The sequence below is a fragment of the Capsicum annuum genome, chromosome 3 (assembly GCF_002878395.1).
Source record: "Capsicum annuum cultivar UCD-10X-F1 chromosome 3, UCD10Xv1.1, whole genome shotgun sequence".
In the NCBI taxonomy this organism is placed as follows: Eukaryota; Viridiplantae; Streptophyta; class Magnoliopsida; order Solanales; family Solanaceae; genus Capsicum; species Capsicum annuum.
This window is the reverse complement of record NC_061113.1, coordinates 185,072,297-185,144,385: the sequence shown is the minus strand read 5'-3', so window position 1 is coordinate 185,144,385 and position 72,089 is coordinate 185,072,297. Positions and strand designations below refer to the sequence as shown.

General features: G+C 33.4%; 1 protein-coding gene and 1 long non-coding RNA gene across 2 annotated transcripts; one reads left to right on the top strand and one right to left on the bottom strand.

The window, feature by feature from the left end:
• Positions 1-41,857: 41,857 nt before the first annotated feature.
• On the bottom strand, positions 41,858-44,458 carry LOC107863367 (transcription factor bHLH118). The gene is made up of 3 exons (XM_016709250.2): positions 43,761-44,458; positions 42,870-43,220; positions 41,858-42,169 (listed from the first exon to the last, which is right to left on the bottom strand). Exons 1-3 carry the CDS (start codon positions 44,070-44,072, stop codon positions 42,092-42,094), a joined length of 741 nt encoding a protein of 246 aa, XP_016564736.1. The 5' UTR covers positions 44,073-44,458; the 3' UTR covers positions 41,858-42,091.
• On the top strand, positions 42,991-45,803 carry LOC124896740. The gene is made up of 2 exons (XR_007053135.1): positions 42,991-43,123; positions 45,418-45,803. It is a non-coding gene; the product is annotated as an uncharacterized LOC124896740 (long non-coding RNA).
• The last annotated feature ends 26,286 nt before the right edge of the window (positions 45,804-72,089 follow it).

The window sequence follows — 72,089 nt, the reverse complement described above, 5'->3', positions numbered from 1 at the left end:
TGTTGTTCTTTTCAGCTTTATGGAAGCCAAAAATACACTATCATCGTCCTTTCTAATAATTAGCCCCAGGTCCCCCCATCAATCTCTCTATCCAAAGCTCTTACTTTTGAGGGACTTGCTTCCTTGGTTACCCATGAAAGTCATATAGTAGACGAGCAAAACATCTTTCATTATTCTTGCTATAATGCTATGAGCGAAGCTATGGTTATCCAAGGGATGATGACTCCCAGTGAAGAGTTACCTAAAGGAATTAAAACTCTCTCTCTTCCCAAATGGGACAATAATCCAGGATCTCTAGCCATAAGATATCAAAATAATGGCCTTATAGATGTTGAACAAGAAGATGAAATTATGTAACCTATCCCTGAGGTGACTGATAAGTTAGTGGATGAAGAGGAGCCACACTGACAGTGATGACAAGTGATGTCACCCAAGACTACACCTCCAAGAAGTATAATGCATTCTTTGCCAAATATAGTAACCCAATAGAGGTTGGGGTCGAACCCACAGGGAATAGGCTGAATATCTCTCTCAAACTTGCTAAAGTAGTTGGAACAATGCAGAAAATTAAATGGGAGATTTTTGTAAAATAGTAAAGTAGTAACAAGTTTTAACTGCTTTTGGTTGAAATCAAGATGAGATGAATACTAGGACTGTGTTTCCCGTAGCTTCCTAACTTTTTAGGCTTATCATGCTTCTTTCGACTATCTCACTATGTAGCATGCAGAATCTGATAAGATATGTATCACCAACAGTCTTGTGAACGCCTTTGGAAAATTTCACTCTTCACCTAGTGAGTCTCAGAATGTCACCTTTCTTATCTTCGTATTTGATCCCAAATTAACTATCTACTTTTAGGTGTAAAGTTAATTAAATGAGGGATGGTAGCCTCAAATTACTATTGCAATCTTCTTCTCCTAATCTCAACCTCTTTTGTGAAGATGATATCGAATAGAAAATAGTTCTTAACCTATGTAGTTAATAAAGAAAACAAAATAAAGAAGATTATAATACATGCATGAGCAATGATTTATAAGAACCTCGCACTCCCCCTTCTTTGTTATTCCGCTAGGGTTTCCACAACCCTAGTTAGATGGTTTAGCTGCTCATTTTTGTAAGAATATCCATAAAATTCATAAAAAAAAAAAATAAGATTAATCTCATAATAATTTAAGAATTAAACCCAAAATATCAAATTAATAATCAACCAAATAATCAAGAACAAAGATTCCAAGATCAAAAGTCAAATTATAGAATCAATATATGTTTGTGAATATAAATAGTGCGTAAACTAATACAAAAATATCAAAGGGGTATTTATAAAATACATCAAAACCCTAGAAATTCTAACCAAAACGAATAAGAAAAATTGGTTCGGTGATCACTTACGGGCCATAAGTGGTACTTACGGGCGCCTCAATGGGTTGTAAGTGTCAGAAAGCTTTAGAGTTGCAACATTCCACTTACGATGGCACTTACGGTGGCATAAGTATTACTTACTCCCTATAAGTAGTCCCTTCTTCCTTCTCAGACTAATCTTCTCAGAAAAATTTTCTCTGATTCCTATATTGGCACTTACGGCGGTGTAAGTGGTACTTACGTGCCGTAAGTGACACTTCATCAATGTTAGAGCAATCTTCGGCATTTAGCTTCTTAGATCATACCTTGTTTGCTACTTATGAGGACACTTACGATGGCCGTAAGTGGCACTTACGACCCGTGTGTGGACCCATAAATAAGTCCTTATGCATATTTCAACTCTTTTTCTTCTTTTAAGCAGCAAAAACCTAGTTTCCTGCAAAATAAACATAAAAGTACATCATATCTAACAAAACAAACCTAAGTACTTTTATATTTTTAGGTTTTAAGCATCGAAGTGCCATGAAACCATAGTATATCAACACCTTCAACTTAGAATATTTGCATATCCTCAGGCAACAAACACATATCACAATAATATGATGATGCTTAACAAAGAGAAACCTAAGGTACCTACGGCAGTCAACTCAATTTTAGCTCAAAACACATTACCCCTACTATTTCCAACTTTTCAAAACTACTGTGTGGTTTTATATAGCATAATAATGTGACACAAAGGAATCAAGCTATGGAATTACATTATCAACAAACAACCAAGCAAATACACAAGTTACACTACCTGAATAGATAAGCAACTAGCAACACAACCCATGTATCCTCACAAAAAATTCGTCCCACACTCACATTATTCATGTCAATATGGAGGACAATTTAAAACTAGATTACACTCTTCACATCTTTGAAGTGCATTGGCCAAATGGCCCAGACAATCACCAAAAGAGTCCTCAGCAACCAAAAAATTATCCATAAAAACCTTAATAGCATCCTCCACCATATCAGAGAATATCGACATCACGCATTGCTGAAAGGCAACAGGAGCATTGCATAGTCTGAATAGCATCCTCTTAAATTCAAAAGTACCATATGAGCACATAAAAGTAGTCTTCTCTTGGTCTTTGGGGAAATGGACATCTGATTGCACCCCAAATAACCATCAAGAAAATAGTACCAACCCTTGCATATAAGTTTGTCTAGCATTTAATCCATAAACGGCATAGAAAAACTGTCTTTCTGTGTCCAAGTGTTCAGCTTTCAATAATCCATGCACACTCTCCATCGAGTAGCCAATATCATAGGTATTAATTCATATTTTTTATTTGGGACCACAGTGATCCCACCCTTCTTAGGTACTTATTGAATCAGGCCCACCCACTTATTGTCTACAATGGGATAAACCACGCTTGTATCTAGCCACTTTATGACCTCTTTCTTCACTATCTCTTACATAGGTAGGTACAAGTGACTCTGGTGCTCGATGCTAGGAATATAATCCATTTCAAGCTGAATTTTATGAGTACAAATCCCTGGTGTAATCCTCGCAACATCTGCTATCATCCAATAAATAGCTCTTTTAAATCTCTGCAAAACTAAAATCAATGCTCGGCCTATGTATCCAACAAATCAATAGCAATAATGATCATTGAGATATTGTTGGCCCCTAAATACATAATACAAGTGAGATAGAAAGGACTTTAATTCCAAGATTGGTGGCTCCTCAATAGATGGTCGAGCTAGTGGAGTCGCTCTATTCTTTAAATCAAGATCTAACTTTTTTTATGCATAAGAGTAAGAACCTCTACCATAGAGTGTGCTCACCATCTCATCATATTCATCAATGGTGTCACTGTCAAAGTTCATGATCACCGTCGCTAGTTCCTCAACACCAAGTCTCTCTTCAATGGGCATACTTATTGCATTATCCTCAATAGTGTCTATCACAGATACCACTCTCATATCTTTCAGATGTTGCATTGACTAACCTATGTTACAAGTAACTTGTTTGTCATTGATCCTAAATTTCATATGTACCATCTCCATATCCACCAATGCCTTACTCATGGCTAGGAAAGGCCTTTCTAGAAAAATAGGAACATCAAAATCCACCTCACAGTCAAGAATCACAAAATCAACTAGGAATATTAAGAAAGCTACCTTTACCAAGACATCACATAGAATACCAACCAATTTTTTCACAGTTCGATCGCCCGTCAATAATCTCATTGATGTCGACTTGGGTGACCCCAAGCCCAACTGCTTGTACAAACTAGTGGCATTATATTAATACTAGATCCCAAGTCACACAATTCTTGTGGAAAATTTAGGGACCCAATAGTGCAAGGAATAGAGGCTTTGGGGTCCTCTTTTTTACCAAAGACCTAGAAGTAATATAACTGCAATAGTGTATATTATCAGTGAGCTCAAAAGTCACCATCTATTTTTTCATCACTAAGTCCTTTATGAACTTTGCATATCTAGGCATTTTCTCCAATGCTTCTATGAGAGGAATATTTACAGACATCTCCTTCAACACCGATTTGAACTTCTAATATTTTCCTTTTTATTGCTTCTTATTCAACCTTTGAGAAAAATGTAAGGGAGGTCGTGGAATGGTTTTTAAGATTGACTCAACTTCCTTCCCCTTACCTTCATTTTTCTCAACTTGCTTATCAGTACCTATTGGTTTTTGTGATGACTAACCACTAGTCACCAAGTTTTTAGATTTCACTTTGGGTGCATCATCAATATATACAAGATTATTTATTTCTTCACGATTACCAACAAAGATAGATCAATAGTAGCCTTACCACTCCAAGTGATAAATGATAGACAATGACTATCATTTTTGGAATTTTGAATAATGTTCCTTGGAAGAGTACCTAACTGATGCTGATTCAAAATGGACGGTATCTGACCAAACTGTTGTTTAAGCTTCTTGATCGTAGTAGCATGTGATTCCACTTTTTGGATCAACCATGAAATATCTTCTATAATCTCCTTAAGGCAACTCTTCTAATTTTTTGAATCGATAACCAGCTAAGCAAGCAATTTTTCTATCCCTAAATCAGAATCCCAATTCCCTATTGGAATATATACATCACTCCTCTCCTTATAATAATCTTTTTATCTCTAGTCATCATCTCTCTCTGCTACGATCCCTATACCTATCCTTATAGTAGTTCCGACCTTGATTAAGTTGACACGAGTTACAAGTTTCTTGATTAGGCCCTTGTCCCTCATCTTGAAAACCCCCTAATTATCTATCCAAGTATTTAGCCTCTTCATCAATATTAGAATGATATAATCTCGAAGCCTTACCTTGTCTGCCCACTGTATTTACCTTTTCTGAATTCATCATTGTGAATTACTTAGTTAGTATCCCAATATCCATGCTCAACTATGCAATATCTGAAGCCACTGTATCATCTATAATTATCTGCTCATTAGAAGCACCGATAACGTAAGTGTCAGCTCCTTTTTTTGCGTCCCGAGTATGCCACCCTTGGTTGGTATTAGAAACCAGATCTAATATTTCTAAAGCTAGATCCCAGCGAAGGCTCATGAAAGCTCCACCTGTAATAGTGTTTGCAACAACTTTGGTGTTCACATTTAGGGCTCTATAAAATATTTCAAAAAATTTTACCCCAAAATTCTATGGTTGGGCACCATCATCAACTTCTTTTTGAATCGCGACCATATCTCACATAATAGTTCCAAATATAATTGCCTAAAGTTATAAATCTCATCCTTCAGTTGTAGAATTCTAGGAGGGAAGAAATGCTCCAAGAACTATTTTTAAAACTCATTCCAATTAGTGATGGGCCTACTAGGTAGTTCACCTAGCCATAATGTTGCTTCACCTATCAGAGAAAATAGGAATAATCTGAGTCTTAAAGCTTCCTGACTCACCCCTAGTACATTATACGAAGTGTAAATTCCAACAAAATTCATGATGTGCATGTTTGCATCATCATTCATCAAACCAGCAATCACACCATTCATATTTAATAGCTGAATCATAGCACTTGTAACATCAAACTTTACTCCTTGAGGCAACATAGGAGGAATGATATCTCCTGCCTCGATAGGCTCAACATAACCCATGTCTTTCTTTGGATCATCATATCCTGGCAAGTACTAAAAAGCTAGGAGTAATTGAGCTCTATATTTTCTACCTCTGTCGAGTTATTTTGTATGCTCTGCTTCCTATCTTAGTCTCTCCTCTTGGGTTGCACGATGGGAAATCGCATCCCTTCTCATATTTTCTTAAGCTAATAATCAAGCAATGGTCTCCTCGACTATCTCTTGAACACCATGCGGGGGAGGAAGATTCAAGGAATACGGATCATCTTGACGCTCCCCATGATGAGCTTCACGATCGTGTTCTGACATCCTACAATTCTGTTGTAGGGTTTTTTCAAGCTTTAGATCAGGTGGAATCAAGGGATTACCTTGACTCCTAGTACTAGGCATCCACTGGCGTACACCCCAAGAAAAATAAAAAAATAAGACCAACAAACCTAAACAACTTTAATCAGTTAATCTGTAATCCTATTCCACAGTAACAATTTGATGTCACCCAAAACTATAGCTCCAAGAAGTATAATATGATCGATGCCAAATATAGTAACCCAACAGAGGATGGGGTCAAACCCATAGGGTATAGGCTGAATATTTCTCTCAAACTTGATGAGGTAGCCAAAATAATGCAAAAAAGTAAAGAGGGGGAAAGGATTGTGGTGAAACAATAAAGTAATAACAAATATTGATTGCTTTTGGGTGAAATCAATATGAGATGAATACTATGATTGTGTTTCCCCTGTCTTCCTAACTTTGTAGGCTTATCGTGCTTCTTTCAACTATCTCACTATCTAGCATATAGAATCTGATAAGCTATCTATCACCAAAGATCTTGTGAACGCCTTTGGTGAATTGTGCTCTTCATCTTGTGAGTCTCAGAGTGTTGCCTTACTAATCCTTGTCTTTGATCTCGGATTAACTATCTCCTTTTGGGTGTCAAGTTAATTAGACGAGGGTTGGGAGCCTCGAATTACTAATGCAATCTTATTTTTCTAATATCAACCTCTATTGTGAAAGTGATGTCAAACATAGGCAAGTTCTTATCCTCAACGATAGTTAAGAAAGCAAACAAATAGAAAAAGATCACAATACTTGCATGAATAATGATTTAGAAGGACCTCACACTTTCTTTACTTTGTTATTCTGCTAGGGCTCCTACAACCCTAGTTACATAGTTTAGCCACTCATGTTTGCAATAATATCCATGAAATTCATAAACGAAAACATAAGATTAATCTCATATAATTTAAGAAGAAAAGACAAAATCTTAAATTAATATTCAACCAAATAATCAAGAACAAAGGATTCCAAGATCAAAAGTCAAATCATCAAATCAATATATATATATATATACATGTGAATTTAAAGAGTGCATAAATTAATACAGAAATATCAAAAGTGTATTTATAGAATACATCAAAAAAATTCTAACAAAAATGAATAAGAAAATTGGGTCGGTGACTACTTACGGACCGACCCACTTACGGTGCTTATTGGCCCCTCAATGGGTCATAAGTGTCAAAAGCTTCAGAGTTGTAGCATGCCACCTATGATGGCATTTACAGTAATGTAAGTGGTACCTACACCCCATAAATTTCCCCTTCGTCATTCTCTGACCAATCTTCAGACTTTAATGTTCTCAAAATAATTTTCTCTGATTCCTATGTTGGCACTTACGATGGCATAAATGGTACTTACGTGACCTAAGTGACCCACCATCAATGTCAAAGAAATTTTCAGCATTCATCTTCTCAAATCATACCTCCTCTGCTACTTACGAGTCCACTTACAGTGGCCATAAGTGGCATTTACGGCCCGTAAGTGGGCCATACGTAAGACCTTCTGCACACTTTAACTCTTTTTCATTTTTAAGCTCTAAAAACCTGGTTTCCTGTAAAATGAATACAAAAACACATCATATCTAATAAAATAAACCTAAGTAATTACATATTTTCAGGTTTTAAGCATTGACTTTGTCATGAAACCATGGCAGATCAACAAGCCCCTGCATTGAAAAGTTAAAAAATAAAGTGTGTTTACTACTACCGAACTTTCCTCCAAGGCCACCAAAGTTTATGGGACCAGGTTGAGTTCCCAAAAAATTTACTTGAATCCGCCCTAGTAAAGAGTAAACACAACACCAAAAAGAAGAAGATTTTAAAGAAAAAAAGTTGTGATTGAGTTTAATGTGCCCAAAGAGGATGTGGTACCAGTGGAGGAGTTAGATGATACAAAGAGTGAGGCTGATTTTTAGGATGAGGTTGATGATAATATATCCAAAAGTGTGGCAACCCAAAGAGCAAGGGATAAGGCTAGAACTGCTCCCCCAATAAAGAAGACAAGTAAAAAAAAAAGGGATGAGCTACAGAACCCTAAAGGACCAGGTCCCATTCTTAAAACTGTTAGATCCTCTAAAAGGTCTAATATATCTGTCAAGGACTAGGTTCCAGTGGCAAAGCATCTACCTCTAAGGGTAAAGTAAAGGTTCTTACAATAGAAGAGAGACAAGAGATACTTAAAAACTAAAATGTTTTGCAAGGGTGTTTATTTGAACTGAAGATTACTAGTATGCTAGAGATGGATGAGATGTTAGAGATGGTTAAATTTCAAAGTTGGGAACATCTATTTGAGCCCCCTATTCTAAATCTCCATGAAAAAAAAAAGTGAGGATATTATATCACAATCTTTCTTTGAAAATGTTTTATATCTAACGAGTTAGGTTCATAATATGAATATTGCCCATGATGAGTAAGTGTTGGCTGAGGCATTGGGTGTGTCCACTCAAAGAACCAGGTCCTTGAAGGATGAGGGTAGGTCTAAGAAGTTTCTGATGCATATTGGCAAATTGGATAATTTGAATATCACGTCTGTGACTAAAAAGTCACTTAAGGGAGAATTTTAACTCTGTTCGAATTAGTTAATAAGGCTCTACTTCCGCACACTAAAAAGAGAACTATTGTGACTGGACCTAAACTATTATTGATGGAATCCCTAACCAAGTTCAAGCACATAAACCTATTTGTTATCATGATAGAACATATGCATAGGATAATAATGATGAAGGATGGCAAGCGTGGTTTGGCTTATGGTTTCCTACTGAACAAAGTATTTGATTATTTTGATGTGGAATATGCCCTTGGGAAGGATGTATCCGTTAATCAGATGTTCACTTTATCTATCTTGGAAGAAAATGAGTGCATCCCTCGAAGGAGTAGAGTAAAGTCTAATTCAGTAGTGGCAGATTTGATTGAGGTATATACTAGGTTGACTGGTGAGTTTGAGGAAATGACAGCCCACTTGGTGAAAAAGATGCAAAAGTTGCAACGCTGAATGCAGCCTACTTAAAGGCGCAAGAGGAGGGACCAAGTGGAAATAAAGGTCTATGTGCTGAGAGTAAGATTCTAAGGGCCATGGTTTAGACGTTGGAATCCAAGGTTGAGGACTTGACTCGACAACTCTTAAAAAACTATGTGGCCAAAAATGAAGGAATAACTTTTCTTCATCGCCAAATTTTTGGTCCTTCAACTTAAAATATTTTCAACATGGTCCCCACTCAATTTTATCATCTTAAGCTACTTACCTTTGTTATCATGGTGGTTACTCTGTATTTGGTTTTTGATTCTCTTATTATGTACATTATATGACGTTTGCCTTTTGGTTAATAAATGTTGTGTTTTGATGCTATCATCTTTCTCTCTTTCTCTGAGTTTACTTATTCACGCCGGGGTAGCCTCAATGACCATGAGTTAACCTTTGCATGGCTTACTACTTTTTCTCTTTGATGATGCCAAAAGGTTAAAGATGGGGTATCTGTATGTGTTCACTTTATGCTCATGATAAGTAAAGAGGGACCAGGTCCCTGTGAGCAAGGGGAACATGAGGAAATACTGTATGATTTTTCAGTAGGTATGTCTCTCGGGGGAATTCTCATAGGTATCAATGACAAGGGGGGAAATTTATAGAGGATCCTGTGATTAGCTGAGTATGGTTTGTCATCATAAAAAAGGGGGAAATTGTTAGATCTTTAGTTTTGATGATTGGAAATCACTCTTGGTACCTGATTCCTATGGATTCGTACACAACACTTTTGATGATAAAGTTGGAACTAATCAAGGACTAGGTTCATCGAGTCTATGTCTTCTGTACCAAGTCAGCATTACAACTAGAAATAACACTAGGTGGCAGAAAGTTGGTGGCAAAGCTGTAGCAACCTTTTGCTCCAACCAATCAAAAAGATCCTAGGTTTTCTTGTCTCATATATATTCAACATGTTACAACAAGAAAATTGAAGCTCTCATATACAAAAAACACTCAATATTTCTTGAAGCAAATCTTTTAAGCAAAGCCTTACTTGCAACAAGGACCTGCTCAGTTGTTATTTTTGTCTTAAATTTGTTTTGTATTTGAGTCCTTGTTTAGAAATTTGTAAACACTCAACCTACTACTCTAGCCCATAAATTGTAAGTTTCTCATTGTTGTTATATTTGTGTGTGTTGAATCAGGTACAATGAGTTGACATTTGAGGTTAGAGTTAGCCAGTGATTAATTCAGTTAGAGTTAGTTGTTTTTGTGTTATAAATAGAGTTATTATTATGGAGTCTTGTAATAGAGCTATTGCCAGTTATTGTAGATTAATAGGTTAATCCTTGAACTAAGGAGTCTACATTCAAGTTTCTTGAAGATAGTGAAATGGTTGCAAATCCTACGTGGTAGGTCGTTATTTTACTCCCTTGAGCAAGGAGGTTTTTATGTAAATATTGTGTGATTCCTTACGTTGTACTTTCAGTTTATTCTCGTTTATTACTACATACACTAGGTCGGGATCAGGTCCCTAAGTTGGTGGGCTACTCGTACAGTCTTTCAACTAGTTTTTCAATATTCCCAGTTCTCGTTAAAAAATAGGTACATCACAATTAGTAGATAGAGTGATTATATAATTTCAATTAATGCAAAAAAATTCTACTTTTGGAACTACTCCTTTGCCTGAAATAAGTGTCGTTTTAGAAAAATATATATTCATTAAAAATTACAAATACAATATAAAGTTTAGTAAATTATTCCCATTTAATATATGTCCCTTGGGTATTGGACACTATTAAGAAGATGAAGCATAAGAGTATAATTGAATAACATAATAATTTTTGTCTTAAATTTTTAAAATGAGACCTATTTTTAAATTAAATATTTTATAATAAAATAATATTTATTTTGAGATAGAAAAAGTAATATTAGTAAAAAGATCAAGATAAAAGAGGAAAGAATAAAAAAAAGGAAGGGAAAACAAACCTACTAAAACCACTGCTCAAATGTGGTCTTTAATCCTTGGAAAATATCAATGAAGATTTGAATCATTTCTCATGTTCCCAGCCACTTCTTTAATTTCATGACTATGCTTATTGACGGTGTCCTCAGTTATCAACGCATGTTACATTTATTTTATTTAGTTATTATCAAATGGATCAGTACTCATATTTAAGTTTTACATATTTTATATTTTAGGCCTTTTCATCTCATATATCATCTAACCTATTGGTTTGTGTAATATTACAGATTATTGACAAAATGCATAATTAATCAAATCAAGACACTTTAAAATCAATTAATCGATGATTATCAGTCAACCTTCTGCCCAAACATCAAGCATTTGACAATACCATACTTGTGCAAAAAATCTTCACCACTTTTGCAAATCTTGCTCCAAATGCTAAAGTATGCTTCTTAAAATAGATCTAGAAAATACTTCGATAAACTTGAATGGGGATTTATTCATCAAGCCTTATGTTCTTTTTGATTCCATATCAAGCTTATACGACTTATCATGTTTTGCGTTACCACCAGCAAGATAGATATACTTCTCAATGGCTCCAAAACTCAGTTCTTCAGCACTATGCGAGGAATTATATAGAGTGACCCATTGTCCCCTTATATATTCATTCTTTGCATGGAACTCCTTTCCTATAGTATACATCTTGATGTTGATCAAAATTTATGAAATCCAGTCAAATTCAACGGTCATTCTCTGCCCTTATATCACTTCTTCTTTACCGATGATATTATTCTCACATGTAGAATCACTCCTTCAAATTAAAAGATTGTGTGCAATCGCATTGACCTTTTAATATCTTGTTCAGACCAATCCATCAATCATCTCAAATTAAGAATTTTTTTCTCAAAATTTTCCACATCCACTGATAAGGGTCTTGCTTTTATTACGTCACTATCAGGAACGCACCCGCTTTGGTAAATACTTAGATTTTCTTATTGCTCAGGGTCATCTAGTTAGTGATTTTCAGTTCCTCCTGGAATCAGTTCAGTTGTGTCTTGTGGGTTGGAAAGCCAATCAGCTATCACTAGTAGGTCGGCTAACCCTTATTCGTACCATGATAAATACGGTGCCAAATTATGTGATGCAATTTATTAAGCTTCAAGTCGGGGTTATTAACACTCATGAGCATTGTGAACGTAACTTTTATGGGGCTATACCTAACAACGCAATAAACTACACCTACTAGGCTGGGATCAAATCATAAATATTAATGGTGAAGTGGGATTAGGAATCCAAAGACTTCTATCAAAAAATGACTCACTCCTGGTCATCACTTCATGGTGACTATTTTAAAATCAAAATTCTCTTTGGGCTTCTGTTTTACTATCACAATACATTCATTTATTAGGATCTCATATACATACCCCTTACATAATTTGGAAATCTCTCCTTCGAGGATGGAATATCTTTTAGAAGGATCTTGTTTGGCAAATCCATATTGGATCATATGTCAAATTCTGGATAGATCCCTAGCTCGATCCAAAGGTTTTTCTCCAAAATTTGATCTTAGGGCCTCTTACTTATTTTTTGATGAAATACAAACCGTTGAATCTTGAATTCACAGCTCTATCTATCGTTTCTCTAACATTCCACCTCAGATTAGGATCCTGATTAATACACATTATATTTTTTAGTGGTAATAGACATGGTTGGATTATCTAGGGCCTGACTTTTATAGTAGATTCATGGTCAAATTGTATTAAACAGTTCTTACTAATGCTCCCACAACCAAGGATATCTATTCATGGATCTGGAAACTTAAATAACCACCAAAACTATGCACATTCCTTTGGATCCTCATTTACCAATGATTTTCATTAAATGCATAACTCCATCACATTAGTTTCATTTAGTCACCGCTTTGTACTATCTGTCCGGCTGAGCCAGAATCCATCAACCATATTTTCTTTCGTTGTTCCACCACTATTACTTTTTACCGTCAATTCCAGTTACTATCTCACATACCTTCTCTACTAGGTTCCACTCCAACTATACTAGCTCAGGCAATTTCTTTGTTGTCACCACCAACACATGCACCAGTCTTACTGTGTCCAATTTTGTATACCTTCTTACTTTTGCATTTATAGTTGACTTAAAATAAAAAAACCTTTGAGAAAATCAAACTCTAACCATTGCTTCACATGATTCTTACTCTTGGTTGTGAATTCTACCGAGTACCACATTTTTTGGTCTCATTACCCATTTTCTGCAACTAACCTATGTTTTGAACACTATCCAATGCCAAGACTGACACTATATTTCTCCATACTGATATTGCAGCACCAATATCATCTAGTTGGTAGGAATCAGAGGTTTCCTTGAAACTAGTTTCAGTAAATGATTATTAGGATTTGCAGGTTCAACTACTGAAATATCTACTATTATGTGTGAGCTTCTAGCACTACTATGAAGGCTCCAGCAAGCACACTGACATGAATATATTTCTTTTTGAATAGTAGTAGATTCTGTAGAGGTAGTAAACATTCTATTTGACTCACTTCCTATCTACTCACACATAATTGATGACTGCAAGTCCCTTCTAAAACTACTTCATGATCCGTCTATCTACCACATGTACATGGAGTTCAACATGGTAGATAATAGTTTGGAAATTTTTGGTTCTTCAATTATGGAAAGTGACATCACCTTTTTGTTTAAAGCTCCTCCCTTAATACTAGAGCTACTAGAACAAGACAGAGGAGGTTTCAGTAACAACAGGCTCCATCCTATTTCCCCGCTTTTATGTCATTCTATGTTTTGCTATGCAGTTACTACTGTAACTAGTACTTCTGATGATTTTTCTTGTAATAATGCCTCTGAACATCTCCCTAAACTGTTCTAATATATAATAGTACTAATTAAATTTACCAAAAAAACTTATGTTTTTCATATAGCATTCACATTAAATAATTCTATGCAATTACATTGATATTTCCAAATATTATGAAATGTAGGATATATCTACATTACTTCTTTGGAGAATTTTTAGAATTTGTACTCCTTATTTTTTGATTCTCTTTAATCAATCAAATGAAATGTGAATATATTATCCAATCACTTCTCTTTGAAAATAGGGGCCATTTCAATTTTATCGGAGATTGAAAGAATTTTGTGTTCTCCATTCTATCTTATTGTGGCATCTCGGATTTTTTTTGAATTAAGTTAACAACTTAAATTAAGTACAAATTTGGTCTAGGAAGAGAATTATGGTATATTAGCAAATGGTGTAGAATATATATATATATATATATATATATATATATCATATATTTGTATGTTGTTGCTGTTAAGCTAAGGACTTTGGAGTAACAGTTATATATGTACTAAATGTACAAGTTGTGGGGACCATTGAAGTTTCCTACTTCTTAACTATAATAATAGTATTGTAAAGAAAAAGTATAGAAAAGAATGAGTATTCTTTCTAATGGTAAAGGTTCCCAGAACGTGAATGACCCCAAAAAGGTTCTCTGTCACTTCTCTTTGTTCAGCTATTTGAAAAGAAAATAGGAAGGATCGTAAGGCGTAAAATAAATCCTTCAAGAAGAGATGTTCCATGGTCCTTAGATGCTAGAAAACTGCTAATTTAGCAAGAATTTTCAAGAACTCGAATTGGGTTAATTTCAAAAAGGTAATCTCCTCACCCCATACATGAATTTAACAATAAAATATACTAGGGTGTAGTATAAGTTGTTAATTATCATTTGATTTGAATCTTTGCACTACTTCTTGAGATGGGTTTTGCAACTAAGATTCTTGAAAGAGATGGAATTCTGATAAAGTAAAGTTTTTAGGGATTTCTATCAATTGGGAGGATTTAACGTTGAACTGTGTTAGTTGGAAAAGTAAGAATTCATTCTGAATTCTCATTAAGAAATTTGATTGGTTTCGGTCATAGACGAAGAGTATTGAAATAAATTGTTAAATATTTCTACGATTCACTAATAGTCGTGTATGCTTCAATTGTAGCCAATTTATTGACTATTGGATAGCGAAAGTTAGTGGTTGGAAGGACAAAAGCTATACCCCTGCGGGTTGAGTTATTTGGGCTCGAATTAATAAAGCATTAAGATATGTAAAGCTAAATCTACCTTGACGCTAAGGCACCATCCTACGTCATGTGATCTTTTCTAATAATATAAAGATAATTCTCATGAAATGCAATAATAGAATCTTTATATCACTCCCTCGTTCTACCATCAAACTCATAAGTATCTATCTTTCCCTCTTTGTGTTAATTTTCCATGATACTCCTATATTATCATAATTTTCTTTACTTGAAGCCCTTCGTCTATAATATATATGTATATCACATGTTAGGAGTAAAAGTAAATAGTAATAGCATAGTTGGACTTGTATATATTAGCTAAACGATCATTATCGTAATTCACATGTTAAAGGCCTTCAAGGAATTATTTGATAAATATTAACGATGGAAGGGTACATAGGTTTGGCTTGACATATCGCTTGATATGATTCTATGCACAGAGTCGATACAAGACCAATATAGTGAGCCTAAGCATTGGGTTTATCCGTCTTTGTGGCATCATTTGTATTTGGAGTCAGCTGGAATGTCATGCATTGGTTTCCCCTAACTTGAGCCAACATATCGCATATATGACCTACGGGAAGACCCTCATAGTGATACCCTGGGCGAGGAATACCTAGTTACAGACTGTGATTACAGTTATACATATGGGATCATAGCAATGGGTATGTGAGCAACATATGTTTTATACTTGCCTTAGATTCCTTCGGTAGGCCATCTTGTGATCATTTGTATGACTTATAAAATAAATACATCACCTACACAAATTATTAGCCCTGCATTTTAATGAATGCTTTTCTAAATATATAAAATGCTAATAAGATCGGTGCATAGGTTACTTGTTTATATCATATATGTGCTACTTGTTGGCTCATATATTTTTCACTTTGATATTTCACTCATATGAGCTTTTGTACTTGTCCAATTATTATTCTATATACTTTCATACCCCTACATTATTTATTTACTGACATCCTAAGGCACCACATTTTATTAATACAGGCTCAGATCCTCGAGATAGCAGACATCAACGTTAGGACCTATTGCCATTTTCAGCTGATATTTTGGTGAGCTTCATCTCTCGCTGGAGCAAGTCTATGTCTAGTATTTTTTATTATATATACAAGACTCTAGTTAGGCATGACGAGCCCTATGCCAACTAGTCACTTATAGTATAGCGTGTTAAACTGACTAGAGGCTTCATGGACATGATGTAGTATTGTATTGTACAATTTTGTTAATATAGTCACCTAGTATTGGTAAAGTAGTGCATATGGTTCTTGTCCATCATTATAATTTTGGGAAAAACAAACTTGGTATCATACCCTAGGTTCAGGTGTCTCAGGGAGTCTATGAATCCGTTTTTAGTAGTACCTTACGTATCAATGTGTTGCGCACCACTTTTCTAATTAAGGGACTACATGGAAATTTAGGAATTTACCTTCATTTGTAATTTAAATCGTACAGCAGAGCTAAGTCATTGGAAGTTACTTCTTACTCCTATCTGCTTATTGGTGATACAGATCATGTCTAATATAGAGAAGGATAAAACAGCCCAACATGCCACTATTAGAACCACTCAGGAGGCAACTACTACAGGGCAATCTCCTATACTGGTGGATCTGAATAGGACTTAAGAAAATTTGATAGGTTCTATACTTTTATTTTCTTAAGTGCCCGAGACAGAATGACCTACAGGGGTTTCTGCACCTCTAGAGTTACCAACAATAGTTCCAATCCCACCACCAGGTACCTCAAACCCAGATTTTAAGGAAGCGATATAGTTGTTTGCGCAGTTGGTCACCGCTCAGGCCCAAAGACAGAATATTGACATATCTGTTGCTACTCAGGAAGGGATAGCTAAATCTAATATCAACGATTTTCTCTGTACGAATCCACCTGAATTCACAGGTTCTAAGCTTGTAGAAGACCCTCAGTAATTCATTGATGACGCTTATAGAATTTGTAAGGTAATGCGGGTATGAGACATAAATACAGTTGAATTAGCCTCCTATCGACTGAAAGATGTTGTTGCTGACTTATATGATATGTGGGTTGCCTCAAAAGGTCAGAAAGCTCCCCAATGGTTTGGACAGACTTTGCAAAAACCTTCATAGATTATTTTATGCCATTAGAACTCAGAGAAGAAAGGGTGGATGAATTTTTATCTTTAAAGAAGGATAATCTTAGTGTCAAAGAGTACTGTTTGTGGTTTACACAACTGTCTAGATTTGCTCCAGAGGTGCTTAGTACACAAACATCACGGATTTATCACTTTGTGAATGGTCTTGCAGGTCTGTTGAAGGACCTTCTTTTAATTGCTGCTATGAAAAGGGATTTAGATATAGCAAGGATAATGGCGCATGCTCAATAGTTAGATGAGGATCAGTGTAATCGTGAATTAGACAGTGATAGAGAGTAGAGTAAGAGAGCTTGAATAGCCAGCCGGTATCAGGGAAGCAGTGGAGCTTGCACTAGTAGATGGCCACTTAGGTAGGCCTAGTCAGCTATGCACTCCACATCTAATGCTCCAGCTTAGTCTTTGAGGTGCAGATATGAATAGGGTCCAACTTCTAGAGCACCAAACTTACGTCCTTAGAAAGTCACCAGTCGAGGGTTACTACCTCGACCTATTTATAGGATGTATAGTCGAACTCATAGAGGGGAGTGTCATTGTGGTCCAAATATATGTTATTAGTGTGGTATAGAGGGTAATAAGGTATGTGATTACCACAGCTCAGAGATAAAGGTAGGGGTGATTGGTCACAGCCTATAGGGTCTGCATCAGCCTTATCATCATCAGTGTCCTCTTCTTCTCGCAATCCTCAGGCACCAACAGGTAAAAGATTCGGTAGGGCCAGAGAGCCCGATTTGAGCATGGGCCCAAACCTTATGTATGCACTAGTTGGTTGGCAAGATTTAGAGTCATCTTCAGATATAGTCACAGGTACCTTAGTTGTTTTTTCACATAATGCATATGCCTTTATAAACCCAGGATCTACCTTGTCATATGTTACCCCATTTGTTGGTAAGAAGTTCAAAATAGAGTTTTAGTTATTATGCGAACCATTTGCAATATCAACTCTAGTAGGAGATTCTATTATAGCTAGATGAGTCTATTACGATTTTGTGGTGACAGTTTATGGTTGTGCTACAATTTATAATCTAATTGAACTTGAAATAATCGACTTTTATGTTATTATAGGTATGAATTGTTATCCTCCTACTATGCTACAATTGATTGTCGAGACAAAATGGCCTATTTCCATTTCCCAGGAGAGCCAGTCTTAGAGTAGAAGGGTGATTCTAGGATGCCTAGAGGGAGGTTTATTTCCTTTATTAAGGTACAAAATCTTATTGTGAAGGGGTTTTTGTATCACCTAGTCCAAGTGAAAGACGTTGAGGACAAAAAAGAGGCACCGATCTCCAATCTGTACCAGTGGTGAATGAGCACTTAGATGTTTTTCCTGATGAAATCCTTAGATTACCTCCTATCAATGAGATCAATTTTGGTATTGATGTGGATCCTGGTACTCAACCGATATCAATTCTACCTTATAGAATGGCGCCTGTAAAACTGAAGGAACTAAAAGAGAAGTTACAAGACTTGCTTGATAAAGGTTTTATTCGACCTAGTATATCACCTTGGGGTACACCAGTGCTTTTTGTACGCAAGATGGCATGTTACGGATGTGCATAGATTATTAGTAATTGAACAAAGTGATAGTAAAGAATAAGTACCCTCTTCCCCGAATAGATGAATTATTCGATCAATTGCAGGGAGATAAATGTTTTTCAAATATTGATTTAAGGTTTGGTTATCACAAATTAAGGATTCATCAAGTGGATATTCCTAAGACAGACTTTCGGACAAGATATGGGCACTTTGAGTTCCTTGCCATGCCATTTTCACTAACGAATGCTTTAGTAGGCTTCATAGATATGATGGATAGGATTTTTCAACACTTTCTTGATATGTATTTTATTGTACTTACAGATGGCATTTTGATATGTTCACATGATGAAGTTGAGTATGCAGAACATTTGAGGTCAGTATTACATACACTCAAAGAGCACCAGTTGTATGCTAAGTTTTCCAAGTGTGAGTTCTGGTTGACCTCAATAGCTTTTCTCCGTCATGTGGTATCTGGATAAGGCATCAGAGTAGTTTTTTAGAAGATAGAAGTTATGAAAAATTGGTTTCGACCGACCACTCCTACTGAGGTACTTAGTTTCTTGAGGCTAGCAGGTTACTGTAGGAGATTTATGGAGGGTTTTTCCTTTATTTCTGCCCCATTAACCAAATTGATACAGAATGCGATTAAGTACCAGTGGTCAGATGCTTATGAAAGAAATTTCCAAGAGTTAAAACATAGATTGACTTCAACGCTAGTATTGGCCTTACCAGAGGGCACAGAAGGATATGTGGTGTACTGTGATGCTCACTCATGAAGATATCCTTCTAAAAAAATTTGCAACCCCTCCACACACTATCCCGGAGAAATCTCAAAAATGGCATAGCCAAGACATATATGGAATTAGATGTTGGGGAAGCAGGTGGTAGAATAAGGGGCTGAGTATCCGGCATCTACTACAACATCGGGGACAAACTCTCCTTAGACTAGGGCACAACTAGGCCTAATGCCTACTTACTAGCTGAATCGAATGTATCATCTGATTCCTCTAAGACTAGAATCTAGTGCATCATCATTCTCTGCAAAACCAAAAACTATCCTAAACAAAACCTCATCTATAGACCCGGACTATGAATCTACCTAAACCTCGGCATTATCCTCTTAATTCTCAGACTGGAAAGAGTTCAGCGGTGTCCGACTTGAATTATTCATCTGAGGTATTGTCCTAAAGATTAAGGATGATAGAGGTTGGGCCCCTGCATGTGGAGCCGATATGTGCTCAGCACCCAATGCAGCCACAAATACTGTAACTGTAGCCTATCTCTGAGATCTGCCCCTAGTCTTCGCAGGACCAATGGTTTATTTGGGCTAATGGGGTACTCCTCTATGGAGATACTTTTCTTGGGAGACTCATCATGAAACCTATACTGAACAACCTTCTTCTGAGCTACTATTGATGCCATCATACCTAATAAAGTAGTTGTTAGTGCTTGAAACAGAATAAGGGAACAAAGATTTTAAAAAATTAGAATACCCATGGCAGGGTACCTATGACCCTACCTATGGTCCATGAGGCCACTTACAGGGGTCGATGGGTGCTGACAAAAGTGTCAAACAAAGCCTTAAAGTTTTAGGGTTTTAGGCTTATGGGTCGTAGGGCCACTTATGGGGGTCATAGGTGCCTACGTAAGTGTCAAACAAAGCCTTACAGTTTTAGGTCTTTAGGTCTGATACTTATGAGGCCACTTACTAATATTTCCCAAATATACACCTTTAAACAAGGCTAAAGTGGTCGATGTAAAATATAGTAACCCAACTCAGGTTGGGGTCAAACCTATAGGGTTACGAACAGGAGTTTTTCCATTGTAAATTCGTACGGAGCAATCAACGAATTCCGGTGAAATAGAAGATCTACGTGACCAAATTTTCCTGTTAAAAAGAAGATCTCTCTTCTTCTTCATTCTCAAGAGGGCGTGAATTATCTCTCTTGTTTGTTGAAGTCAACCAACAGTACTGAAAAGTAAATGGGGGATTTTTGTTGTAACACTGAAAAGTAACAAACTGTGATCGCTTTGGTTGTAATCAGTTAGAAACGAACACTAGGACTATGTTCCCCCTGGCTTTTCAACTATGTAGGTTTATCGTGCTTTGTTAAACCAACCCAACATCTTTCATGTAGAATATAATTTATTATGCACCATCAACTGTCTTGTGGACTTATTAACGGATTTCACCCTTTACCTTTTGACTCTCATGATGTCACCTTACTAATCCTTATTCTAGATCCCAATTAATAATTACCTATCGAGTCTCATGTTATTAGATAAAAGATAATTATCTTAAGTAGATAATGCTGATTATCTTAGATTAACAATTAATTTTCAAATTACTGTTATGGTAGTCTTTTCCTAATCTCTACTCCTATTGAGAAGTAAGTAGTGATATATTCACCAGGATCCTAACATTTTCAACTACTAAGAAAGCTATTAAACTTAAGACAACCATAATACATGCACGAATATCATTTCAAAACAACTTTGCACTTCCCCTACTTTGTTAATCTTTCAGGGTTCCCATAATCCTACTAAGGGAATTAGCCACTCATCATTGTGAAACAATCAATAAAATTCATGTTTGAAAGAATTAAATCAATATCACAATGAATAATGAATACAACCCAAAGTCTCGAATTGAATTATCAACCAAAATCAAGAACAAAGCAATTCTAAGATCAAAATTGAATCCTGAAATTAAATATATGTTTGTAAGTATCAAGAGTGCATAACCTAACTAACAAACGTCAAAAGGGTATATATAGAGTACAAGGAAACCCTAGGAAACTGGGTATACAACACAAGTTGGTGATTTTATGGAGCTAAGGGATATATAGACGATGATAGACTTTGCCCAAAATTGGAATTGAAAGATTTATTTGACTTCAGGTTTGGACTAAAGGATACAAAAGACATATCTTCTCTTATTTTTCTTTGGGAATCCTGAAGATCCAAGTTTTTCAAAGGTCTTGTTGGTTTTTCCCATCCTAAGTCCTTCTTCAACTGTTTAACCAATTTTAACTAAGTCAGCGAAGGTAGCACGAACTATCGATATCATCTAGTCATAAAACTCTCTCTCTTAAGCTCGGGTAAATACAATGACTATTTATTGTTCTATCATAGGAGGTCGTACCTTTGCTGCTTCTTTCCGCCAATGATAGGCATATTCACGAAAAAATTCATTAGACTTTTGGTTGATGCGGTTTAAAGAATATTGATTAGGAACCATCTCTATATTGTAGGCAAATCAATCAATAAAACATCTAGCTAAAGCACTCCATTCAGGATAGTTCTTCAGTTCCTTTGAATCAAACCATTCTAATACTTCTCCACTCTGGCTTTGACTGAAGAGCCTCATTAGCAATGCCACATTTCTACCAGCACCTACTATTTGATCACAATATCCTCTCAAGTGGGTTGTAGGGTTTCTAGTACCATTGAATGTCTCAAACTTAGGGACTTTAAATCCTTCGGGCAGGTTTAAGTCAGGGTGAATGTAAAGGTCATCATAACTAAGCCCTACTGCATTGGGCGAACCATGTATTTTCTTCATACTGGTGATCTCTTTCTTTATCAGCAGTATCTCCCTAGCATACTTGTCTTCAGGCACCTTACACTCCTTCTCCATCTCTTCATAGTGGTCAATTTCTGTATTTAGAAGAAATATATGGTAAGAGGTAGGAATTACAATAACATGGATGGTAGAGGAGACATATTTTGGGTCACCGAAGGATTTAAAGTGGTGTGAGCAAAGTTTTGGTATTAGGTACTGGATTTTGGGGAACGTTGGCATTGGGACTTAAAGTGGGGCGGGTATTTTGGGGAGTGAAGGCATTTGTGAAGGTATTTTGATAGTTTGTAGAGAAGCTTTGAGGGTGGTAAGCATTTGGATTATTTTCTCGATTGGTATTCCAAGTAGATAGATATGGGTTTGTCATGAAGGATTAATAGGATTACTGGGAGGTCTAGGCATAGAAGTAGAAGATATGTCATTTGGTTGGTTTCCATTATTAGGAGAGCTAATAGGAGGGAATTAGAGTTGAAGTGCATGGGTATCCAAGACTGGGGTATTAGCGACAATGGCCAGATTAGCCATATCTTTTGGTCTTTGTACTTCTTCTTAAAGCTCCTTCATTCTCCTAGTTAGTTTAGTGACCATATTTCCTTGTGCGGTTATCACACCGTCCCTAACAGTAATTTCTATGAAAGCATTATCATCACTACTACCAGCCATTCTTTCATCTTCAGCTAAGCGATGGTTGAGGGAGGAATTTTTATTTGCCTTAGATCTAGTGAAGTATTGATGTTCGACCAGTTTTGTCAATATAGATCAATTTCCACTTACTTGATTAACTAGTAAAACAACTCCAAGGGTAAATATGTTAGATTCGGTTAGTAATAAATAATGCAAGATATCCGACATAAAGTAAATGCATAAATTTGGACTTTCTAGTTGGCCAGACAACATCCCTTTTAATCTTGGCCCAGCAGTCCTCTCTTAAGTTTAAAGGTGGAGCTTTCTCAAACTTCTTCTTTTCCTGTGCGATCAATTGCTTGACTTTAGCAATTTCCTTGTCAGATGGTCGTCCCTCTTAATCAGTTTTTTGACCTCTTCTTTTTGTATTTATTCCACTTGGACTAACTCCACTATCCGTCTTTTCAGTTGTGTGGTCCTTAAATCCATGACAAATTTTCATGAAAGAATAGGAATACGTTTTAAAAAGAAAGTTAACGAAAATGGTTGAGAATTTTCTGAGAAACTTGGGTACTTGGACTGTTTTGGACGGACTTTCGATAGTAGGCATATATTTTTTTACCTAAAGGGTTTTCTAAGGATTTAAGGAGTAGATCAATTTACCTTTGATTTAATAACACAAATAGCACATCACATAAGATAATTATATCACACAACAAATAAAATAGTAAATAGCGTGCCCTAATTGGGTTACCCTTTTGAGCCAAGGGTTGGCCTAGCGTCAAGTAATTGAGATTATGATAAATTGATCCAAGCCATTAATTTGAGATAAACTTTGAGTTTGTAAATAAAAGTTCCAAGTTTCATCGAAGTATTAATCGAATACAATGATAAGAAATAAGATCAAAATACATGAAAAAGGCAATCTTAAAACTTAGCCTAGACCTTGTTTCTGATCATATTGGTAGAGGACATGAAGATGATGCCTCAATATTGCTAGGCCCCACTCCAACATTTTAGGCGTGACCATTGTGGTTCCAAGACGAAAATACCTTATCCAAATAGTCATCCCAACATTCTCAAAACCTTGTTCCCCTTCTGGACTGGGTTTTATATCGCCATGGTATTCTCGAACCCATACCTGGTATTCTGGCATACACTCTGTTGGTCCGTGTCTCATATCTATTGTGATAATGTTACTCCATTCATGCAGAATTTGACTGGCCCTAGGAACTCTGAATTTTGGTCCAATAAGGACTTTCAAAACTCGCATATTAGCTCAGAGAGGGATGATCTGTGTCAGACCAAACTGTCGGAGTACATGCACTGGGGCATATGGTTGTAGACCTCTTAATCCGATAAGCTCATTATAATAAATCCCTCTGCACCGTATGTAAGTCATAAAACATGACAGTAGTTGGTATCTCTATTGGATTTGGTCACTGGTATGAGAAGCTAAGAACTCAAACCAATCATCGGTGCCGACCAAGGAAACGAACTTCCTCATTCTGTCACCATGAGTGTTGATCTTATGTGAAGCGCTAAATATTTTGTCAGTTATATTGTCAAGCTTGTAGAAATGCTCTTTTGCCCACATCTGTAGAAGGAGATTGCAACCTTCAAAGAACCGTGTTTCACCTCTTTTACACTTTCCAAGTGTGCAAAATATTTTTGCCAAGATCATAGGAACCAAGGTGATTTCTGCGCCATCAACTCCTTTAAAAAGTTCTCGAGCCACAGAACATATACAAGTACTGATCTTTCCATATTCTTGTGAAAATACCTAAGTCACTAGCAAGGAAACGACAAATGCAATCGGACGTCTAACCCACCCATGGGTAGAAGTGCAAGTGAACTCCTTCTTGAATAGCTTATAACTATCTTGACGACCATATATTTCGTACAAATAATCTAAAGAAACCCAATTATTTCGAAGCAACGGAGTTCATCAGTGTTCTTTAATCCCAAGTAGAGAAGAAATTTCTTCCCGGATTGATTGTACGGGATGATCTGACCTCTCTCTTGATACTTCAAATTAGTGAAGTAATAGATATCCTATAATGTAGGGTGAGTTCAAATTCTTTGAATGCAAATACAACTCGATCTGGGTCCCAAAATGGAATCAATGCTCTAACCACATGCTTGTCGGGGGAGATCTTAAAGAGTGTAGGGAGGAACCCCAATTTTTTGGTGATCGCTAATTTTTCAGTTGAGTCAAAATTTTCCCACCATATCCTCAACTTGTGTGGAACACCTTCGACCATTCTAATCTTAGGCACTTGGGGAACTAAATTCATCCTATAATTAAATATAATAAAATAAGTACACATTTTTCAAACTCGCGGTATCACAATTAGGCTTGGATCCGTTGATCATTATCACGTGCGCGTAATATGAGCGCTTGTCGTCGGGTCGTAAACCCATTTGACATAAGGGTGTTTCCTAAATGTGTAGAATGACACCTTGGGTCAAACCACCTAAGGCTTGTGCATGCATGGCCTATATTCGGGGAAGCTTTATCTTAAGTTCTTCTAAGATTTGGCTTGCTAGACACAAGTTCTCGAGTGGACAACTCGAGTGAGAAGGCTACGCAGTCAAACAGAAAAAGATTCGGACACACCACGCATACGCCAACACTCCTAGAATTTGTAATTTGAAAGAAGTTTGTGGGTGCGTGAAACACACCTCACGTGTACGTGTAACTGTGTCAATTTTTCCGAATAGAAGAAATATGAATGGAATAACAGCTTATAAGAAATATAAATAAATACATAATAATTAGCCACAACAAGTTAGAAAAATTACTTTTGGTTAGAACCTAGATACATCCCCGGCAGAGTCGTCATTTCTGTTTTATCCCTTTTCGAATTTTATTTTAAAGGAAAAGGTTTTGACCTTTTTAAATTATTCAAAATAATTTTGAAAAAAAGTAATAGAGTTGCCAATTGAATTTTTATCAAAAAAAATCAAGAAAAACTTTAAAGGAATTTCAAAGATTTAAAAGCAGAAATAAATCTTCAAAATAAGAGAACTGAGTAAGGGTTCAGTTAACGCCCTAAGAAGATTTGTACGACACTTAGGAGCGTCTTTTTTAAAATGGTTCACAAAAAGGCTTATTTTTGACTAACTTAAAAAAGGGGTGACTAACTTTGCCAAAAAAAGTTGAATTTTATCCATACATCTCAAGAATGACATTTTTATTCATTCAAATGAGAAATAGTCTACTTAGATTAAGGAGAAAGCTACAATTTACCCTACTTAATTCAATATTAATTTTTGAGAAAAATGATGAAATAATTCGTTTAGTTCACGATTAATTCTTTTGAGAAAGATTATAAAATCAAAGTTAAGAAATATCTACTTGAGTTTGTTAAAAAAAAAAAACTATCTAAAATGGATCGCACTTTTGAATTTAAAGGAGGAATAAGTTGATTTTCATGGAAAATGATAATTATAAGATTATTTATTATTATTATTTTCATCGAAATGGTCATTGTGTTATAAATAACTTCCTTAAAAAATCTTAAGAAAAGTGTCACGTTAAAAACATTTTTTATCAATTCTGGGAAATTAGAATTTACAAGAAAGAAATTAGTTTTTCGAGTTTGAGGAAAGTCGTTCTTTAACCCAAGTAGGTTATTTCTCGTGAACAAGACAAGTGCCATTTTTTGACTAAAGTACGTATTTCTATTCTTCTTTATAGAGACTTGTTTAAGAAAAAGTCAACGGAGCTAATTTAATTCATTTTTTTAGATAGAATAAATTACGTGAGAAAGATTATAAAATAAGCGAGGAATTTGAGACAAATATATTTACAACAATGTGAAAAATCACTAGATTAAAATTATTGCTAAAGTAAATAAATAAGCATAAATTGCAAATTATGAGTGAATAATAGATTAAAAGTTAGAATTGGGCCCCTTTTAGGCCCATCAATGGGCTGCCCAACTTTGGACTTCCCATTTTTGGACTTTTTAGGTCCATTCCCTTGTATGTATATCAGCTGTATATTACAGCCATTCTCCCCTGCATTTTTGTGTGTATACAGCATCAATATGACCATATATTGGTCAAATATATACGTATTTTGACCTTGCACCTGTATACTAGCCTTCTTTTCACATTTTCAGTCGTATATCCTTCGTGTGCTGCTGTATATCTATGTATACAGCTTTATATTAGCTCACTTTCTTTTTTAATTGGTCCATTTTGGACTTGATACATGAAATGCGAGAAAAGGGAGTCCGAGGGACTCAACGGGGGAGTTCATGCATAGAAAGATAACAATGGATTAGTAGATGATTTATCAAAATAAATAATATTAAATTGTCTCAACCAATTCATTATAAGTCAAAAGAAGAGAGGAACAGGGAGAAAGATTAAAAAAAAGGGAAGAACACTATACTAACTAGGTTCCAGGTAAATTTAAAGAAAACAAGATTTGTAGACAAGATTTCAAAAATAAAAGTAAATTAGTGAATAAGTCACAAAACTAACTGTGGAAGTTAAAAATTAAAGAGTGCCCAACAGTGTTATTATTGATTTCATGATTTGAATAATTTGAGGAAAACCATAACAAATATATATTTTTTATTATATATAACTATAGACAAATAGCCCTACTAATAAAAAATGGGTAATATTACGGAGGTTTATTTGCGAGGGTTATGTTAACCTTTGTAAAATTATATGAAATGGGGGTTAAAAATCTGCCGCTAAAATTTATAAAGTTGCGGGGGTTTTATACCCCCGCTATAAATTGCGCGAGTTTTAAACCCCCGTTATCTATCGATAAAATAATGCTTATATCCCATAAAAATATAAATTTGTGGGGGATTTAGACCCCCGCTATAATCGAAAAAAATAGAGCTGTAACCTAACATTTTTCCTTCTCTTTTTTTTAATTGGAAAAAATATTTTCTCTCACTTTTCCAAATCTATAAGAAGGCTCATTTCCCTCTCTCGTTCCCTCTCACTTTCCCTCTCTCATTTCCCAAATCGGTCGGTCATTTCAGTTGATTTTAGATTCTTCCAGTCAAAAAAATCATTGTGGGCTTGGATCTGGCTATGGCTTAGGTGGATTGATCATTGCAGTGACCACAAAAGCACAGAAAGATGGAAATCCCCAAGCTCTGTAGTTTGTTCCACTGATTGTTCTATGGTACGACAATTCACTCAAATTTGATTAAGAAAATATTTTTGTTTCTGTGATTACATCAACTGAGAATGCTTTACATGTGAAAAGCTTATCTCTTTTTATTTTTTTCCTTTGTTTGATGTGTGCCACTCTTTGATGTAAAAATCTTTGTTGTGTGCTTTCTTTTTATGCTTGATTTTGTGCATAGTGTAAGAATTGAGTCTTTTGACTGTAAAGCTAGAATTGAAAGTTGTAATACTATATGTACCAGACAAATATTAGAATTATTTCTTGGGAACAAACCTATATAGGTTAGGATAAATAAGCACAAATCAAAAACTTCAATTGTTTGGAACCGAAATTGAAGTCTACTGGTTAATTTTTATTTCAGTGAAAGCATTTAAAGAGATTGCAAAAATCTTGAGAAATTGGAGTACTGTTGTTACTGTTAAAGGAGTTAAAGGCTGTCTTTAGTAACCAAAAGAGTCCACGCATTTTTTCCACATTCCCAATTCCGACTCAGGTAAGTCACAAACCCCCTTTGTAGTTTTGACCACTCTAAATTTGCGTCTGATTTTGTGTAATTGCTCCCAATTATATAATAACAGTTTTGCTTATGGTTTCTGTTTGCTCCCAATTTTGCATTATTTATTTTATCATCTAACGTTGATGCTGTATAATGAGTCTATCTACATATGCTTTATTTACTAGACGTAAAGGGTATATATGCACCATTTTTTTAAAAAAACTCTTAAGTCGCAAAGTTGAGAGGTATTTTTCCCCTTTACAAGTTAAATATTATTCTCATTGCAATTAACAAGTGATGGTCCCTCATGGACATCAGTTGATAATCCACACAGTGGCATAGCTACATAGATCGAAGGGTGGTAAGTTGGGCGTCCAATTTGTTTGTGGTTACTGGCATCCTGTTATTCGAAATCCCTTCTGAAGTTAATTTAGAAAATATAGCCTAATATCATATTAAAGTTTTTGGGAAAAAAGTGAAAACATGTGTAATTAATTTTCGTAAAAATTCTGATACGGTGATGATAAATTACTGTAATCTCATTCTTACCATCACCATAGCTTGATTCTCAGAAGCTACAGTTAGCATTGTACTAAGTATTAGAATTGAAACTTATGAATGGTGAGTGTATTATCTGATAATTCACCATAATCTGATTCTTAGAAGCTGTTGTTACCACCACAATAAGTAGTAAATAAACTTTTTAGAGGTTTAGTTCTACAATCATAATCTTTGAAAAAGCTGAACCTATTTGTCCTTTGTAAATGCTTTTAACTACCTGTGTTTTCAACACTTCAGCATTTTATTTCTTATACTTATGGAGACTTGCTCTGCTATTTGGCACTGCTCTTAAACATGATCTTACTTGATATTCTAATTATTCATAATATTGGCTGGAAAGCTGTTGTTACCTAATATTTTGGAGAATTTTCTATGAACTTTTCTCTGAAAGTACAAAGTTGTAAGCTCTAAATTCAATTTGCTTTGGTAGTTATTTTTGGGCTGATGTTGGAAATTCCATTATTATTGAAAGCCCTGAAGATGATAATTCTCTAGGAGAATCTTATGTAGTTCTTACAGTTTTATGTTGATATAGATCATCTCTACATTTGATTGAAGTATTTAAAATTTTCGATTACCAATCACTCGATGGGATGATGTCCTGGTTGTATAATTTCCTAAAAATGATGTATTTACCTGAGAAAATTTGATTGTGGACCTTACTATTCATGTTCTTCTTTATCAAATAAACAAAATTTACATCTTCCCTCTGAACTTGTAATTTGATTAAAGCCATAAAAAGTATATGTCATATTCTTCTTTAGTTACCATCTGATGATGCAGAACTAGTGACTAGTGCTTTAGACAGTTATCACTTTGGTGTATATGAAAATGATGCTTATATGTGTGTATTGAGATGTCACTATTCTATGATATTATTTTATGTATGTTTTATGTTAGAGTTCAGCAATTTATTTATTTTCTATTACGTTCACTTTTATTCTTTATGAAATCTTATAGGTGATATTTTGCATATTCATTAAATTCTTCAATGGATAGATCTTGGATTGGAATGCCAAGAAACACACCAGAGTATTTGCTTGGTTTGAATCAGGTTTTAGATTTTGCATTTACCAATGGAGCTATAGGAGATAAAATAAAGTGTCCACGTCCTATACGTGGTTTTACAAAGTGGAAAATAAAAAATATGGTATTTCACTATTTGATGAACAAGGATTTCCCTCAACATTACGTCACTTGGGCTATGCATGGGGAAATGAATGTTTTGCCTAATTCCAGAAACATAAAGGTCACTCAAGCTGCACAACCTTTTGAAAATCCTATTGAATTATTGATTAATGAAGCATTCATGGGTTTAAGGCATGAGGGTGTTGATGCAGGTCCATCACAAGAAGCGGGAGAAGAAGAAATTTTACATGATTTGTCTTATTCAAATAACAAAGATTATTTTGAATTGCTTAAAGATGGAAATGAAGATTTGTATGAAGGATCCAAGTACTCAAAGTTGGAATTTTTAATAAAGCTTTATCACATAAAGTGCTTGTCTGGGTTAAGTGATAAGGGAATGTCTATGGTGCTAGATTTACTCAGGGATGCATTTAAATTTGCAAAGATCTCTATATCTTTTTATGAGGCTAAGAAAACCATCAACAAGTTATGTCTTGATTATATCAAGATAGATGTTGGATCAAATGATTGCATGTGGTACTGGGAAGATGATATTAATACAAAATCATGTAAGCATTGTCACACTTCTAGATGAAAGCCCAAAAAGGATAACGATCTTGATCATGCTCCTAGTACAAGTAAGAAAAAAAGGAAGAAGCAAAAGAAGCCTACCAAAATTTTGCGCTACTTTTCATTAAAACAAAGATTACAAAGATTATTTATGTGCTCTAAAATTGCAGAGCATATGAGATGGCATGGAGATGATGATAACAAAGATGAAATCTTAAGACACCCTCAAGATGGTGAAGTATGGAAAAGGCTTGATACAAATTATCCTGAATTTATTTCTGATCGTCGAAATGTTCGATTAGGACTAGCTACTGATGGTTTCAATCCTTTTGGAATAATGAGTACTAACTATAGCATTTGGCTGGTGATTTTGTTTCCAAATAATCTTTCTCCCTGGTTATGTATGAAGTAATCAAATTTTATCCTCTCAATGATCATTTCAGGTCCACGACAGTAGGGAATAACATAGATGTATATCTACTACCACTAATTAAGAATTTGAATGATTTGTGGAATGAAGGTGTGGATACTTTTGATTCATTAAAGAATGAAATATTCAAAATGCGAGCAGCTCTTATGTGGACAGTTAGTGATTTTTCTGGACTTGATATCTTATCTAGTTAGAACGCGCATACTAGTCTTGCATGTCCTTCTTGTAATTTTGATACAGAACCTTATCAATGTCGTCATAGTAAAAAGTGGTGTTTTATTGGCCACCATCAATTCTTGTTAAGAAATCATAAATTAGATTGGCGAGACATTATTTTGATGGAAATATGAAAGAAAGGACCCCTTCAAAGAAGTTATTTGGGTCAGAAATTTTACAGCAGGTGAAAGATATAAATATTACATTTGGAAGACAGTCAGAGTTGCGGAAAAGAAAAAGGAAAAAGAATGTTGTGAAAGATGCAACTCAACAATGGAAGAAGAAAAGCATATTCTTTAATCTTCCATATTGGGAGTTTAACCTGTTGCCCCATAATTTAGATCTGATGCATATTAAAAAGAATGTTTTTGACAATATTATATTCACTTTGTTAAATGATAAAGAAAAGTCAAAAGATCATATTAAGGCTCGAAGAGATCTACAAGATATGGGCATAAGGCATGATCTTTGGATCGATGAGAATAATGAGTGTAAACTTGCTGCATTTACAATTCCAAAGAACAAGAAAGTGACCTTCCTCAATACTTTTAAGAATATCTCAGTGCCGGATGGTTATTCAAGTATTATATCTCGTCGTATTGATTTGGATCAAAAAAGAATTTTTGAATTAAAAAGCCATGATTGTCACATTTTTATGCAGCAACTGTTACCCATAGCAATTCGCAATATGCTTTCAAGACAAGTTGTTGCAACTTTGGTTGAGTTTTCTTCCGTTTTTAGACAACTTTGTTTGAAAAGTTTAAGTCTTGCAAACTTAGACAAGCTGCAAAATCAAATTGTGGAAACTCTTCGCTATTTAGAGATTTTGTTTCCTCCATCATTTTTTACTGTAATGATTTATCTAACTGTTCATCTAGTTGATGAGGTAAAAAAGGTGGGCCGGTATATTATTGCTGGATGTATTTTATTGAAAGGTAAAATATTCCTTATTCAAAATCATTTTAGTTGATTTTACAGTAATACTTCAGTGTAAATACTTCTTCTTACATATTAATGATTCGGGTATAGATTATTGGGACATTTCAAGTCCCTTGTAGGGAACAAATCACAACCAGAAGGTTCCATAGCAGAAAGTTACATAGTTGAAGAAGCTCTTACTTTTTATTCTCGTTATTTTGAGGAAATTGAATCAAGGTTAAATCGACCTAAACGTGTAAATAATGAACCAAGACAAAATGAGGCTTATGAAAAGTCAAGTATGTTTACTCATCAAGGTAAGCATGTTGGAGGCTTCATAACATAAACACTAACTCATTTGAAGAAAACACAAGCTCATCGATATGTGTTACTTAATAGTGCGGCCATGAAGTCATTTATTGAGTAAGAAATTTACATTGATTTGATTTATAAGATATGTTTTGAGTAATTTGATTAAAATTTCTAATTATGGTGTCTTTATAGTGAATTTAGAAATTACATCAAAAAAGTACAAGAGGCCGTAGACTTTCCGCAACAGAGATAGAGAGACGAGTTAGTAAAGAGTTCCCTGATTGGTTTTCTAAGAGAGTGAGTGAATGAAATTAAAATGTTTATTTTCGTAAAACTTTTTTATATCAATTTAAAATTTCTAATATAAATATTTTATATATTTAGATTATGAATCCGTATATAGCAGACACTATCTCTGATGAGATGGAGTTCTTAGCACAAGGTCCAGCCCGAGACGCAAAAAGATTCAGTGCTTATAACATTAGTAGATTCAAATTTCGAACTTTATCTAGAGAACAAGGATTAAAAACTCAAAATAGTGGAGTTTTTCTTGTCTCTAACACTTCTTGTGTTGCATCTAGTGCAGATAGACATGCAACACAAGCAGACCTGCCATATGATAGAAAGTTGCAAGACATTGTTGAGCTTAATTATTATGAAAAATTTAGGGTTGTTCTTTTCAAATGTCAGCGAGCTGATACTACTCGAAACAGAGGGTTCAAAATAGATGCTTGGAAGTTTAATTGTGTCAACTTTTCCAAATTAATTCATACCGGTGATCGTGTCGATGATGATCCGTATATTAAAGCATCACAAGTTAATATTGTCTACTATGTTGATGATGAAATTGATAAAGAATGGAGTGTGGCTATACTTCTAAATCCAAGAGATTTGTTTGACATGGAAGAGATTGATAAAGAGGAAATATACGAGAATGAGCCATACCAACAACAAAAATTTAGACAATTTTTTTATGTTGATTACGAGAATGTCCAAATTGTAATAAGGGAGCATATGACTGAATAGATATATCATTATTTTTGAATTTCCTATGGAACTTTCTTTTTCTAGTTTGATTAGTGTTTTTTTCCAAAACTTACTATCTTTTGACTAAGAAAGTTAAAACTATATTAAGTTTTGTTCTGTCCCAGTCATTAATGAATTGGTTTATTTGTTTTTCATAGTTATTGCTTATAGCTAGCGTTGTAATGAATTGACTTTTAACTATATTGAGTTCTTTTCCGTGTTCAAATAGCCTTAAAGGATGAGTGGGTTATAATGCTTTTATGGATCTTTAGATTGGTTATTTGAGTTAACTGGAAATAATCTTAATGTATTCCCCATTATCTTGTCGTTGCAAACAAATTTTTCTAGTAGAAGTATGTTTTCTATTTTTTGTCCTTGTTCTAGTCTCTTGTTCATGAATCATTCTTTTTTATTCAGGATATGAAGCAAACGAAGTGGAACCAATAGTGGATGTATTGCCTAATCTAGAAAAGTAAGCCATGAATCCTCCCATTACATATGATGAACTATTTTGAGGATCTTCCAAAAATAGCCTTTCTACCTTCACAAGGTGTAAGGTCTTCATACATACCACCCTCCCTAGACCCCACTTCCAGAAAAATGGTTTTGCTTGTGAAACAACCTTGGCGTTGAAAGATGGAACTAAAGATGATCTTTTAACTTTTACTATAAGCCTCAGGTACATATACTACTCTTCAGCTGGTGTATACCTCAAAACTGATTATTTACCACACTTTGAGGTCAGTTTAGTAGCATGTGATTATTTTTTGAGTTTATTTTCAGTATACTTGTGATACTAGATGGTTAAGAAATATAGACTGCTACACATGGCTGTCATTTTAGTTAGTAGACACATTTAAGAACCTTGATTGTTGCTCTCGTTGTCTGCAAAATAAGAAAACGCCATATATCATAACATGGCTATCATTACTAGATCTCTTTCTATTCCTTCTCCATTTATTTAAACCATTACTAGATCTTTCCATCTTTGTTTGAGGCAATTCAAGTTACTACCTTTTCGTTATCCCAACATTTTCATTTAACAATGGTTTAGGACCTCTGTTGAGGGATCTTTCAATCTACATCTCATTCTGTAGTCTAAATGGTGACTATAATAAGCATTATACTTAAGTTTATTCAGAGAAATAATGATACTTGTGATTGGAATAATAGCAAGTACATGCATGCTTTAGTTTAGGGTCATCTATTATAATCGATTGGGAAGTAGCTACTGACTGCATATTTTGACAAGACCGAGAGTTTTTGAAGATTTTGCAATGTATAGCTTCAAAAAATTCAAACTCAATCACTTACAAGTCAAGGAGTTTTCTTGAGATATTCTCAATAAAGAGAGAAGCAACAGACATCGGTTCAACATATACTAAAATTAATGAATCCCTTATTAAAACTGAGCTATGCCACCCCATATCTAATATTTAATAGAAAGAATGCTAATAACAATCTGAATACTAAGAAACTTCTTGCCAAAAATTCTTTACAACAGTGATGTTTCTTCTGCTGGGATTGTTTGTCATCATCCTCATATGTGCTTGTTTAGCTCTCGCAATCTATTAGTGTAATTCCACAAGTGTACTACGCATACATGTAAATTTATGTAAAATAAAGAAATTGGGTTGTTTATTACTAATTGTGACAATGTAAAGGATTGTTTAATGACGAACTTCTTGCTCCCAAATTTCATCCATAATATCTGAATATTGGTCATCATATGGTTCAGGGTTTTCATGACCATTTAGTCCATCATAGTTAGTTTTATGAAGAATTAGAAACTGGATGTGATTTATCTCATTAGCGTCATCGTCATCATTGTCATCACCACCGTCATTTTCTTGTTGTACTTCTTCTTCGTTACTTGTCAGCCTAGAAATGTAGTGTTTTTCCATATCCCAGGACCCATTTATCATAAATTCTTTAACCATAATACTGTGTCCTTTACCATTCATGAAATTGGTACATTTGATTGCAAGTAAGCCCATTTTTGTCCAGTCATCCCACCATATATTACAATCACTACTATTGAAGTTTCCAAGTGTTTTGGTATCTATCTTTTAGTTACTGGATGGATTGTCATGCAGTATTAAGCCTTTAAAAATTGACCCTATAAATAATTCTCTGTCCTGAACTTCCACCACCTTTTAACTACTAAAGTATTAGAAATATCTTTCACGGATCCGATCCTTATTCCTGCTTCATCCTTGGGAAAACAGGGTTCAACATATACTATATATACATAAAATAATAGCGTCACCTTTCCAATCGACGACACTACCTTCTTCTAAAGTTTGCAGCTATCTATAAGGAGATGTCTGAGACCTTTGAATATAAATATGTCAGATACTAAAGATTAACTAATGGAAATGTTTGAACAGTATGAAGTATTCTACTTCTGTTAGATAACTAGCTGCTTAATTTTCATACATTTCTAACGTGATGTTTGAAAGTACTATGATTTTAGTAGAGGATTCCAGACATAGGTTGGTAGTGCAAAAAACTTCTGAGAATTGGCCTGAATAACACTGAATATTTCTTAAGTTCCATCTACTTATATTTCTTATTTATTCCCCTTGTAAATTGAACATGAATAACACTCTTCTTGTTTTGTAATTGTAATTAAAATGTGGATATTTGCCAATATATTGCAGATATGCCAAGGTTCATGCGCTTGCAGAAAAATCAAAAATCAGATTTGTCGGTATCTACATTACAAGGTACTGAATCAACATGTCTATCAATAAATCTGCCTCTGCCAATTCAGCATGCACCTCAGCCGTCTCGACTAGTTTACTCAACATCCCATCTAACTCCTATGGATCAGGACACGTCACATCTGGGTCCGACAGTTTGGCCTAAATCAAAACCATCCCAGTCAATTCACTTGACATCACATCCATCTCCGGTTGGTCGGGACTCATCACAACCATCTCGATCAGTTCACTCTACTTCACATCTGGGTCTGGCAAATCAAGATTCGTCAAAATCATCTCGATCAATTCATTTTACATCACATTCAGATCCAACAAATGAGGACTTGTCACAAGCAGCTCCCATAGATTAGATTGCACCCAAAAAACATTATAGACGTAAATCGAATACGCATTGGGTCGTAGAGGCAATAGGTAAATACTTCAGACTATCAGTACATATTTTCAACAAACCTTTCTAATCTAATGTAATGTCTCTCATAGCTTTAACTAATCTCTTTTCTTATAACAGATTCAAGAAATAATGTCAAGAAAATCAAAGTAAGAGTTAAGAAAGTGCTGAATTTAACAGGTGAAGAACGTATCATGTTTAAGTTTGATATTTATGATGAACCATTTGGGGAAGTACGCAGCCTTCTTTCGCGCTTTTATGGAATTTTAGCGTGTGATTGCTTTTTTATTTCCAATCAACTTTGAAAAATGGTCGAATTTACCTATGACATACTTCAATCGCGTCTTCAATCATATTATAAAGGTATAAGCTCTAAATTCTGACGACTATACCACCGCTTATTACTTTTAGAGACTGACAACTATTTCTTTATTTTTATCTTTGAATTTTACATTTGCATATAATAGAAAAGCTAACCAATATTTTTATTTTGAAGCCCAAATTCTTCGTTGACACATTTAAAACAGTTGCTTGACGACATATTTCTTTATCTATTGGAAAAAAGTGGGACGAAAATAAGATTAACATGTGGAATGAAGTTGATGATCCACTTAAAGCTCAGATTATGGATAAGGTGTCGGACGGGATCCCACCAGATCAATGAATTTCTTTTATTGAATACAATTTTAAAGAATCAACAAAGGTATTTATGTAAATGGATTTATTTATAGTTGTATAATTATTTTTTTCTAATTGACGCTAAAATATATTTTTATAAGAAAATGCATCAAAGGAACCGTGAAAATCTAAAGAAGCAGACAATTTCTCACACTGGTGGCTCCAAAGCGAATGCTATAAGAAGGGCTAAAATGATGAGTGAATTAACTTCAAATGTAATTATTCCTAAATAGTAAATTATTTTGATTATCTTTTAAATTTATAGATGGACGAGACTGGACAGTGGCCTGGGCGAGCACAAATGTACATTGCTACTCATAAGAATCAAAATGGAGTATATGTTAATGAAGTGGCAAAAGAAATATGTGTGAGTTTTACTTATGTGCCATAGACTCTTATTGAGCAATCAACCACGGTATGCCAAATGAATTTCTATTATTAATTTATTTTGACAACAAATTTTCTAGATGTAGGAAAAAATTGAGTTAGCTTTAAGCTAAAGCACCATAGATGAGTCTCAAGTTTTACCAAATGATGTCGTTGGTAAGGTGCTAGGGCAAGAGCACTCTAGAAGGGTGAGATATTTGGGATTAGGAGCTATTCCCAGTAGAGTTTTTCAACAAGTTAGACCTCGTTTTGGTGGTACAAGTGCATCAAGTAGTAGAGGCTCTTGTTCGTTCCAATGTCGAGAAAACTACAATTAAATGATGAATTCTCACAATCAAATACTGAGTGCTTTGAAGGCATAGATGATAATGAAAGAAGGAACGATACCAGAATAATCTGTGGGGCTCTTTGATTCTCTTTTAATGGTTTCTCCCACAGCAGTAAGTAAAGTTTTCTTTACTTTTTTTTATCTCTGTGTTTGATCACCTTTCATGTTTAACTTTGGATGACGATTCCCAGTACATGAACCTAAGGGTAGTTTGAAATAGGTAGAACAAGATATGCTATGATTTTTGTTTCTAAAAAGGATTGGTATCTGTTTCTATGTACTATTTTGCTTGAACTACTTAGGTCGAATGGGTCTGCGTACCTTTTCATCTACATCCGGCCACTCAATGGCACTATTGGTGCAAGATGTTAGGAGTCTTAGTCTTGACCTTGACAGAAAGAACGAAGTATACATCCTTTAGTTAACTAGTTTGCTGGTATTCCTGTAGTATTTTGTTTGGAATTTAACTTCAATACTTTTTGTGTCAAATGACTTAATTTTAATTAGCCAATAGTGATTTTATTATGCCTGTTGTTACATGTGTTGGACAGTTTATTCATCAATGGATAAGCTTGATAGAAAAAAATGATCCACGCAACTTTGCAGAAAGTGGAACTCAACAGCTCACTTAGAGCAAAATAACTTTATTTGCATTTAGATAACAACTAGGAAGACAAGAACTGCATACAATCAGGGACAGACACTACACACTACCCTTGCAGCCAACAAACATTTTACAAAAACAAAAACATAGTAAATGGAGCACTAGGTAGTTTGATACCAGGAGAAGAACATGGACAAAAATTAGTAGAAAACGCGGACTGATTACACAACAACATATAGTAAGCTCATGGGTAAAAAACAAGCATTTATCGACAGTAAAGTTGAAGATTAGAAAATGAGAGTATACACATTTATAGTGTGGGAAAGGTTTGTAGTTTATCTATAGTTGGGGATAGAGACAATATATAAGCTATTTTGTCATTTTTCTTGTGATGATGAATGTCATGCCTGCTTTTCTCTCTTAGCATGATCATGCTCTCTTTGGACAGTCTCTTATTTAAGAGAACAAACAATTTATGTTAGTTGCTTTACAACAGAATAAACATGATATAACTAATCTTACTTCAGATTCTTCTGGGTGTTGTTTTGGAATTTCTTCTGAATAATTATATTGTTTGCATAATACATTTATTCAGATTGTTAAGTCTGACTCGCTTAATGTCCTCTTTACTTATATTAAAAGCTGTTTATCGATTGATTTTTATACTTTGCATTTTTATGTACTCAAGTGATGCGGCTAGTGGACCCATTTTGCCCGTGGATGCAAGGAGATCACGTGATAATGATCCTAATGACATTCTTTGATTTTGCTGCATTTGTCTTGGATATTCAATTATGATGATGTAATTGTGTGGTTGGAGTGGATCTTAGAATATTGAAGTTTTTGTGTTTAAATTTGATTTTGGAGTTTGAAGATACTAGTTAATGTTGAAAATTTGGAGTTTGAAGATGTTAATGTTGAAAATTTAATTTTGAAGTTTAATGTTCAATGTATTTTTGATATGTTTGTGAATTACAATGTTTAATTACTCATGTTGTATTAATGATATATGAATTGAACAACTATTGGATTGTACATTATGTCTAAAGAAACAATTAAATTTGAGCTAAAACTAGAATCTATAATTAATGATTAAAAATTGATGGGCCTACTAAATTTTAAAAAAAATTACGGAGGTTTTAAACCCCCGCAACTTTTAAATAAAAATTTATTATAAAAATAATTAAATTTAGAGTAACAGGGGTCAACCGTCGAAAATTAATTATGGGGGTCGAAAAAATCGCCGCAAATTATATGTGACGGCTCGAATTGTGGGGATTTTGGAAACCACTAGAATTACATTTTGCGGAGGTTTAAAACCCCCCACAAACCGTAAATTTGACCCCCGCAATTTGATCAGATTTTTGTAGTGCCCAAGGATGTAGTATTTAACGTAGTTTCCTTATAAAGAATGGAAAAATTAATCCTGTTTTTAGTTACCATGAATATATATGTGGTCTAACATCGAAAACAAGATGCATGTGTGAAATTAGAAGAAGAAAACTAGTGAATCTTAAGTCTAAAAAAAGAACTTTACGGTTCTAAAGAAAAAGGTTGAGTTGACATTAAAATTTTCCCCTATGAAATTGAAAGATAGATTTCTTACTTAGACAAAACAAACCATCATCCTACAACTCTCTTCTATCGAATAAACATTGAGAAAAAACATACTAGTCGAGTCAAGACAAACACGTTAATGTACTACGTCATAGCAAAACGGAGTAATAAAGTCGTCGGGGAGTCAATGATTTTACAGTCCTTGATTTTACATTAAATTCAAAAGAAAAACACAGTGGAACAGTGTGTACTGTAATCACATAGCACTAGGCTAAAATCTATTCATTCAAAAAACATGTCGACGTTGCAGATAGCTAAATTTCAGAACACACACAACTTAAATAAATTGAATCGAAATGAATTTACAATCAACTTAGTCTCGAGCTTCTTAAAAAACCAATCAAATATATTTTCTTAAATAAATTATTTTGAGACTAAATTGTAGTTATATAAAAATTTTAACTATTTGAATCAATTTTCGAGATAATGCTGGATTAAAATTTATTTTTTGTAAATTGATTATTTAAGTAACGAAATTATACAATCTCGTATATATGGATACGAAAAATATAATTGCTACTTAAAATGACAAAGTCACCTAGATAAACACTTGAAAATTTGTTTAGCCAAATAAAATAAATATTGTAATTTTATTTAAAAGCAAAGACACTCAGGATTAAACTTAGTCGTGGAGGAAAAAAATTAGGTGTCAACAGCCTCTTTTATAAAAATATTATTTAAAAAAAAATAATCAAAAATAGACCACTTATGGTCGCTTTTAATTTTCAAGATACATAATAATTAATATAAAAAAATTTCAAATGATTATTAGATAGTTTTAAAATATGGTCTCTTTTTTATTAAATATTTTTTTTAGAAAAAAAAATTGAAAAAACGACCACGTGTGGTCTCTTTTACTGCGACCACAAGCTGTGATCGCTTTTTTGTGGTCGCAAAAACTGTTTTTTCTAGTAGTGTAAATGTTAGCTGTTTTTGATATTTTGCCTTTAAAATATAAGTTCCTCTCAATGCTTCGAGTTTTTTGATATATTATTCACTCAAAGTCGTTCATGTTTGCGGGCATGTTAATTTTAAAACGAGCTTTAACAGAGTTCAGCATGTAGTTTCCAATCATGATTAGTGGCAACTTTTTCCTATTATCTTCGGCAGTAATTGTCAAAGAAATAAATATGAGACCTTCTATTTTCCAGCAAAGCATGCATTTTCGAAGACACTTTTATGTGACAATATTATTTACATTCTCCAATTATCAGATGAATTTAAAACCAAATTGATCATTCATGCACAATTGCTCATTAAGATAATTGTTCGTTCTCATTCCACGTCTAAAGAACATGAGCAAAGTGGTGAATATATGATCAACTGTGCCATGAACATAAAGTACATTGAAGTTGTAAATGACCATTTTTCGATTATATATTCATCCATCACTGATTTCTTATAAGTCATGAAATACTGCTAATTTCTCAAGATAGTCACTCGATTAATAGTTATTACAGCATTCCAAAAAGTCAGTTTCTTTATTCAAGAAAATTGGAATCAAGAAGAAATGTGACTATTTGAGATAATAATTATTAATTGATTGAGTGACCATATTAAGAAATCGGCCGGTCAAACATAATATGCTCATGAAGTAGAAAAGCAGAAAATCTTTTTGTTTTTTGTTTTTCTTACTCATTGCTTTATATACATGGAAACACCACCCGGACCATTAATGGAAAGCTGCAACACGGCATTTTCTACAAACCAAACATCCTTATACCCAAAGTTCTTTTTTATTACTTAATTTTGACTTTATACCATCTGCCTCATGGTAAAAGCTGGTAGAAAGCATCTTCATGGTATGTTATTACTGTTAAGTCGGGAACTACAAGTCCTTCGAGTTGGCCATATCAGTCACTTTTTGTTGCAGTGCCAAGTGATCGACGTTGTTCATATCACACGCCTGCAGGAAGATGCATGATTCATTAGAGAAGGTAACAAATGCCTTAATTAAACTAGATAAGGAAACACAACTCCTCGGGCTCAAACAAACAATAGATACGGTATTGAAGAAGCCCACATGCATAGGATGAAAAGGGATGAGCGTTCTCCTTAATATGGCTTAAACAATTTTCCCCTCATGATACAGCTTTTGAAGTTGAGTTAATTAAATTCAAAATTTATTTCTTTACGTGATATCAGAGCAAGGCTCTCTCCAATTATTAGATTATATGGCCTGAACAATTTTCCCACTAGTAACCAATTAATAGAAAAAGATTTTCTCGAATTAATTCTAGAGAATAAAGTACGTGCATTGAAAATGTAAGAAAAATTACGTTATTAGAGTGCAATTTAAGGTATATAAATATATATTGTTTGCTACTATCTTTATTTTTGCTGAGTATCATATATCTCAACTATTCATTGTTCCTTACCTATCTAAACTATTACTCTACTTGTATTAAAACACATCTCGATGCTAAATTGGCCTTAAATATGTTTTTCACTGGCTATTAACTCGCAATTTACCTAGCTATTACACTACTTGATTTTTCAAGTTACCATAAACGTGCTTTATATCAGAATACAATGTGTGAAGAAAGACAATAATTGAAAGTCCAAGTTTTAGCCAGATTTGGGTACACATGTGTTACAGTACGTACCTCGGTCTGAATTGTGTAAAGTGACCTTTGATTGGCATTTGCAGAAACACAATTAACAACATTAAGTCCTTGTTTCAGAAGCTCCCGCAACAATTTTGAAAGAGGAAAACATTTCCCCTTACAGTCTACGCTGAGTGAGATCTGTATACCACAATGACAGGGGCTCACTGTGACAGTACAATCTATGAAGCTATTTGTGCTACCATTTTCAGTTTCACGTCGAATTGAATTTGGTAGCGGCGACGACTTAACTAGTAGGTCTTTCCGTTTCTCCAGTTCTTTGATGTTTGCCTGCATTTCTTTTATATAATTCACAGCTTCATGCATATGGTCCGATACCGAACGCTTTCCCTGTTAATTAAACACCATCCATAAACAGAAGAAGGAGAAAATTAATAATAGCATATATGTGATGGTTCCTTACTTGCACTAGGTACAAATTTCTAAATTTGATATTATTTCACACCATATTTTACCAAAATAAACTAGTAGTCAAAAAATTGTACTCCATGTCCATTTTTCATTATATTATGCATAAATCGGGTATATCATAACAAATTCTTTAGAAAACATTGTCTTCCCACTGAAATATAATAACCATTGCTATCAGTGGCGGAGCCACCTTGTATTGAGGGGGTTCATCCGAACCTCATTCGAAGGAAAATTATACTATTTTTGTACTATTTTTACATGGTCAAAAATATTTTTACATATATATAGTAGATGTTGAACCCCTTCGACTAGTCCGTATGTTTACTTCCGAACTCCCTCAACTAAAATTCTGGCTCCGCCACTGATTGCTATATATTGAAAACCTATAAAATCATATAATTCTACTTCTCAATATTTCTGACTTGCTCTTCTCTACGAAATCAAAATGGAAAAGATTACCTTGATATATTGTAGAGGAAGGAGAGAACGGAGAGAAGAATAGAGAGCAGACATTTCTTGTCTTCTTTGACGTTCTATATCTCTATGTATAATTCTCCTAAGCTTGAAATCATCAGAAGCATTTTCATCATTACCTATTTTTCTTTTGGGTTGTCTCTTTTTCTGGGCATTAATATTTGGAGGATGCGTATGTATGGCCTCCAGAGAAGCATAATCCATAACTTGATCCTGTGAGATCTTGCTTTGTTGACATGGATTTGAGAGAATTTGAATCAATAAGTCATTGTCACTACATCCTTGTAAAGAAAACATTTCTCACACAGTAGTATATCTTCTTGATCAACTGTGGAAGTTCTCTCTCTTTTTTCTACAGGTGATATATACGTATATATGTACATGTAATAAAGAAATGAAAATAATTTATTAGTAGCTAGCAGTAAAGAAAAGATGATAGGTTTGTTAGGATTGCGAGATCTACAAATGGCCCTTAGGATGCCATATGATTGTCTGCAATGTCTCCATAAATAGGTAGATGTAAGGACTGACCTCATCACTCATCACCACCAAATATTTTATTTCTACCTATATTAATTTTCTTTAATCGACACTAGCCTGGCTATCGTTAACGTATAATTGCAACCCCGCCATTCTGGTCGCTGCTCTCTATTTCTGGCATTGTCCCCACTCCCCAGAGTTGATAAGAAAATGTTTGGTGTCCTTATTACCCTTCACTTGAAATATCCTTCTTCATTTTTTATTTTTTTTGAAAAAAGAAATAACATTTTCTTAACTTCAATTTGTTTATCTTATTTTCTTTTTTTAGTTAGATTATTTCAAAAAGATTTCTTTTTTTCTTAACAGTTCTTGAATTCTAGTCTTTCACATGCATGGCAAATGTTTAAAATCATAAGATAAAGTACATTTTAGTACATGCACATATCCTTAAGGGGTCGTTTGGTAGAATGTATAAGAATAATGCTTAATAAGATATATTAGTAATGTTTGCTATTTTTTACACAATGTTTGGTTTGATGTATTAAAGATATATATATTTATATAATTTTTATAAAAATACGTTTGTTTACCAAGTTACCCTTCCTTAGTCCTTCCTTGAATTCTTCCTTGTACATTGTATTTTCAACCGTGCAACACTAGCAGCAGTTATACTCTGGAGAAATGAAAAATCCACTTTCCATTTCTTCTCTGAATTCAAAAATTCTGGCAATGAAATCAACGAAATTATAGCTGAAAAGTGGAAGAACTCGGAAAATAAGAATAATCAAGTGGAATAGCCCTTACAAAGCTGAAAAAGTTGAAAAAATAAGTGAATTCCGAAAGATGAAGTTTTATTAAAGCCATCGCATCGATCGAGGAAGAAAAAGATAGATGGGTTTACTCTATACACGAAAGAGGAGTTGGGTATTAGGAGGTCTAATGTTTGAGGTACCCACTTAACTTTTGATTGTAATTGTTGTTTTTAGTTGTGTTGGGATACAAAGAAATCATTGGCCACAGATGTATTTCATATTAAGTATTGGTTATGCATCTAGTTGTTTCCAATAAGGAGGAAAAAGATTGTTACTTCTCGAAAAATAAAGAAAGATTCTGCTAGGTCTTGTTAAAGTTTGATATTGTATTTGACATGTCTTGTGAATAGGTAACGGGAGTTGCAAGATAGAGTGGCAAAGGCGAAGGATCGTAATGATGAGATCATTAAGATTCGCAGGGAGATAGTAGACTTCCATGGGGAGAGTGTTTTGCTGAAAAATTATAGTGCCCTCAACTATACAGATAATTTCGAGTTCTTTCTTTAAATGTGAAAATTAGTTTCACCTCAAAATTTTATGGGCGTCTCTGAGAAGTCTCTGTAAATGCAGAAGACTTAACGTTTCAGGATTTTGTTGTACATTTGTATCTACTGTGATTGTCTGATTATTGTGCACCGAGATGGTGACATCATAAGTCACTTTATAATCTCATAGGTAGCGATAAACATTGGCGGATGTAGCTCTTTGGCAATGGGTTCATCTCAAGTTCTTTCAATGTGGTCCATAGATGATATATGTGAAAACCGACTATAATTTCAACTAATATTACATCTAAATCCATAATATTATTAGTACGAGTTCAGTGCCAAAAATCTTAAAGGTCGAACTTGATTCGGTGATGATCCATTCTGATCTATTTCTATTTTATCTTATATCTTACTAGTGCAGATTGTTGGGCAAGTTTGCCAAAAGGATACCATGGAAAACTTTTTTGCCAAAGTTCCAAACTTGATGAATAATTTGTCAAAAAGACACTTAATTCCACATCATCATTAACTTTTCCAACTTAACAACTTCACTCACAAATTTTATAATAATTCACTTTAACTCAATACTTCCAACTTAATAAATTCGTCTACAAGTTTTAAATAATACACTTCAACCCACTCCATCATCCACCATTATATATATATAAAAATATTTAGGTTTTCAAAAATATTAAATAAAAAAAATCCAAAAGCTAAAAATGGAAGGTGGTTGTTTTCCCTCCAAAAAGCTCCGATTCCGACCACTTTTTCAGCGTTATTTCCAGCAATCAGCTCTAAATCAGTCCATAAACATCATAAGCTTGTCCATTGTACCCATTTTTACCCCATTTGTATGGTAACTTCTCAAACACACCACTTTCCACCATTGTTAAAAATCTTGAAACCATTCACATTACTCAAAACCACTTTAAAAAGTACATTACAGTAGCTCAGGCGACTCTAAGTTTATTTTTTTATTCCATAAATACAAGGATCGTAGATTAGAAGCAATATTTGTAATTTCACGATTTTAGTACGGATAGTTGCCCAGTCATCGACCACTAATCGTCATTCATCGATCATGAATATAACCCGATATAGACCATAATCATAATCTACCGTAGACCAAATCCTAATTCCACAATATCTATTACAGAATTTTTCTGATTTCTGGTGATTTCATGGGAGAATGGTTGGAGACTTCCAAATGCTAAAAATGAAGATCTTTTACGAAGGTAACAATCCCCGTTGCTATTCGTCGTAATAGTTCGTACGACGAATTGGTTGTAAGCATAATACAGAGCGGGAATCAAGATTGTGCATCGAGCGACGTGGTGATTAGTTATCTAATGAATTCGAGGGAAAAGGTGAATCCTACGATCATAAATAGTGATGTACGTGTGCTGATGTACATGATGGATGTCGATGCAGATGGCTTTAGTCCTATTTTGAGGATAAATATAGCTGAGAGGTCCGTCGAAGGACTGGTAAATTTATCAAAACCCCCACCTTCGCACCGGGCAGTCGACAATGATTTCAGTGATTACGAGAACGATGACGATCAACCTATTAATACGGAAGATGATCCTATGCATATGAAAGAGGTTTCATTAGAGTAGCAAAATGACGAAGAAAACCGTGAAATGGGATCACAACCGGGATATTCCTTTAACGACAGAGCTAATTTCTATCTCGATCAAACATTCGCCGATAAGAAAGAGCTCAAAATGCTACTAGATGCAACAACGGTGAGGCAGTGTTTTGATTATTGTTTGGAGAAGAACTGCTCTAAATTCTTGAAGGCAAAATGCTTATCTCATGGTTGCGGCTAGTTGTTGAGGGCAATAAAGTATGAAATCTCATGCAGATTTTGCATATACAAGTATGTCGGGTTGCACACGTATGGTGTTGAATACACCACCCGCAGGCATAAGAGATTGTCCTCCGAATTGATTGTTTCACTATGCGTAAATTATTTTTGGGATGGTAAAGGTCCAAGCATAAACGAAATAAAAAGGATTATGTTCAAGGAGTTACATTGCCATGCAAGCTATTAGATGTGTTGGAAAGGAAGTGTAATTGTGAAGAACATCATTCGCGGAACACCAAAGCACGGATATACTTGTTTGCTGGCTTTTTCCCACATGGTGGTGGTGTTGAATCTAGGGGCTTCCTACTCTATCATGGTAAACCAGATTAATGGAGCATTCATTTACTACTTCTTAGCATTTGGAGCTTGCATACGGGGATATGCCCATATGAGAAAGGTAATTACCATCGATGGCACACATTTGTATGGAAAGTACGGGGGTGTGTTGCCAAGTGCAGTTGCGCAGGACATAGAAAATCACATTTTTTCAATTGCCTTTTGTGTCGTCGATAAAGAGAACGATACTTCTTAGACCTTCTTCTTCCAGAAGTTGAAGTCTATCGTAGAAGATGAACCATATCTATGTGTCATCTCCGACAGGCACATCAGCATTGCCAATGCCTTCTCCCATGTTTACAGTCGTGCACACCATGGACTTTGCATGAGGTACCTCGCTGAAAATCTATGCGTAAATCAGCACTGTAGAGAACATCTTTATCTGTTCTACTCATGGTAAAGGCGTTTACTGTTGATTAATTTAGCGAGCATTTTGCTAAATTGAAGAATAATAGCCCTGAGGCAGCACATGTCCTTGAAAATGTGCTTGGTTTTGAGAAATGGAGTAAAGCATACTTCTCGAGCAATAGGTATGATGTGATGACCACAAACATCGTCGAGTCTCTCAACTCGGTGTTGATGGATAAACGAGAGTACCCCATGTCGTACATATTCAATTCAATTGCTAAAGAATTTAGTGAAAATTTTAGGGAGCGGCATACCTTTGTCGATGGTCAAAACAACATATTTGTGCCTTGTGCGGAAAGGATTCTAAGGGATAACAAGAGCGCAAGCGATTCCTTACATGTGACTAATGTAAATGGGGGTCTCGACCAATTCACAGTGTTCGACAGCAGCCTTACTGCTGAGGTCAATCTGTTGGAGAAGAGTTGTTCTTGTCAGAAATTTGACTTGGTGAAAATATCGTGCGAACATGCGATGGCAGCTTTGCGAGCAAAGTATGACGATGGTGTAGGTTATGAAAACTCCATCTATGAGTACTCTTCACCAATTTATAAAGCTGAAACTTACTTCTTCACGTACTCGGAAGCTAATAACGTTGTCCCTCTAGAAGCCGAATGGACTGTGCCACAGGAAGTGCAAGACAGTAAGATTTCTCCACCCCCCTACGAATGCAAACTCGAAAGGAAGAAAGTCAAATTCACTAAGGGCATCGATGAGACGTTAAAGTCCAAAAGGCGAAATAGCTGTTCGATATGCAAGAAATCCGAGTACAAAAGAACCACATGTAGAATAGCCAACAAATCTTAGGCAACCTTTTTTTTTGCTTCAGTTGTAAAGCTACTGTTTTAGGGGATAAATACTTGTTTCTGTAGAATTTAACCTTCAGTTGTAATCGACTTAACGCATTATCTATGATAGACTATGTAACTTCTATGGTATATCGTTCCTACAGTCTATCAAATATTATGTATTGGTTATATGATTGTTTATCAGACATGCTACGTTGGTATTTTTACCACCTTAACTCTCCAATCGATGCAATGAATCATTGTTTCCCATTCCCATTTAATGAAAAGCTGCAAAAACGTTTGTTCACAAGAAAAACCGCTGGTATACGCAAACCAAGCATTTTCTCTTCTGATACACGTCGACTAACCATTGGGTGAATATAAGAAAGGATTCCATCTATTGGTCTATAAGTAGAGTGCTTATTTCTACGTAACCCTTCAGTTGTCCCTAAACCCAATATCAGAAACCCTCTTCTTCTTTTTTATCTTCACCCAAATCAGAAAATATGTCTCCTAGAAGGATAGTCCTGCGCCCTGTCAGACGTGTTCCCCCAAGGCACTACAACCTCCTTCTTCTAAGGAATGATTTCAGTCGCTTGTTCTATGGCCTGGGTCAAGACCGCATCTACCTAGAGAGGGAACTCCGTAGGATCGCTCGTTTCCTGAGGGCAATTCTGAAAAGGCTCGAAATGGATGGCCCTGACTACATCACCCCCCAGCATCCCCGTGAAATCTGTTGTTTAGTTTTTTATTTTCTTTTATGTTTATTAGTTTTTATTTTGTGTTCATTGCAGAAGAAGTTTTCTTATAGGACTGTTGTTAGAACAAAACTTTTTCTTATTTTGCTTATTTTGCTTATTCTGGCCGATGTGACAATATTTTGAATGTAAAAATCCTATGATTATGCAATGAACAAAGAAGTTCTATTTTCAAATTGAATTTCCCTCTTTTTTGTTATTGTTATTTTTTGTGTTAGCATCTGTAGTGAATGCATCTGTAAAAAAAATCACATAAACAGTTTCTCGTCGGTCACAAAAGAGTTTATCCTCGATCACATACTTAGTCTATCATTGACCCGACATATTAGTCGATCATCAATCATGTGAATCGATGGAGCAGCAGTTAAATTAAAATAGATAATACTAATAAGTTTTAGGGCTGGTGGAATAAAATAATTAAATTAAAAATAATCTAAACTGATAATAACAAGTTTTGGGTTGGTGGAATAAAATAATTAATTAAAAATAATTTAAACTGATAATAACATGTTTTGGGTTGTTGGAATAAAATAATTAAATTAAAAATAATTTAATCTGATAATAACAGGTTTTGGGCAGTTGGAATAAAATAATTAAATTAAAAATAATTTAAACTGATAATAACATATGTTGGGGCTGATGGAATAAAATAATAAAATTAAAAATGATTTAAATAGACAATCTTGAACTGTTGGTGATTTAAATTAAAAATGATATAAACAGTAATTTTATTTTTTGGAACTGGGGGTAAAAGTTAATAGACTGGCGTAGATCATGACCAATGTCATCCATCAACTAGATACTAAAATATACCGTAGACTGGTATGGTCTATCGTAGATCTACACCTGTGAGAGTGCATCGACGGATCTCTTATTAGGCATAGACCACTGTGATCTACGTAGACTGATATAGACCAACACTTGGATATTGTTTAAAAGAGAATAAATAATTTAAAAATAAATGTAGTGTGGTTTTCTACACATGTAAGGGAGTGTAAACAAGTCACACAATCATATTAGAAGTTATACAAATTAGGGGTGGTGTATTAAGGAGTGTGTGGATGGGTAGTGGTTGAATGTTCAATAGCCTAAGGGTAATGTTTTTCAAAGCACAAGTATGTTTTGTGGATGTATTTTGTATTTGATGACTACACATTCTACATTCTCCTTAAATGACCACCCCCAAAGCAAAAGATTATATGGAATGGATAGTAGTTGGACAAAATAAATCCACAAAAAATACTTATGCTTTGAGAAACATTACTCTTAGTAGATTGAACATTCAACCACTACCCATCCACACGCTCCTTAATACACTACCCCTAATTTGTATAACCTCTAATATGATTGTGTGACTTGTTTACACTCCCTCACATGTGTAAAAATCCACCCTACATTTATTTTTAATTTATTTATTATCTTTTAAACAACATCCAAGTGTTGGTCTATATCAGTATACGTAGATCAAAGTGGTCTACACCTAATTAAGAGATCCTTGATGCACTCGTACAGGTGTAGGTCTACGATAGACCATACTAGTCTATGGTATATTTTAGTAACTAGTTGATGGATGACGTTGGTCATGATCTACGACAGTCTATTAACTTTCACCCCCAGTTCTAAAAAATAAAATTACTATTCCAACAGTAACAAACGGCTAATTTTGCACTTAACACATCTTTTTTTACTTCATATATAAAGTCGTCGCTCCCTCATTAGTTTATTTCATTAACTTTATTTTTATTTAAAACTTCTATAATATCTCAAGCATCTCAAACAAACAATTCTAAAAAGACTCTAATTTGTCATTGTGGGAATACGGGTGTCTTAAGGACGTCACGCATGGACTCAAATCCAGGTCGTAAATTTTATAACTGTGCAAATGCGAAGGTGAATCTTGTATGTCATTCTTATAATGTTAAGTTAATCGTTATGTAATTATAATTTATTTTCTAGGATAATGGAGCATGTTCGTTTTGTAAATGGCTCGATGAGCTATCACCTCCAAGCAGTCCATCAACGTTGAGTCCGGTCTGGGACGCGACACATCAAATTTTCGTGGCTCTGCAAAATTTAATCTACTAAAAAGGCTCCAAGAATGCGAAGAAAATAGAGATTTTCTTATGAATTTTTTCAAAGAAGCCAAAGAACAAAGGGATCACCTTAAAGTATTGCTACATGACACCCAAATACAAAGGGATCAACTAAAACAAAAATTGATTTGGCCGAAGAAAGAGAGAATGGCCTAAAAATGATGTTGTGCTCTATAATGCTAGTATTCGTTCTTTGAAAAAGTGTAACATGGATGTAGTGATATTGAATAAATAATAATACTTCTATTTTTCTACAATGTTAACACTGTTTTTGATAGAATCATAGTCGATTAATCAACACATCAACTTAAAATGGAGCAGCATGGTAATGATAAACTATGAAAGAAGTATACGAAAGATTAGCTAAACATTCTATGAAATAAAAGAGTGTTTCAAATATCCCACCAAACAGATCATTCAACACATTAACAATAAAATAATTCAAATGTCTTTTTCAAAAAATTTCCTCCTCATCAGCATAGGTGTTGTTGATTTCATCAACGATATCCATGAACCCATTTTTTTTTTCTTCCTCACCTTCTTTTTTTCCTTCACCTTCAATAGCTGTTTTTTTCTGACCTTCCTTTTCTTTCTCAGCTTCTTTTTTTTCTTTACCTTTAGCAGCTTCTTCTTTTTTTTTCACCAGCTGCAGCTTTATCAGCTTCTTCTTTGTTAGCTTTTCTTCTTCTTCATCAGCTGTTGCTCCTATTTTTTCAGCTTCTTCTTTTTTTGGATTTTTTAACTACATCTCCTCTTTTTTCCTTTCCTTCTTCTTCAACTTCTGCTACTTTTTTTTCAACTTTTTCTTCTTCAGCAGCAGTTGCTTCTTTTACACTTTCTTCTTGGCTCTTGTCTTCTTTCATTTCTTCTTCTTCAACCTTTTTTTCTTCTTCTTTTTCCTCTTCCACCACAAAAGAGACCAACTCATCCATTTTGCTCCTTTTTTTTCTTCTTCATTCCTCTCCGATTCACGAAGGTTCACATGTACTGTATCATCATATTACAAAGTGTTACTGATATTTAAAGCTGAAAATTTATTAACAACATAAATTATTGAATGAAGTTACCTAGCTCATGTTGTCGCTCATCCTGTTTCTTTTTCTTCAGTTTTTTCTATCTAATATAGACAGAAATATCCAACACCTCTTCCTCGAGCACAGCAACACACTTATGAATATCCTCAGGGGATGAGGTGCCCGCTGCATCTTTGGAGGTGCTCGGAGAATCATCATCACCAATGCATACTTTAATGGGGTTACCACCCAAATCCCCATCATCATCACTGTCCTCATTTGAAATAAGGACAGTCACCCCTTCTAACTCTTTCTTTAAGACATCGAGGATGTTATTCTTCACCTCGTCCGTATATGGCTCAAAGGTAATCATGTAATCCATCTTTGTCTCATGAACAGTAGGGATAATGTATGGGTGCACGTTCTACAAAATATCAATTAATAATTACATAACATTCGATGCAACAGTAGTACTATTGTTGCATGATAAAAAATAAGTTCATACCTCTGTAACTTTTCATTTGTACTTGAATGGATCGCCTTCGATTATCTGGTCACTTTTTGTAGTAAGCCATCTGAGGATGTAGGGAATGGGAAAGGGCTCATCCATTGATTTTCCAGCAAATTTTCCAAGATAAGGAAAGGCCTCATACATCCAAACCTGTAATCAGTACAACAGAGAAAAAAGAACTCAGAGTCTATGACAGAGTATAAATAAAATAAGAATCTACGATAAACTAACTAAAGAGTTTATGGTAGATACCATGAATGCCCAGGGAAATCCGAATAGAGTATAGGATATCTTCTACTTCTCATCAAATACATCCCTCTGCTTCTTCAGGTCACTTTTCTTCTTCAGATAATCCAGGGTCAGTTGAAATGTCACTGTCCCCCACGGATAATTCTCGAAGAAACTCAAAGAATCGATCATTCGAATCAGTTTTGTGTCGACAACCTTCGTCAAATCTTTTGCAAGCAACATGGTGTGCAAGAACCACAGTAAAAAGCACTTAAACTTGTGGTCCTCGTTCATCTTATTCCCTCTGATCAAGTGTAACAAGTTGGCCATCATAATTTTTTTATTTTTTATCACCTTAAGCAAAAATGATCCCCTTTGTCTAACACCTTCTTTATTTTTTATTCACTGGGGTATGATGAACAGTTCAGCACCGTGATCAAACAAAATTCTTTCAAACCAAAATAGACAGGCTTGTTGTTAACGCAGAACCACATCTCATGACGCATCTTATCCCTCTTGATCGTTGCAACAACAAATAATGTACCAACTGCCCATTGAACTTGAGATGTTCCGGCAGGTTTCTCAAGTGTCCGAAACAGGACCGCTTGAATCTTTTCTTCAACTCCTGGTCGACAAGAACTTACTTAAATTCTCAATAAGCAGTCATTCTTGATCTGACCGATATCTTTACAGGGAAAGATCCGACCTTATCCATTATCGTTCGAAGGTCATACCGCTCCACGAAAATAAACCTTGAAAAACTTGGCACGGACAAGGGATCATTATCCCCTTCATCACTGTTTCTCCCACTTCCCTTGCTCTCTTCACTGCCACCACTGACACTGCGCTCAGGAAGGACATCTTCACTAGACTCGGCGTAAATCTGGATTAGATTCGGACACTTCCTCGTCAATTTTATTTATTTTTGAGACATTTTCAGCTGCCTCAGCTTTTTTTTTTCTACTGCTATCGGCTTTGCCTTTAGGATGGATGATTTTCTTTACCCATTTTCAACACATTCTACACCTGCAGAACAAATCTCCCATTTTCAGTTCATATATCACAAGTCTATCAATAGAAATAAGTCAATGCTCAAACGAAACCTCCCCAAAAAAATAAAGAACTACCCCACCAAAATCCAACATGGAGTATCAAAATCAAACTAGTGTACCTAATCAAACTAATTAGCTATTAATATTTCAATTTTTACTATTTCGGCCATCATATTTTAGAAGAATTTCATACTTTGAAAAATTTATTTCAATCTAGGACATTCTAATTCATAGACCACGGGTCAATTTCATAGACCACTGGTCTACAGATAGAAACAGGCGACTGTTGGAATCAAACTGCAAAAATAACTCTTTAAGTAACGATTATCCCACCATTCCACCATCAAACAGTTTACTCCAAACATCAATAACTGTGAACCAAAATCCAACATGCAATATCGAAACACGACAATTGCTAAAAATCAAACCATTGCACCTAATCGAATTAATTAGCTATTAATCTTTCAATTTCCACTATTTAGGCAATCATTTTTTAAAAGAATTTCATACGTCTAAAAATTTATTTCAATCTAGGGCATTCTGATTTCATAGGCCACGGGTCGATTTCATAGACCACGTATCTACGGACAGAAATAACTTACTGTTCAAATCAAATTGCCAAAATAACTCTTCAAATAACGATTATTCCACCATTCAACACTTCTTTGCTAAAAAAAATGGAACTAAACCAAAACTCCTTAATCAAACAAATTCAAAAAAAATTCCTACATCACTACGAATCGATTAACAAAGAAACCTGTTTAAATGGATCTACAAATGATCGAAACATGATTTTAACTAACCTTATGAAGCAAAAACGACCTCTTAGCAGCTGCAGAAGAAGGAAAAATGAAAATGGTGTTTGGGGAGAACTGTTCTTCAAGCGGGAGTTGGAGAAAATTTAAGAGGAGATAGAAGATTTTTTTTTTTTGATATTGGAAGAAGTTGATGGGTGTTAGTGTATTATGTTAAATTTGTAGATGGGTGTTAGTGTATTATGTTAAATTTGTAAAGTTAGAAAAATGATACAATGGTCCTTTGGCCCATATGTAGGCCAACTTTTTCCCCTTTTTTCAAACTTTTTATACCCTAACCCTAAAAAATAATTCAAAAAAAAAAAATTAGTGTCCCTTTGGCTAAATAGTTTTGAGAATGGTAGCTTTTGCCAATTTTTCCCCAAACTGTTAGATGGGGTCAGCTATGCCTTTGAGGTGTTGCCGGTGACTAGATTCTTCTGCTCTGGCTCGAGAATATTTTCTAGGTAGTCATTTAATTCATTTCTGTTGTGACATCAATAACATGAAAAAGGAGAAAAGGTTGTCTCGGGTATTTGTGTGTTGAAATAAGTTTCTTCCTCGCTCCTCATATTTGACCATTGTGAATATTAGTGTTATCATTGAACGATGAATATGCTGCAAATTTCACGTTCTTACGAGAGTTCCTTTCCCTTTTCTAAAATACAAGCGCGAGCAGTTTCTCTAGATTCTTCGCTGCTGCTTGCAGTTTACCATTTGATTACATGAAGACACAGATTCAGAAAATGCAGCTAGACGCTGAAGGAAAATTGCCCTACTCAGGTTCCTTTGATTGTACCATGAAACTTTGAAGGCAGGAGGACCCTTCAAATTCTACACTGGATTTCCAGTATATTGTGTTAGGATTGCCCCTCATGTTATGGTATATTTCCTTTTACTTCTCCTAACTTCTATTTCTCAGTTTTATGTTATCTTTTAACATATGTTTCCTTCTTTCTTTCGTCTATACAGATGACTCAGATTTTCTTTAACCAAATTCAGAAGGTGGAGAACACTACTAGAAAACTGCTTATTACCTGGGGATTTTACCTAGGGAATAATATCGCAGGAAATACATTCGAATTTACCTAAGAAATTATTAAATTCATTAATATTATAACATATTACCTGCAAACTATATATTTGCAACAAATTCCGCAGGTAAATTTGGCGCCATATTGGGCAAATTTCTTACTTGCGACACTACCTAGGAAAATATATCGGCGGGTATTTTATCTCTAGGTAAATCCGCAGGTATATGGACAAATATATATATATTTTAAATCCGTAGAAAAATTCTCAAGTAATTTATCCTACGGATTTACTTAGAGATTTTTTGGTGGAAATTTATGTAATGGATTTTATTACCTAGAAAATTATTTGGGGATTTTGTGCAGCGAATTTTGCTGGGGATTTACCTGCGAAATTATTACTTGCGACATTACCTGGGGAAATATATCGGCGGGTATTTTATCTCTAGGTAAATCTGCAAGTATATGGATAAATATATATAGTTTTTAAATCCGTACAAAAATCCCTAAGTAATTTATACTACGGATTTACTTAGAGATATTTTGGTGAAAATTTATATAATGGATTTTATTACCTAGGAAATTATTTGGGGATTTTGTGCTGTGAATTTTACTGGGGATTTATTCTTGGGATTTACCTGTGAAATTATTACTTGCGATATTACCTGGAGAAATATATCGGCAGGTATTTTATCTCTAGGTAAATCCGCAGGTATATGGCCAAATATAAATATTTTTTAAATTCGTAGAGAAATTCCTAGGTAATTTATCCTACGGATTTACTTAGAGACATTTGGTCGAAATTGATGTAATGGATTCTATTACCTAGAAAATTATTTGGAGATTTTGTGCTGCGAATTTTGCTGGGGATTTATTCTTGGAGATTTACCTGCGAAATTATTACTTGGGACATTACCTGGGGAAATATATCAGCGGGTATTTTATCTCTAGGTAAATCCGCAGGTATATGGATAAATATATATATATTTTAAATCCGTAGAAAAATTCGCAGGTAATTTATCCTACGGATTTACTTAGAGATATTTTGGTGGAAATTTATGTAATGGATTTCATTACTTGGAAAATTATTTGGGGATTTGTGCTGCGAATTTTACTGGAGATTTATTCTTGGAGATGTACCTACGAAATTATTACTTGCGACATTAGCTGGGGAAATATATCAGCGAGTATTTTATCTCTAGGTAAATCCGCAGGTATATGAACAAATATATATATATATATATATATATATATATCTTTTAAATTCATAGAAAAATCCCCAGGTAATTTATCCTACAAATTTACTTAGAGATATTTTGGTGGAAATTTATGTAATGGATTTTATTACCTGAAAAAACTATTTGAGAATTTTGAGACTTGAAAATTTTAAATAGGAAAACGGTAAACTTGAAGAATAAAAAATATAAAATAAAAAGAAATTAGACATTAAATCGGTGGTCACGTATATTATCAAACAAAAGATGCTCAAGAAATTAAAATTAGTTTATTGACATAGTATCATAGATGTATTATCAACAATTTTAAATTTTATATTCATAATTTATAGGTGTTTATTTCGAATTATTGTTATCGTTGATTTTAAAGTAATATATTATGTGCCGTATTTTTATTTACATAATTTATTCATAACTAATCTGAGAATAATTATATTATTTATTTTATTATTATTATAATTATATTATTTATTTTACTATTATTATTATTATTATATTAATCCGCAATCTAAGTCAATTTATTTTTTCCAATTGATTTATTTTCTAGCCTGATTTTACCAATTTATAACAAGTTTAGCATAATTTTATCCAATTTATTATAATTCTACCCCAAATTGTGTCCAATTGAACTCAATTTCAAATTCTATTCAATTTTTAAACCAAATTCTTAATCTTTAGATCTCAGCCGTTGATCAATATTTATTTATAATTATTAGTAGCAGTCTAAGTCGATTCAATTATCTTCTCAAGTTTATTTAAATTCTAGCCAACCTTATATCTAATTGATGTGAATTTTAATCGATTTTTGAATTCAATTTGGTTCATTTTAAACCAAATTTATATCGAGTCTTATTATTTTTCTCGTTATTATTATTATGTTATTATTTCATTTATATCGAGTCTTAATATCCGTCGCTTTTTTTAGGACTACTGTGGTAACTAATTAACAAATAATTTATATTTATATTAATTTATATAGTTACTATATTTATTAAATCATTTCCGCAAGTATACATGCCCATCATTTACAAACATTGTCTATTGTTATTATTATTATTATTATTGTTGGTGGTGGTGGTGGTGGTGGTGGTGGTGGTGTTATTGTTGTTGTTGCTGTTGTTGTTGTTGTAGTAGTAGTTACAACTTTATTATTATGGCTTTCCTACATTTATTAATTAAATAACAGTCTACTCAATTATTAAAAATAATAATTTTTTATTTTTTAATATTAATTTTATATAGTTAATATATTTATTAAATATCTACATAATTCAATTCAATTTTCCTAATTTATTTAAATTCTAGCCATTTTATACTCAATTTGTGTCAATTGAGTTTAATTTGACTCAATCGAAATCCCTAATTCAATTTTTTTAACCCAATATCTAATCCTAATTTGACTCATCTTCTCAATTCTAATCTCAACCATTCATCATATTTGATCAACGATCAATATTAAATCAATTTTCACTAATATATTTACTTGAAATTGGACAGCTTCAGACTATTTTTCTTGAATCGAGGTTCTATTGGAAACAACCTATTTACCTCAGCGGTAAGGTCTGCGTATATTGTACCCTCCACGGGCTCCAATTTGTGGGATTAAATCGGGTTACTTGTTGTATTCATTTTCTCGAAATCTATTTAAATAACCTATTTAATTTTTGGATTGACGAAATGACAACTGTAACGAACAAACATAAATAAATTCGATTTGGGGTTAAGTTATTTTGAATTTTTGTTTCGATTTTGAAGATTAAAGTAGTGATTCTTTCTTTGTCATGACCGAACATTTAAAATTGATGTTTTTTTTAGAAAAAATAATTTTTTTCAAGCCTTTTTTTCATTTTCAAATATAAATAACTCAACATGGATGAATTGAAATGAAATAATGTACCAACATGGTTTGTAGTGCAGTGGATAAGGTTGTTCCACCCTTTACCACGGGTCGAGGGTTTGACCCTGGGTATGGAGAAAACTCGGGAGCGCTACCACCTTAATGGGCCCAGCAATGCGAGATCCAGATTAGTTGGGGCTCCAATGAGGGCACCGGACACCGGGTAGAAAACCAAAAAAAATATTATTTATACTGAATATATAAAATAGTATGTATATATATATATATACATACATATAATATATATGTATATATATATTATTTATATAATTTTATTTTTTCAATTTAACCGATTTTTTCTCAAAAAAAATAAAAAACTGGACCGTTTAACCGAATTTTTAAAATTTTAAACCAAAATCGATCCAGAAATTAAAATCAAAATTAAATTTTAATTTGATATTTTGGATTTTTCGGTTTGAACCAAAACTTAAACAAAAAAATGTACCAAAATAGTATATTAATCGATATAAAATTTTTCAAGGAAAAATGTATTCCTTCCTTTTTTTTCACTTGACAGCTCAGTGGTGTCCATCTATATTCTCTCAATTCAATTCTCTTAAGTAACAAAACAAATTAATCTCACAAATTCTCTAAGAAGTCTCCTCTTAATCGTTTTCCTCATTCTCAATTCTCAATTTACAACGGTTCTTCTGTCTCAATCAGGTATTGTACCTCTGTTGAATAACAATTATTAATGTTCTTAAGGAAACAAGACTCTGTTACCAGACTATGTTGTTAATGTTGATATTTTATGGCAAATTTGTTAATGTTGTTAATGGGTTCTTTCTATTGACATGATTGGAGTAACAATTGTTAATATTGTTATGGAAACAAGACTCCGCTACCAGACTCTATTGTTAATGTTGGTATTTTCTGGAAAATTTGTTAATATTGTTAATGGGTTCTTTCTATTAACATGATTGGAGTAACAATTGTTAATGTTGTTAAGGAAACAAGACTCTGTTACTAGACTCAGTTGTTAATGTTGATATTTTCTGGCAAATTTGTTAATGTTGTTAATGGGTTCTTTCTATTGACATGATTGGAGTAACAATTGTTAATGTTGTTAATGGGTTCTTTCTATTAACATAATTGGAGTATGAGGAGAGTAGTGCATCGGGTAGATCCAGTACACTAGCAGTCTAGTTTTTCATTAGTGAAGTTAATAAAATGGATAATATACCAGCTTCTTTAGCATTATGTCTGGTGCAGTAAAACAAAGAATGTGCAAATTTAATCACAATTATATGTTCTACCGTCTGTTATTTTATTTTGAGTTATTTTTGCTTCTTCATTCCACTCATGTCAGAAGAATAAGTTAGAAAAGGGAAACAAGAACGAGATAAGTGAAAGCCTAGAGGACCGAAAAGTTATCCTGTTCCATCTTAGCGTAAATATTCAGCAAGCAGGTATAGTTGAAGGTTTTCAATGACTAGAAAACTACAGTCACATTCATCTTGGAATTCCCATCATTCTCCATCGCAATCTAGTGAGTTGTGAGTACTTAGTCTCACCTAGGACAAAATAATGGGAAATGTACAAATTGAACTAAACTCAAGTGAGCCTTTGCTTCCATTATAAACTAGTCTCTGCCATGTCATATTTTCAGTTCCAGTTAATTGATCTTATATTGGTATTTGTTTATTTATGCCTATATTCAGGACTTAGAGAACAAAGGTTGTTGTTTTCCTTATATAGCTAATCTTTTAAGCATCGTGTCCTTTCTATTATGTGGGATTTTATGTATACTGATGTTCTCCCTGTTTAATAGAGTCAATACTCCTAAATCTTGTTAGAAATGCCATGTAACTGTCTAGTTATTATAGTGTAGGCTCATCATTCATGGATGTTAGTTTCATTATTAATCCCATGATATTATCTCATGTGACTAATCCAGTTTATCCTTCATACGAGGATGAGTGATTCCCGTCCTGAAATAGGTTAAAGATATATTTATATCCAGCCTGCTACTTGAAAGAGATTTGTTGGAGCCAATATACTTAAACGATAATTTCTGAATGAACTCACTTTTACCCATGCTATTTATTTCGTTAGTGTGCAGTTTGTAGTCCTGTTTTGCAGCTTTGATATCTATATACAACAATCTCTATTGCCAAATTTACTTGGAACATAATAACTTTCTGTAACTAGTGTTGATTCTTGTCTTTATGTTGCTAGCTGATAGAAAGGTGACAAGGAGTTATGGTTATAGTGGTATCCCACATTTTAAAGTAGGTGTTCCTCTATCTATTGACAATTCTTAGACTGTTATCTTCTTTTAAAAAAGCTATTTATTGATCATAGGCTAAAGGAAGCAGGTGTCTATTTCGACTGCTTCACTAAAAATCTATAATCGAAAGGTTTATGGAAAGTTTGAATTGTTTCATCATGTTGGTTGGCTTTGAACTTTATGCAATCATATTATTGTCTTTATTGATTGTATTAGCTCATTAAATCTTTAGTGAAAATGAAGACCGAGAACTTGATTCATCTTGATTCACATTTTCTCCATCACTTGGCTAGTAGAACCAATTTCCCTGGTCGATTTCCCAGATCCCGCATCGCCAGTAGTAACAACACCCACAGTCAAGCTAAGGCTAGGTGGAGCTATGGTGATTTTAGTCAAGTTTCCTTGTACTCCAGTATTCATACTAGTTGTCATTCCACTTCGATTCGTTTCCACCGGTGATATTCCCCTTACCACACGTTTTTCAACCAAATCCTCCATCGTTGGAGAGGTCCTAATTATCAAATGGACCTCCTTTCTAGGTTTGCCTCTTCCTCGCTTTGCCATCGAAATGGTATTGGTGTACGTTAGCAGAGAGAGCTAAAAAGTACACCATCTAGTGATTTCCTTCTCAAAACATTCTTTCCTTTTAACTAACTTAATTACTATTTTGCTGTAACTTAACAAAAACGCAATTATCTATGTAATTATAATTTATAGGCAACCAAAGGGAGTGACCCCAGGGAGTGAGTATTGATAGTAGTGTTCCCTTAATTATTGTAGTTTTGGCTATCATTAGGACTCTTTACAGTCCCAATAAGCTCTTAGGTATGCCTTGATATGTTGTGCCCCATAGCAGGTATGGATTTGATTTCTCCAGGCCGGTATACAGCTTTGATATACTATTTAACTCCTTCAGAATTTTATGATACAAAGACCACCAGATCTGTACAGCTTGCCTGTCTTCTCCTTCCCCTTTCAAACCCCACCGATCTTTCAAAATCTGTAAAGAAAACATTACTTTTTCTAGAAAACCATAGAAAAATTTATGCAGCCATTCTATCCCTCTGTGTAATACTGTGCTTCACTGGTTTCATCCTCTATCAGCAAAAAAGTTATTGGAAAGCCAAATAGTAATTGCAATTATTTGATAGTCCACATTGAAAGCATAAATGCAGTAAAATAATATAACTCCTGCTACTTATCCACATACTATTTTAAGGCTAACAGATAATGAAGAATCATATAACTCCTGCTACTTATCCACATACTATTTTAAGAACTCCTGAGACACACTAACCATTCCAAAAATCAGCGGTCGAGGGTGCACTATAGAAGTTAAAGTTGGGGATGAAATACCTCCAACCCCCTTACTACCTGCCATAGAAGTAGCTTTACCCCCAAACTGCTTGTATCAATATCTCCAACTGGTGTTATCCTATCAGAATTCTCAGTCAAAACAAAAAGGCCCTCAAAGTGGTCGTGCCTAAATATCAGTTAGAGTTCCAATAATCCTTCTACATAAAGAGAGAGTTGGCAGAGCAATTACACTACTTTCTATGTAGGGATACATTGATCTAGTGTAGTTCTCAAGAATGCACCTGCATCAGTAGATGAGTATATATCAGTATATATCAGGGATATAAATTTTGTAATAGCAGATTAAAGAGGTCAAAAGATGTAAATATTATTTTTTCCACATAATTTTTGCATTATTGTACTCATTCAGTAGATGTATCTGCGACTTAACTAGCTACTTAGATATTGATGAAGTTTATAGGATTTCTTCCGTAAAGAAGGGATAGGAACCTGTTTGCATTTACCTGATGAATAGATTAGCGATCAAACACTGACTAAGAAGAAAAAGGCCAGATTACCCTTACTTTTTAGGCTATCACAACAATTTCATCAAGCATGGCAAGTCTTCAATTATTAAGCTTTAGTGGTTGATATAAAGGTCAACAATGTTTGTAAACAGGGCTATTAATCTTTGTTGTTGTCAACATATATAGACTAATCTCTATTGTTGTCATTTGGTTCATATTTAAAAATATACAGATCTCGGTTGTTGTCATCTGGTTCAATGATTTACTGTTAATTAAGTGCTATGAAAATGAGAAGTTAGTCTATTAATAATGTAGCAGCAGTTAGTCTATAATCTAATATAATTTATGCTAATAATATATTTCTTACCACTTTTTATGGTCTGACTTAACATATCCTTATGCAGAATGAGTTTGAAAGAAAGAAACAAGAACTATTAGCTGTTTAAAGTGCATCAGTTGTGGATGGAGAAACTAATTCAGCTAGTCAGCCGGCTCAGTTAAGTGAAATGGATATCTGGGTGCAATCTGTTGGTGGAAAGAAAAAAGGAAGAGTCAAAGGTCTTGGCTCCCTAGGTCGAAGTGTAAAGGCACCTAACAGTTCAACATCAACTTTGCCAAAAGAAATTGATGAGATGATTAAGTCTCAGGTTGATGCTTCAAATGCTGATTTGTATGTTCAGTTGCAGAATGAGCAAAAGAAAAATAGAGGATGAGAAAGGAATTACACTTGTTGATGAAGCATGTATACAACAAATCATCTTCAAACGATGAACGTCCATTTCAAGAAGATTACCAAGCTTTTGAGGATGAAAGTTATGATGACTCTGACGACGTGAATTGAAGTGATAATCCTGATAACGTGAATAAAAGTAATTCTGACCCTGATGGTTGGTAGTTTTATTGAGGATTCAAGTTTGAAATATTTTGTTTTAGACCATTTAAGAATCATACATTATTGATGTGGATGTTTTCAATTATGTTTTTTGTTAGCTATAATGATTTACATAAACTTGTTTTGAATGAGATTTTTGAGAATTATTGAAGGTTTTAAATAGATTTTTGATTGATTGTGAAATAATTTACGTGTGAATTATTTTCGTGAAAATTCGTGGGTAAAATTCCTTTTTAATAAAATTTTACCAAATAATTCATTCAAAATTTTTCTAATTAATCGCAAATAAATCCGTAAATAACGCACTTGCGGATTTATTTTCGTAGCTAAATCACCTAGGAATTTATTTGGCAATCTTTGTGGGGAATAATTTGTGATTTTTTTCATGAAAATCCGCAGGTAAAATCCTTTTTTTTATGAAATTTTACCAAATAATTCATGCAAAATTTTGATAGTTAATCGCAAAAAAATTCGCAAATAACGTACCTGCGAATTTATTTCCGCAGCTAAATTTCCTAGGAATTTACTTGGGACTCTTCGTGGAGAATAATTCATGATTTTTTTTCATGAAAATCCGCAGGTAAAATCCTTTTTTATGAAATTTTACCAAATAATTCATGCAAAATTTTGATAGTTAATCGCAAATAAATCCGCAAATAACGTACCTGCGAATTTATTTCCGCAGCTAAATTTCCTAGGAATTTACTTGGGACTCTTCGTGGGGAATAATTGGTGATTTGTTTCGTGGAAATCTGCTGGTAAAATCCTTTTTTATGAAATTTTATCAAATAATTCATACAAAATTTTGATAGTTAATCGCAAATAAATCCGCAAATAACTTACCTGCGGATTTATTTTTGCATTACCTAGGGATTTTATAAATCCGCAGGAAATAATTAACCACAAAGGTATTTCCTTTGGATTATAATTGGTAAGAAAATCCGCAGGTAATCAAATTACTTGGGGATTTTACCACATTATCCCTATGAAAATCCCCAGGTAATAAGCAGTTTTCTTGTAGTGAAAGAAAATCGGATTGTGATTGTTGCAAAAGAGATACATCATCCTCTCTGAGTTGATCTATATATTAGAAATAACATCTTCGCCTTGTTGTATTAGTACTGTTTACGCTCTCTCTTTACTTTCAGTTTTTTCACGCCTTCAAAGTGAAAGGGTGCTTTAAGATTTCTGTGGTGATTGATACATTGAGTCGCGGAAGAAAATTTAGGTTAGGCATTTGGTCTATTCAATATTCCTACCAATTTAGTTTTGGAAGGACTACTTTTATCCAAAATTTGATGGAAAGATTCTTTTAGCTGAATAATCTATGCACTTCAGAAACTATCTTGAAGTAGGTATTCTGGAGTTCTACACCAATTTTGGCTTGCCCTCTTGAGCTTGATCTTCTTACCTAACTATGGTGATGCTTAAATGGTTAAATTTCATTTGTTAACATCCATCTCGGTATGTGCTATTGAGTATTGGAGTAAAAATGCTTTAATATGTTGTGCTCCATTAGATTGTTATATCCCTTGTGTATGCAAAAAAGATGGAAAATCATGTTCATAAATATGATCTTTCATTCATATGTTAAGGGGCAATAATGTCATTTAATAGGTTAATACATGTGTTAAAAGTTGTGTATTATTAATACATGGAAAATGATGTGTATTGGTAATACACACTTTAATACAACATAGTGTACAAGTATTAGTTATGCATAGTCTAAAAAAGGATACCAATCATGGCACTACTAATACACAAAGCATAATGCATGTGTTATATTTTTAATACACTCTATCAAATGACCCCTAAGTGTAATATCACAAGATTTTCTTTAAAAAAAAATCTTCTTAAATTCTTATTCAAATCAAAATCAGCCAAAAAAATTAAAATAGTGAAAGAATTATATACATACTGTACTGACTTTTATAGCCAGAGAACATAGTCTTCTCCTTTTCCAGAAATGTGCAAGTCAAAACAAGAATATAAGTGTATGCCAAGAATAGACAAGAAATGTATGCAGACATGTTGAGGGTCAATTGAGCAGCAGTTATACATCAAAGGAAACTGAAATAGTTTATCTTGAAGGAGTGAAACCGGATCAAGACTCAAACACTCGATCGAAGGAAGAGTCTAAATGGATAGCATCAACTGTTACAAATCTGTTCAGAAGACAACGCCAGACATTACTCATTAGCAATTAAATAACATTTATAAATTACTCATTTAATGTAAATTAAGAGAGAAATTATTCATCGAAGCGTGGAATCGCCCAATTGGGGGGGCTTGACCTTCATGTTGAAGGGCATCCAACATTTTCCTGCTAAACAATTATCTTACAAAGAAATAAGCAAAGTTTCATTATTATCTTCTAGTCAATTGCGTTGCTCGTCAAAGTTCCTAGTTACTCCATTGTTGTTCTCATCAAGAGTTCCTTGGGGATCAGGCTATAAAGGCTCTATGTCTGCCGGCTAATTCATTCAATTGCTTTAATTTGCCTTTTAGCTTACTAGTGTACATCAAATATATGGATATAAACCAAATGTAATATATTAGCGATATTTGTTTTCTCTTTTTTTTTTTTTTAAGATCATTCTTACTATATACTAATGTTTTGTATGATAGATATAACTACTATTACTTTATTATTGTTCAACAGTAAAAAGTCTTTTATATGTTAGGATTAATATTTTTTTAATACAAAAGTGCACAAATCTAACGTTTATGTGGGCTTACTCCATAATAAAAGAATTATTGAAAAATTATAATGTTATTTCCTTATTTTCGAAAGGATTCCTGTAAGCAAATAATATTTATCTTATACTCGCAACGCCAAAGTAGTGTATAAGTAGTTCTTTTATGAAGAAAATATAGGCATCAGTCAAATTACTATATATGGAAACTAAAAACATCACGTAAAAACATCACGTGAATAGTTGAATTATTCATTTATCTTTTTTCTTAAGTAAGTTTAATAGTGATCTTCCATCATATACAAAATATCTTAAATTTACTTTTATTTTGTGGGATTGTTTTTATGAAGTTATTTAAAAAAAAAAAAAAAAAACCTTTAAAATTATCATATGATCTACTTATAATTTTTTTTAATTATAATATAATTAAGATATTAAAATTTTCTTCTTTAAATTCTTATATTAGTTTAATTATTAAAATCTCATTTATGAGAACCTTGATTATATTTTTAATTCTATTGTCCTTATTATACACTCTCTTCCAACTTTAATATTCTAATTAATCTTTTTTCATTTAATAGCCTTAATAATTCAAATAATATCATAATTTTAAATTATTAATAAAATATAAATAGGTAAGTCATTTGAATAACTATATTATTGATTATTTCTATGTATTAAACAATTAAACGTTTCTTCTATTTATTTTTTATATGAAATTTTGAATTGAACTCTAATTATTGTAATTACATACATGTGGCCTTTATTAAAATAAATGTGTTGCTTGTTTGAGCATATTAATTAGTTATTAATATACTTTTCTACCTTTAAATTTAAATTTAAAAAATTAAATACTTTTATCTACAATCAATATTTGGTTTGATTTTTAGGTTAACTTATTATCATGCTTTAAAATACTTACTTATTTTAATATGTTGTATCCTTATATTCTTTAGGATGTATTTTTTATTATTTTTTTTGTTATTACATTATTTACAACGTATATTATAACTTTTTGATGTGATTCTTTTGACGTGGCATCTGTCTTAATATTCATGACTCATATTTTTCTTTCAATACAATATTAAGATCCTAATTTAATGATTTTAAAATTTAAAATTACAATTTGAGAACAAAAATGACAATAATGGTTCACTATTTATTTTAGACACATTTATTTTTTGCCATAAATATAAGCAGTACCATCTTTTATCTTATTTCTCTCTTAACTGCATACCCTTAGTAAAATTCTACATGCTCTTTTGTATTAAATAAAGGAAATTAAATTAATTTCTGAAATAATTTCGCTACCCGACATCATCTAGTAGTGAGCATTTAATTAACGGAGAAATGTGTGAGTATTTGTGAGGGCAAAGCAAGTGCAAGCTTAATCTTCTTTATCTTTTTCTTTTTTGTATCACCTTTTTGAAGATAATAATAAAAAAATTGTAAAGAGTAAATAAGGTAGTAATTCTTGTTTTCAATAAATGTGTTTATTGTTATGTGATCTGAATATTAATTTTAATTTTGAGTTTAAAATCTTTAAGACTGTAAAATCTTAGTCTACAATTATTGATTTTAGTTATATGTAGATATATAGATATAATAAAGATGATTGTTGTTGTTGTTGTAAGAATCTAATAAACTTTTTAAATAAAGATTTTAAACGTGATTTGAATTGACTGAACAATTTTAAGACCACAATATATACATCGTGTATAAAAATAATTATTTTTAAATACAAAAGTAAAATCAATATGTGCAATTATTTCCTAGGTGTATTTTTTGGTACATCTTCTCCACAAAAATAGAATATTCAAAAATAAATAGACAATTTAACATTTTGAAAATTACTTACTAATTAATTTATACTGAATTAATTAATTTGTCTTATTAAATAAAATGTCTCATTTTTTAGGTTGTCACTGGGCAAATTTTTAGGCAAAACTTTCTTACTATTTAGTATCACGGAGATCATTGATGCATATTAATACTAATTTATTTGAACTCATGAGATTGTATACCTTTAAATAGAGCTATTGATATTGTCTTATCTCACTTGATAATAAAAAATTCAAACAATTGAATTAAGCAAACCATATAATTATTGAATAACTATTCGATGAAACTCGGAAGTTATAATGATAAAAAAATTATATAAATAATTTTAATTAAAAATATAACACGATTCAAAATAAATGTAATAATCATATAATTATATATTAAATAAATGAATGTAAAATTTTATTATTTTCTTTTCATTTTTCTGACTTCATTTGCTAGTTGTTGCCTTGTTCATCACCATATTAAAAATCTTTAATTCCTTCCTAGCTGTATATGATGATGAAAATCATAAATTGGTTCATTTGTGAAGTGATGCTTATTTAGAAGTAGTCACTTAAATTATATGTGATAATATTTCTTTTGTTTTTTCATAATGATATAAAAATTATGTGATAGAGATTTTTTGTTTCAAATAAAAGGTATATTTAATCGAATAGAGACAATATTAATATTGAGATGATCAATTTTGTCCAACATTTTATCATATAAATTTTTGATTATTTTTATCCAACATATTTTCTGACAAAATATTAGATTGAATAACCATTATAATGATTAATCATGTGTGATTACCTATACTATCTTTAGAGTTGCGCATAACTACAAATTCTAAAACCTATTTTTGTAATTTTTAGCTCTTCACTAAATTAGCATATTTACTATTATAGCAATAATAAAAATTCGAGCAATAGAAATATTTTTATAATTAAATATTAATATTTTATTAAATCATAAGATATATTTATCTAAGATAATATTATAGGCAAACAATAACCAACACATCAAATCAAAAGACCATAAGAAACACAAAGGCTATCCAATACATCAAATATTTACGGTACAACTGAATACTCTGTGTTTTTTTCTCTCTTTCTATATCTTGGTGCAAAAATAATACGTGAATGTGAGTTCACTTCTGTTATTTTCGGATCATATTTTCTTCATTGACAATCATCATTAATGTGCAAATTTTTCAATAGCTTACCAGCTCTGCCATATTATTTTTGTCCATAAGGACAAATAATATTAGTCATATATTTTCATAATAATTTTTAAATCTTTTATCTCTTCTTAATACAATACACAAGAAAAATCACATTAAAGAAAAATGCTTATAGTCCACACAATGATATAGTTTTTTTAAAAAAATAAAGGCTAAAGTAAACACGATGATTTTCTTTTTCCTTTTTGATAGAAGTCACAAAATAAAAAATATGGAGAGAGAGTATACACCATGAAAATAAATATTTTATCTTTAAATTAAAAAAAAATTATCGGATAATGTCTACATTTGACCGACAAACACCTAAATCACAACATATTTGTTTAAGCAAAATGTTAATATCCAATCAAACATAACAAAACAAAGAATGAACTATTAAACCTTCATTTAGGCTTCACAATTATTTTGTGCAAAATAATTCTTAGTATTTCATCTAAATGAAAGTATTGAGCAATACAACTACGCAACTATCATTAAGAAATGTTGGAAAAGTCTGAAATCATTAATATTGTAAATATAAAATTAATATAATAGCTGAGAGACTTTTACATTTTTTTTATCAAATGAAATCAACATGTTTTAAGTTCTATAATAAAGATAGTTACTGTAATATAAAATGATATAACATGAAGCATAGCAGTATTAGCGGGCAAATAAATGTATAACGTGTACTAAGATGTAAAGTTTCAGGAAAATAGCAATTAACATTTGAAAAAAATATTAACCTACCAACTAAAACTTAAGTAATCATCAACAAACAATTGAAAGGATTAAGGCAAAATGAGGACAAAATAAAACCTTTAATTCAAACCTGAATTGGTCTACTTTATGCTCTTTTTTGAAGAAATATCTCAAAGATAATTCAATTACGAGGAATTATCTAACAAAGTCATTCAATTTTGTTTTAAATCAATAAAATTACAATTTAAGATTTTTTTTCTTATAAAACCACTCAAATAAATTTGCATAAAAAATTTTGATATTGCAAAAAAAGAAAAAATTGTTTGTGTAATGTAATGTAGACAATATCCTAAAAAATATTAGAAAATTAAAGAAACTTATATCTTACGTCTAATCCACCCATTAACAAATCAAAATGGATTTTCATCTAAACCCCCCAAAAAAAAAATCTCTTGAGCTTTGACATATGCGATTGCATGAATTGAAAACAACAAAATGCCAAAACATGATATTGATTATAAGGCTATAAATATCCAGTATGCCTAATAACTAACCTCTCATTGTAACACTGGCGAATAAATTATTTTCATGACTTTCGTTTTGTTTTGTAATTATTGTACGTTTTCTTTCATTTTTTATCAACTTGCTTCTATGGATAAAAATTAAGGGACTATTCATTTACCAACAAATGAAAAGCATGTAAAATTTATCATAAGTTAAACTACATTGATATTGTTAACAGATATTTTCATAATCAGTATACTTAACAAACCAACAATTCAAATTTTGATGTGTGTCTTACCTTTTTATTTCAATAACTTCAGTATACCAATTTGCATTTCATACCTGCAAGCATCCCATATCAAATGCCTCGAAAATCATGTAAAAGATAATGTATTTGAATAAGAAACTCCAATTTATATGTGAATGCAGAAATTGATTGTGAATGCTATCATCAACGAAGAAGTTTTTTTAAGTGAAGAAAGATAATGATATATTATGCCTTGAACATAAATTCTTTATTTAAATATTTATGTAACCGAATATATTATGCCTTGAACACAAATTTTTTATTTGAATGTTTGTAAAATCGTACAATTAACCATTATACTAATACTAATTTATAGATATAAG

Excerpts from the sequence above, each read along its gene's own strand:
- LOC107863367 (XM_016709250.2), bottom strand. The coding sequence starts at position 44,072 with ATGTTTTCTTTACAAGGATGTAGTGACAATGACTTATTGATTCAAATT. Across the intron at positions 43,221-43,760 it reads TTCCTCTACAATATATCAAG|GGAAAGCGTTCGGTATCGGA; the intron begins GTAATCTTTTCC and ends TTTAATTAACAG. Across the intron at positions 42,170-42,869 it reads TTTACACAATTCAGACCGAG|GCGTGTGATATGAACAACGT; the intron begins GTACGTACTGTA and ends ATCTTCCTGCAG.